Below are 72,089 nucleotides of genomic sequence, written 5' to 3'. Positions count from 1 at the left end.
CTACATGGTGTAGATATTGAGTTGACACAACCATGGAGTCGATATGAGTAGTGAGTGGTGACTATTTCAGTTGATGTATAATCGAGCTCTGATACAATGAAAAACTTAAGATTGAGAACCGAGTATTAGACGAAGAGATGATCTGAGAATCCACTCAAAATCTTGAGTGTCCTTGTTCAATCTATTCTTATTTATATCTTAATTATTACATATAAGACAATGGATAAAGATGATAAAGATTACAATAGCAATTAGCCATATAGGATAAGAGATACATTGAGAAGCTTGTATCTATTATATGAGCGTTTGAGTCCTCGAACCACAAGATTATTAGAAACCGTATCCTTAAACTCTTGAAGATTATCAATAACATTAGCAAGATAATTGTGATTATCAAGAACAGACCTAGCCTTATACTTATCAACGAGAGCAATCTTAGCAGTATTGTGAAGCTCAAGTCTATCTTGAACCGTATCCATATTAGCAGCAAGAGTAAGAGTAGCCTAGATAGAATCGTCAAGGTCAAGTTTTCTTCCTTGAATCTGATTCTTATCAGCAGTAGAATCGTGAAGAACTTGTTGAATCTTATTCTTAACACTTTTTAAATAGTTCCTAACTTTTGGGTGGTAGTAAAATAATTTCTTTTATCATGGTCACTTAACCTCATCTCTGGTGATGATGTTTTTGTAAATATCCAACCTACCCTTTTTCTCATCTTCTTCACATACTTAGTTTTTCAACGATAATTTTTATCATGAATGACAAATGGAGAATGTTATATTCTTAATTTTGACATTTAGATGTATTTTTCGATTTATTTCAATGATCTATAACATTAAAAATGAAGAAAGAAGTAGAAATTCTAACATTTTGAAGATTTTGTTGTAATCTTTTTCGCAGTTATAATATATACATTTTGGATATTTTGAGAAAATTCATCTAGTATCAAAGTATAAAAATAAAAAATCTAGATGAAATATCCAATGTCATGTTCACCACTTTTTGTTGTCGAGTTCAACATTTTATGGGCAAGCTCAACATTTTTTATATTAGAGTGGATATATATCTGCCACAATAGCTTTTCAAAATTTATCGTGCACAATAAAAGCTATAGTAGCTGATATATCCGTCGTTATAGTGTTGAATTCGACAATTTTTAAAAACTTTCGAATGCCAATAAAAATGTTAAATTCGACAATAACCAGTGGTGAGTTTGACAGTAAAAAATTGGACTCAACAATAAAAAGTGGTGAGCTCGACACCGTACATGAATGCATGTGATTCAATTCTTTTCTTTGTTTTTTTACTTTTTCATTTTCCTTTTTTTACTTTGATATTGGATAGATCTTCTCAAAATATTTAAAATGCATATATCATGGAGGCAAAATGGACATTCAAATGAAAATTATAACAAAATCTTCTAAAAATTTAGAATCTCAATTCATTCTTCTTTTTATTATAAATCGTCAAATATATCGAAAAATATATCTAAAAGTTCAAAATTAAGAGTATATCATTCTCCATTCATCATTAAAGATAAAAAATCGTCAAAAATAATTGCAATCATCGTGATTGAAAAACCTAAATATGTGAAGAAGATGAGAAAGATGAGCGTTTGGGTATTTCAAAAATATTATAAAAAGAAATGATAACCTAAATGAAACATCAAGTTACCACCCAAAAGTTAAGGACTATTTAAAAAGAAAACCCTTCCACATCTTATATTGAGTAATTTTTTCTTAGATAAACAATTATATTACTTTGTAATCAAGTGTTTGAGAAGTCTTATATCATATTCTCTACAATTAGATCATGTATTTTTGTAATTTCTTGTATTTTTTTTTTATTTTTTATTTTTTATTTTTTATTTTTTTTAAACAAAACCTATTTTACCAGTAAGGCTGGCACTAGCAGTTATTATCTAAGTTTATTTTATTTAATAAAGGGAAAGGAATAAAAAAAAAATTACATATTTTAATTGGTTAATGCAGACAAGATAATTAATTAATGTTTTTTTTATGGAACTTTAGGTGCTATGATTAGTGGAAGAATATTCAATAGAATCAATACAACTCAGTCTTGCCAGATACACTCCCTTTGAGAGAAATAATGATAAATAGTGGGCCCTCCTTGCTTGCGGTGCCCTGTGATTAGGATCAGCAAGTGACACGTGACCCATAATAATGATCATATTATTAAGGAGGTGTGGGGAAGCCTTTCCCATCATCACACTCCCAAGCCAACACGAAACTTATTTTTAAATAAATTTCTTAATAATAATATTATTATTATTATTATTATTATTAAGAAAAAGAAGAAGAAGAAGAATACTTTTTTGAGTTATTTCAATTTTAAGTCTAATTATTATTGAAATCTTTCAAAATTCAATTAAAAAATAAATAAATATTGATAGTAACTTAAAGTTTAGATAATGGTGATGGGCCCTAGAGTCATCATAATCCATGATAGCAGTTAAGTGGGCCACAACTTTGGAGAGTCATACTCTATCATGCAGTCCATGTTCATTCTAATATTCTTTATTTAATTTTTTATGTTTTTTTTTAAATTTGGTGTTCCACTAACGGTGGAGATGAAAAGATATTCCATACAAGCTTCCACATGGAACTGATACCTAGGTCCCATTTCATAGTTCGTTGGACAGTGCCAATGACATTGGACCATAGAGAAAATCTGTTTTTTTATTATTATTTATAATAAATAAATAAATAATGGGGAATGCTATTTCCTCCTTTTGTTTTGGTAAGAGTCAACTAGCCTTACTAAGTTAGTAAAGATTTCACCCTTACTAAGTGTCCTTCAGACCAGTTTGTGGCATCTAAAAAACATGATCCCATGTTTCAGGGTTGTAGAGGATAAAATTCTATAAACTTTGAAAGAAAAAATTTTCAAAAAAAAGTTATTTTTCACGGTAGAATGTTAACTTTTACTTTGTAAGCTAGGTGGTATTTCGGTAGCAATATATTTTCAAAACCTTTGATCAAGTTCAAAAGAAATTATTTTTTGAAGTTTTTCTTTTTAAATCTGATTTTTTCGATGAAATTTAGTGTGTTAATTCATTTGAGCAAAACGACCCTTAATAAGATTTAAGATCTTACTATGTTAGTAAGGAAAGTGTTTCACTTTTGTTAATGCCACTTAGTCTGGATTCAGAATATATAAATCATGCAATAAGCAATAAAAAAGTATAGCCATGCGGTGTATTATACTTTTCCTCTTGAACAATGAAAGTACAGAGGGAGTCAATGCATGATTAGAACTTTGAGAGCTTCATACAAATAAAGCCAAAATAGAGTATTTAGAGTGCAAGTTTAGTAATGATGTTTGTAAGATGGACTTAATTAAAATTTGATAGGTAGAAAATGTTGTGTTCAAATCTCACCATTAGTTTTTTAATGCTTTGTTTAAACATGTCTGTCTCATGTGATCATTGAGACAATTGGACTCAAAGTCCCCAATACATTGTACCTATTTGATTCACCTTGCTTTTTTTTTTTTCTTGATTAAAATTAAACTCTCCCTCTCTCTTTAAATAAATATATATATATATATATATATATAAAAGAAGATACACAATAAAATTTGAGGGGTATCATTGGAGAAGGAAAGTCAATTAAGTTGGGAGTATTCTTCAAAGGAGAGAAGATTAAAGACAATAAAATTAAAAGTTGTCCTCAAAATACATTGTCATAGTAATAAAAATTGAAATAAGGGGGAGGGCAACCAATTTTGTGAGACCTTTAATTATTAATCTCTTCAAAAGTTTTTGTAATATGATATTAATGAAAAATCTTGTAATTATTTGGAAATTTTCCCTATATTTCATTTATTAAGTATTAGATATGTACAAGAATTTGTTGATTGAGATTATTAAATGGAAAGAGTAAGATATTTATGAGAATTCGTTGATTGAGCAATTCAATGAAGGAAACTTGGCAAGACGGTGACTTAAGAAAAGTTGGTATCATCATTAAGTCTTTGTAATTACGAGTGTATGACTGCAATGGGAAGATATTTCTAAAATTCCTTTGAAAAATGAATCCCTAAGATCAATACTAATCCTCATTAACTTTTGCTTTCCCTTCCATCTTTTAACTCATTCAAGGGTAGAAAAATCTTTATAATTATGTCAAGTTATTAAGTAAGAGACAAGTATTTATTATGTAAGTAAGTATTTATTATTAGAAAAAATTAATATACTCTTATCTTTTTTACTAAAAGACAAAATGAGTAGGGGTATTATTGAAAAAAAAAAAGTGTTTGAAAATACTAATATCCCCTTGAGATCTTGGACATTAACATTTCCCATATATATAGGCTTTTCTTTGTGCATCTACAAAAGTTCATGAATCTACAATATTGCAAGACAACTTCCAAATTTTCCCATGAATTTTGAGTGAAACAAAATTTTGTTGAATTTCTTAATAAAGGTATACATAATAATATACTACGATTTATGATCTACAGAAGACAATCAAGCCTTGATTAAATTTTTGGCAGTTTGCAAAAAGTCCACAAAAAATCAATCATCTGCAAAATTTTATTTTGCATTAGCTTATAGGGGTCGTTTTTGAAGAAGAGGGTATTTAGGTCATTTTAATTAGTTTTCAAGAAAATTCTTCGGTTAATGAGCATGCCTAAACTACCCAAAGAATCATGATAATTTTGAATTTTTTCCATCAAAACCTATTTTATTATTATTTTTACTATTAATACTAATATAATATGCACTTTTCATCACAAGTGGATTATGTGTCTAAGGATTGTTTTTATTATCAATATGTTTTTTTTTTTTTTAATTAAGAAAAAAATTAAAAATAAAATCAGGTGCATAATCCAAACCAAACGATGCATTGGAGCCAAGAATATTATTACATTTTTTTATCCCCAACCCCCTCATCTTCAATATCTAGGATAAATATTTTTACTTTCTTCTTCAACCTCAAGATGTGCATTGACGTAACACCTTTTTTTCCACAAAATTAGATTTTGGAAATAGAGTTAGCTAAATAAGATTTTGGATTATAGAAAATGATATTTCTATAATCTGATTAGAACAATCCATAATCAGAATCAAGACTTAGGTTTAAGGCAATATAAGTCAATAAGACTCAACTATTACTAATAGGGTAAAGCAAATACTTTTAGAGTGATTTAACTATCATATCCCCCATGCCCCTATGTTTCCAAACTGATGATGACGAGCCCCCCTTTACTTAATTTATTTGAGAGACTAATAAAAAATGGTCTAAATGCCCTTGTATGTCTTCAACCTCTAATAATAAAAAAACTTTGATTTTTCTCCTAGAAAAGTTGTCATTTTTAAGTTGTTAATTTAAAAAGTATTTTAACCTATCTCGTAATCTATCATATATTCAATGTCTTAAATAAATTCATTGATTTTCTACATAGAAGGCCATCTAAGGTAAACCATTTTGACCTATTTGATCTCGTCTTCAATATATCATATTAAATGTCTTGTATAAAACCATTAATATTTCTTTCCAAATATCCATCCTTCTCAAAAAAATCCTATCTTGTTATTGATATTTGAAGATTGAAGGAGAGAGCTTTAGAATTAAAATCTCGTTTACCTTAAAATCCATCATCTTTAAGATGTTAATTTTTTTTGAGTAATCCATCTTCAATGTCTCGTAGAAACCTTTGATTTTTCTCTACAAAGTTCCATCCTTCTAATTTTTCATAAATTATCTCCTGTCCTTGAGGTGTGAAGAAGAAAATCTAATTTTGAGATTGAAAATAAGAGTGAAAAACATATTGAAAATGACTGATTTAGGGAGGAAGTCGAAAGGGGTTTTTTGGTAGATGCTAAAGATGAGGATATTTATGTCATTTAAGTATGTCTCAAAGAAAAAGACTTTGTTTAAGGGAGTCATGTCATCAGTTTGAATTAAAAAGCGGTAGGCATCTCTAATATTAGGCAAAATGTGGAGGGATGTGTCTAAATCACCTAATTTTTTATATTGGGGTTTTGTAATTTAATATATATTCAAGAAAGTATTATTTTTAATCATTTTTGCTGCATGTTATCTTTGAGAATCACATTCAACTAGTAGTGTCCATGGGTACCTCATTTACTTTGGAATTTATGTAAAATCCAGATTTTGGACTTTTTTTCATCTAAATACCCAATTGAATCTAAAAGACATCGAATTAATAACTAGAACATATTTTATATCCTAAGGTCCCCAAATCTATTTAATCTATCCTTTTAAAACTTTCATACATTTTAAAATTAATAAAAAATATATTAAGTTTTGTAGTAAATATACGGGTTATTTTTTAAAAAATTAACTAGTATATTTTCTAAAAAAAAATTATAATTATTATTATTCATGCCATATATGTGTTATTTTCTTAAAAGAAAATTAGTTTTACAATGACTTATAAAAGGTAATTTTTTTTTTTTTCATATTTTAGGATGAAGACAGACTTGAGTAAAAAAATGAAACTCTATCATGAATGGAGATTTAAAAAAAAAAAAATTGGCCACAAATATGGAAGAAATAAAATGTTGGTTCCGGGTCAAGATACCTTACGAACCGAACCGGAACCTACCCAAATTTGACAACGCTTACGCTCACTCTAGTTTGGTCCTGTTGATATGTGAGGGCTGGGGACCACTTAAGAAATTATTCCCGTGATTCTTGTACACGTGTTCTTTAACCATTAGTTGATAATATACATATCATGTTGTGGGTCCTACGTGACAGCGTGGTGGTTGAATGATTATACGGTTTGCCCTACTCAATTTGATTATTTTAGAATCTAAAATGCGCCATCAAGCAGTGACACGTGGTTGAGATTGTTGTATTAACTTTGAAAGAAAAAATTTCAAAAAAAAATTATTTTTCACGATAGAATGTTAATTTTTAGTTTGTGAGCTAGGTGGTATTTCGGTAGTCGTATATTTTCAAAATCTTTGATCAAGTTCAAAAGAAATTATTTTTTAAAGTTTTTCTTTTTTAATATAATTTTTTCGATGAAATTTAATAGGTTATGGTGTTGAATTGCTGATGTATTAATTCATTTGAGCAAAACGATCCTTAATAAGATTTAAGATCTTACCATGTTAGTAAGAAAAGTGTGTCATTGGTCTATATAAATCGAGAATCATCCAACATTAAGCAATGAAAAAGTATAGCCATGTGGTGTATTATACTTTTCCTCTTGAACGATGAAAGTATAGAAGGAGTCAATGCATGATTAGAACTCTTTGAGACTCAAAATAGAGTTTTTAGAGTGCAAGCAAGTTTAGTAATGACGTGAGAAGATGGACTTAATTAAAATTTGATAGGTAGAAAATATTATGCTCAGTCTCACCTTTAGTTTTTTAATGCTTTGTTTAAACTTGTCTGTCTCATGTGATCACTGAGAAAATAGGACTCAAAGGGTCGGATACATTGTACTTATTTGATTCCTCTTCCTTTTTATCTTTTTTTAACTTTATTTATGCCTGATTAAAATTAAACACACACACACACACTCACTCACTCAGTCACTCTCTCTCTCTCTCTCTAATGTTCAACACCCTAAGCTTTACCCTACACTTTAACAAACGTGTTTTATCCTACATGGGTTAAAAGTTTTGGAATGGACTGATTTTTGATGAGGATGATCTTCTATGATTCCGAAATTTTTAGCCCCATGTTTACAAGTTGAAAAATCGTGAACCATCCATTTTTTGTAAATCATTTTTGATGGGGTTAAAAGTTTTGGAATGAGTTGATTTTTGGTGAGGATGATTTCCTCACCATAGTGATCATCTTCACCAAAAATCAGTCGATTCCAAAACTTCTAACCCATGTAGGACAAATCACGTTTGTTAAGTATAGGTAAAGCTTAGGATGGGGAACGGGACCCATATATATATATATATATGGGAAATGTTCAACACCCTACCATTTACCCAACATGTTTTTTCATACATGGGTTAGAAATTTTGAAATGGGCTGATTTTTGGTGAGGATGATCTCTATGGTTAGAAGATCTTTCTCACCAAAAATTAGCTCCCTCCGAAATTTCTAGCCCTATGTTTACAAGTTGAAAAATCGTGGATCTTCCATTTTTTGTAAACCATTTTTTATGGGGTTAGAAGTTTTCAAATGGGCTGATTTTTGGTGAGGATGATCTCCTCACCATTGAGATCGTCCTCACCAAAAATTAGCCTATTCCAAAACTTCTAACCCATGTAGGACAAAACACGTAGGGTAAAGTGTAGGGTAAAGCGTAGGGTGTTGAACGGGACCCTATATATATATATATATAGGGTCCCGTTCAGCACCCTACGCATTCCAAAACTTCTAATCCCATCAAAGATGATTTACAAAAAATGGACGGTCCATGATTTTTCAACTTGTAAACATGGGGCTAAAAATTTCGGAATGGGTTGGTTTTTGGTGAGGAGGATCTTCTAGCCGTAGAGATCATCCTCACCAAAAATCAGCCCATTCCAAAACTTCTAACCCATGCAGAACAAAACACGTAGGGCAAAGCATTAGGGTGTCGAACATTTCCATATATATATATATATATATATGAAAAAGGGGGAGAAGAAGATAGACAATAAAATTTGAGGGGTATCATTGGAGAATGAAAGTCAAATAAGTTGGGAGTATTCTTCAAAGGGGAGAAGATTAATGACAATAAAATTAAAAGTTATCCTCAAGATACATTTTTATAGTAATAAAAATTGAAATAAGGGGGAGGGCAACCGATTTTGTGAGACCTTTAACTATTGATCTCTTCAAAAGTTTTTGTAGTATGATATTAACGAAAGATCTTGTAATTATTTGGAAAATTTCCCTATATTTCAATTATTAAGTATTAGATATGTACAAGAATTCGTTGATTGAGCAATTCAATGAAAGAAACTTGGCAAGACGGTGACTTAAGAAAAGTTGGTACCATCATTAAGTCTTTGTAATTAGGGGTGTATGACTGCAATGGGAAGATATTTCTAAGATTCCTTTGAAAAATGAATCTTGAGATCAATACTAATCCTCATTAACCTTTGCTTTTCCTTCCATCTTTAACTCGTTCAAGGGTAGAAAAATCTTTATAATTATGTTAAGTTATTAAGTGAGAGACAAGTATTTATTATAAAAAAAGACTAGTATACTCTTATCTTTTTCACTAAAAGACAAAATGAGTAGAGGTATTATTGAAAAAAAAGTGTTGGAGAATATTAATGTCCCCATGAGATCTTGAACGTTAGCATTTCCCATATATATATAGGCTCTTCTTGGTGTATTTACAAAACTTTTATGAATCTGCAATGCTACACGACAAAACATCCAAATTTTCACATGAATTTTGAGTGAAACAAAATTTTGATGAATTTCTTAATAAATGTGCACATAATAATATATTATGATTTACGATCGACAGAGGACAATCAAGCATTGATTAAATTTTTGGCAGTTTGCAAAAAGTCTACAAAAAATCAATCATCTGCAAAATTTTGTTTTGCGTTAGCTTAAAGGGGTCATTTGGTTCGGATTGTAAAATCTAGCAGTTGAAGAAGAGGTCATTTTTATTAGTTTTCAAGAAAATTCTTCAGTTAATGGGCATGTCTAAACTACCCAAAGAATCATGATGATTTTGAATTTTTTCCATCAAAATCTATTTTATTATTATTCTTACTATTAATACTAATATAATATGCATTTTTCATCAAAAGTGGATTATGTGTAAGAATCAAGAAAACTCCCTGAGGACTGTTTTTTATTCACAATGTGTTTCTTTTTTCTTGCTTTTAATTACGAAAAAATAAAAAATAAAATCAAGTGCATAATCCAAACCGAACGATGCATTGGAGTCAAAAATCCTATTACATTTTTTATCCCCACCCCCCTCATCTGCAATATCTTGGATTTGTATTTTTACTCTCATCTTGAACCTCAAGATGTGCACTAACATAACTTTTTTTTTTTTACTGAAGATTAGATTTTGAAAATAGAGTTAGCTAAATACGATTTTGGATAAAAGAAAATAATATTTCTATACTCTAATTCAGACAATCCATAATCAGAATCAAGACTCGGGTTTAAGGTAGTATAAGTCAATAAGATTCAGCTATTATTAAAGATGAATCAATTCCAATCTCTTTGTGAGAGCTTAAAAAGTATTTATATTAAAAGACAAAAACACCCTTACCGATAAGAAATCTACTAAATTATAACTAAAATATTAACTAGATTATTTCCAATACTCCCCCTCAAGTTGGAGTGAATATATCAACTAAACATAGCTTGACAAGATGAGAATTAGTGATAAACGGAAGAAAAGACTTCGTAAGCATATCGGCAAGCTGATCAAAAAAAGGAGCAGTGATTGTCTGAAAATAACCAGATTAAACTTTCTCCTTGAGAAAGTGAATATCAACCTCAATATGCTTAATTCTTTCATTAAGAATTAAACTAGAAGCAAGCATAATAGCAAACTTGTTATCACAAAACATAGTAAAAGAACCAGAAACAGGAAAACTCAACTCTATCAGCAAATATTGAAATCAAATTAGTTTACATGTGTAGGTACCAAAATTTTGAAGAGGCCTTTACAAATTTTATGAATAAAAATCCCTAATTTTATAATGGGCCTCAAATCCAAATTGAGTCCATTAAATGGGAACGTGCCTCTTACAAGCCTGGGTTTTGGGCTTTCGCAGATAAAGTCCGTGACCTAAGCAAATTCAAGTGATCCACACATTAAGCATTGGGCCTTACACCCAAACAAATGAGTTCGGCCCAATAATAATCCATAAAATCCATAAAATTGGATTTGGACAAATGTAGCCTTTTAAATAAATCAGTTAAACCTTCTTAAGTTGAGAGTATAATTGGAAAGCTAAATTACCTTTAAGTCTATAAATACAAGAGTCTCTCTCATTGAGAGGGGATGGGGATCACTTTCTCTCAGAAGACAGAAGCTCTCCCTCTAAAGAAGAAGAAGCTCTCAAGCCCTCCTCCAGAGACAAAGCAAGGTTCTTCAGAGATCCGGACTCCGACTAAAGAGAAGATCAAGCATAAAGCCCTTCTCCGGAAGCCAAGAAAACCTTCTCAGCCGATAAAGCGCGAAGCCCGGAGAGAAGAAAAGCTACAGAAGCCTCTACAGAAGATCAAGCACAAAGAAAAAGCCAACGTCAAAGCAACCTTCTCAGCCGATAAAGCGCGAAGCACGGAGAGAAGAAAAGCTACATACATAGTCATTATTTTTGTACTTGACTGTTAATCAGAGGAAACACTGAGATCTGTATCCACATTTCATCAAAAATCAATAAAATCATTTGCGATCTTGATTTCACGAATCTCGAGGTAGATCCGTAGAAATTTATTGTCGACAACATGTACTAAGGGTCATAGCACGTTACTCAGCTGCAGCAAAGGAATGAGATACTACATTCTGTTTCTAACTTTTCCACGAGATAAAAGTATTACCATAAAAAGTGTAAAAACTAGAGGTAGATCTTCTATCCATGAGAGAACTAACATAATCAACATCTATAAAATAAGACAAATGAGGCTAAGCAGTGGAAGAGTACAAAAGTCCAAGACCAGAACGTGATTTCAAGTATCAAAGAATGCGATAAACTGCATCAAGATGAGAAGTACTTGGAGTATGTATGAACTGACTAACTACATTGACCGCAAAGGATAAGTCCAGCCTAGTGTTAGTCAGATAAATTAGACAACTTACAAGTCTCTAATAAAAAAAATGATTCAATAAAAGATCGTTAGAATCAGCTTGAAGATAATGATTATGATCTATAGGAAAAGAAACAGAACAACAACTAAGCATCATAGTGTCCTAAAGAAGATCCAATGTGTATTTACATTAAAATAGTGATATACCACGACAAAAGCGGGCCACTTTATCTCCAAGAAGTACTTGAGTAGACCCAAATCCTTAACCTCAAAAATACAACCTAATAACATATTTACCTTATCAATCCACTATGCATCATCCCCAATTACAATGATGTCATCCACATAAACCAAAACAATGGTGCAACAATCATTCACTCCTCGACGAACAAAGTAAATATGATCTGAGGGACATCTAGAAAATTTTATAGAAAGAATAACCTCATTAAACCATTGAAACTAGGCTCATGGGGACTACTTCAACCCATATAAAGATTTAAGAAAGCAGTATATCTTCCTAGAATACTCTTCCTGAAGATGAAACTCTATAGGAGGGGTCTATATAAATAACTTCAGTCAAATCACCATTTAGAAATGCGTTCTTCACATCAAGTGGGTGAAGTGGCCAAAAGTTACATGCAGCTAAAAAGTTAAGAAGTTGAATAGTGAAAAGTTTAACGACAAAGAGCAAACGTGGTACCAAAATCTTTTTGTAGGATTTGTGTAAACTCCTTAGCAACTAGGCATACCTTATGTCGATCAACAGTACCATCTGCGAGATATTTCATAGTGAAGAGTCATTTACAACCAATGGTTCACTCCCTAAATGGAAGGGTAACAAGTTCCCAGGTATTATTGCTTTACAAAGCATCCATTTCAACAGTCATAGCTTTAGTCCATTGAAGGTCTCTCAAAGCCTCTGATACAGATCGAGGAACTCGAATAAAATTAGTGGCTGCAAGGTTGGCCTGATAAGAGGACGAAAGACCTTGATAAGAAATAAACTGGGTAATAGGATGATCGTAACACACCCTCACTTACCTTTAAGAAAGGCAATAGTTAAGTGAAAGTCAGAAATAGAAAGGATAAGAACATTTATATGTGTAGAGATAAAAGATGGTATACCTAAATCTAAGGAGGGTGGCAAGGGTATTGAGGGGTGAAGGCGACGAGTGTAGACCTGAAGTGACGACAAAGATAGAGGAAAAATTGGAGAAGACAATACCATAGGAGACTGGTCTTACAAAGTAGATGTAACATGAAAATATGAAATATTTTCAAAGAAAGTAACATCAAGAAAATGGATAACATGGTGAGAAATAGGATCATAACATCGATATCCCTTGGACATAGAGAAGTAACCCAAGAAAATGCAGCGAATGACTTTATTATCTAATTTTGTACAATTGGATTTTATGTCCTGACCAAAGCATGTGCACCCAAAGAATTGAGGTGTGACAAAGAAAAGAATGCTATCGAGTTGAAAGACTTGAAGAGGCACATGTCCCTCTAAAGTGCGACTCAGAACACGATTAAAAAACAAAGTCGCAGTGAGGACTGTCATATTCCAATATGCCTTTGGAACATACATTATGCGAAGAAGAAAACAGACAATGTTCATAAGGTGGTGATTCTTACGTTCTGCCACCCTGTTTTACTCAGGAGTACAATGACAAGTCAACTGGTAAAGCATGCCATACTCATGAAGATGGAAGTGAATCATATTAAATATATATTCCCCCTCCCCCCCTTATCAGACCTAAGGGATTTAACAGTTATATTATACTTTATCTGAATCATTTTAAGAAAGTTAATAAAAATTAAAAGCACCTTAGAACGAGTACATATCAAATAAATTCAAGTGCAACAAGAATAGTCATCTATAAATGTAACATAAATCAATGACCATTAAATGCAATAATGGGAGAAGGCCCCTACATATCAAAATGAACTAAATCAAATATTACATTAAATCGATGTCTACGATGAATATAAGAAGTACGTGTGTGTTTAGAAAATTCACATACATAGTACTGGAATTTATGTTAATTACAAACAGTTTTTAAAGTATGAAATAAAGAACATAAGTATTGAAAAATTACATGTCCCAAGTGAATATGCCATAAATCTAGAGTCTGTGATGAAAATGTGTGGCTACCAGATGATAGAAGCACAAAAATCGGAGCAGTAGTAGGCTAAGATCCAAACACATACAACCCATCCCTCTTTGTAGACACCCCATTTTTGCACTCGCCTGATTAATCAACTCGTCAACCCAATCACAACAGTTCCCAATGATGGATGTTTATTCAAATGCTTTATTTTGTTACCAGATATGTTTCAGAAATCCGGATGAGGTATCTCGAACTTAAAAAATCTTAGAAACCACGCCACGCTAGGAAAATATGACCCCAGAAATATAGAAATCCTCATCTTGCAGGCAAAAAGAAGTTTCACGATAAAAATCACTAAAAATTGATCAAATTATCAAAATACCCCTAACATCAAAATAACCATAGAGCCAACGTTACGCTTAGGAAAATCCATTCAAACACGTAAAATAACAAATCGAAATCAAATAAATTATTTCGTCAATTTTCATAGAATTTGACAAAATTACAAAAATGCCCCTCATAAAGTTCACAACCATTTCACACAAAAAACTTCATAAATGACACAAACCAATATTTCCATTGAATTTCTTATGAAAAATCGATTCTAAAACATCTTAGAACATTAAAAACCAACTTAAAACGTGAAAAGTCCTCTTATGGGGCAAAACGGTAATTTCACAATTTTCATAATTAAAAATTTCAAAATTAATAAATAAAATATTAAATAATTAAAGTGAAACATTAATGAAATTAATTTTAAATTTTAAATTAAAAAAATCGATCAATCAGGTTCTCAGGCAAAATTGTTGAGGGTTCGCAAGATATTTCTTTAAAGACCCCTCCATTTGGGGGTCCAAAGAATTAAAGATATAATAGAGGGGGGTTCTCCAAAAAATCAAATTCAACCAAGCAAGACTAAAGTCAAGGTATTAAAGTCAATAAAGTAAGACTAAAGTCAAAATTAAAGTCAATTAATTAAAGACTAAAGTCAAAATCTTAAAGTCAATCAATTAAGACTAAAGTCAATCAAATAAAACCAAAAGTCAAAATCCTAATAGAGCTCTAATTAAATAATAACTCTATTTAATAGAGTTCTAACTAAAATATAACTCTACCTAAAACAATTCTAATTAAAATACAACTCTACCTAAAATAGTTCTAACTAAAATACAACTCTAACTAAAAGAATTACAATCAAACATTAATTCTATCTAAATCAACCCTTAAAAAAATCTATAAATAGAGGTCCTCACACCCTATTTTCGTATCAAATCATAAATCCTAGGAAAAGTAGGTCAAGAAGCCTCCCCAACATTCCCAAAACCCTAATTTTGAAGTCCTAACTCCTTACCTAACATCCATACCTCAACTTTAACTCAAAAAACACCCAAAAACCCTTCCAAAACACCTTCAAATCCATAAGAAAAATCAGAAAACTCACAGATCTAAGAAGAAGATACCTCAACTTGGAGATCAGAAATCAAATCCAGTAACGGGCGAATAGTAAGAAAATACGTACGCAGATATTCTTCGCCGGTGCTGAGGGAATCGTTGTAATCAGTAATGTAACTTTCTTTTATATTTTTTTTATCATAATTATTTATTATTTTCGGTCTATTTTGTAATGTAACCGATTTTTGGGAAGAAGCAGAAACCGGCACTTGCCGGGTGGGGTTGGTGCCTAACACCTTCCAACCCCATAACGTGATTCCCGGACCCGTATTTTCTTTCGTAGATTAGTTGTCTTTATTTTTAGAGTCAATGATCGGTTCCTAGACCGTAATAACTAGGTGGGGACTCCTAAACCTCAAGGGTCAAAAGCGGATCCGCGCACCCCGCGGATCGAGGGCGCTTTCACTTTTATATCCCTAACTAAAAATCCTCTTCGAAGTCAAATCTTGAAAAATACAGTGAGTAAAAAAAAGGTAACTGAGCAATTATGAGATTTAGTAATCCTATCTACAAACAAAAGATTAAGAGATAGGTGAAGGACATAAAGCACAAGATCTTGAAAAATCATAGAGGATAAAGGAATGATACCCTTCCTATGGATAGGTATAATATATCTGTCAGCAAGGCAAACCTCCCTATAATTGGTGAAAAAATTAAATGAGGTAAAGGTAAAATGGCTATACTCACCAGTTATGTGATCAGGTGCATCAAAATCAATAACCCATGTCAAAGGAGTAAAGTCAGATTGAGTGACGTTGAATACAGATGATATACTTGGAGGCGTAGTAACAAAGACCACAGTAAAAAAGGAGTGAGTGTGAGCATGAATCTAATATTTGAAAATAGTAGTAATATGAGTCTGTAGTTGTTGCAAATCAATCGTGCCAAGTGAAGGAGGGTCAGTGAGAGGAATAATGATGACTTCATTGTAACGGCACGAAGGGTAGTCTATCACAAAGACGAAGTAGAAGAAGATCGTAGTATCAGATGAGGATAGAACTGAAAGCAGTGGGCCTTCCCATGACCAGTCTTCCTACAATGACTGCAAGTAAAGTTGCTCCCTTTACCACAACCACAACTACCATAGCCACTATTCTCGAATCTAGGGGTACGAGAATCAAAGAAACTAGAGTTGGCAGCTAAGGCCATCAGATATGTAATTGGAACAGAAAAAATGTCAGGGACTTGAGTCTGAGTAGGAACAATACGGCAACGATGCTCATCACTATCAATGATCGAAAATATCTCAAATAAAGAAGGTAAGGGAGTAGTGTTGACGATCTATGTCTGAAGTGCCTCAAACTCTAGATGGAGTCCCATAAAAAACTAGTAAGTCTCATGTCAAACAGCTCTCTTAACCACATAACCAGCTACCTCGGAAGATAAATCGACTATAAACTCATAATGAAAAAGTTTCTCCCAACGTGACTGAAGGAATCTAAAGTAATCGGCTACACTCTGTATCCCTTGGGTAGCCTGGGCAATGTCTCGATAAAGCTCATAAATCCTCAAGTCATTCTTATCATGTGTGTAAATCTGAGTAAATGTTGATAGTAAATATGGAACTATCTCATGATATATGAATATGGTATAGATGCTCCATGGAGTTGAATAACCACCTAAGGATAGTACAATTATCGATCTCCCATGATTCAAATTTAGGATAAATAAGTAGTGATTTAGTAACAGTCCTAGAGAGCCATCCAGAGTTTCCTCTACTACCTAGATAGAGTCACACAGATCGGGACCATGACTGAAAGTTTCGGCCATAAAGAAGAGCAGTGGTGATATGTTAGGTTGAAAAATTTATTCCAAGAGTCGAATTAAAATCTTTAGACTCTAGATTAGATTTGTCATCATTACTTGTAAGGAAAGAAGTAACTTTGGTTTGAAGGGAGATCTCCCGTAGTATTGGCCCAAGGTGGAATAAACCACAGGTAGAAAGGGCAGCAACTCTATCATAGGACTTTACTCAATCCACACAACAATCTAGTTGTTTGTTGTAAGTCTCCACAGAACCCACACAACAGTTCTACAGTTGTCACAGGTCCCAAACAACAATCATGTTGTCATCGCAGGTCTCCACAGTAACCCAAACAATCGTCCCAATGTTGTCGTAGGTCTTCACAACAGCCTAAACAACAGAAACAGCAGTTCCAATGTCTTTGTTCCAATAGTGTTGCAAGTCTTCACAACAACCCAAACAATAGTTATGTTATTGTCGCAGGTCCACAGAGAATCCAACAACTCTGCTACAACACATAGACAGCAGTAATAATCAATTCAAACAGCAAATCAGTAGTTATACTGATGTTGCACCTCTTTAAAGAGTCATGTTGCTATCGCAGGTCTCTATAGGGAGTCTAGAACTGTCGCATGTCCTCAAAGAGTCCAACAACTTTGTTGCAACACACAAACAATAGTGAAAAGCAGTCCAAGTTGTTATGATGGAGTGTTAATTTTTATATTATAGATAGGTTTGGAATGTTAATTTTTAGTATTTTAGTAGGATTACAAGTTGTTATGATGGAGTTATCTATATAAGGAGTTCTAAATCAAAAAATCAATAATCAATTTAATTATATTTTCTCTTTTAATTACTTTTTTAGCTTTATGCTATATTTTCGTTGAAGTTATTGCTTGTTTATCAATTGAATTTATTGATTTAAATTGATTTAAAGTGTTCCATTAAACACAACCTATCAAATCTATTGATTCACACGCTTCCGCTACGTCAGTTTTAGTTTACAAAATGTGTTGGTGACACAGAATAATCATCACATGTTTGTTGAATGTTTATAATTCTTATAAAATTGCTTATTATAATTTTTAAATTTTGGGATTTGTTGGTTAGCTTGAATGTTTTTTTTTTAGAATTATAATAAGCAATCTGTTCCGGATTTTCTAATATGAGTATCATGGTCTCCTTAATGTGTTCAAAAAGTATTTTTTGTTTTCTAACACTTGATATATTCATTATTTTCTCTATATTTTTGTCATTCTTTTAGCAATAGATCTTGTTTAGCTTTTTTTGTATGTTTGTAGCCATTGGTGGTTAAAGGACTTTAACAAACTAGAATGGCTATTTCTTAGTTGTTTTAGGGAGGTGTAGTTGTCTCCTGCCTACGAGAAGCAGCTATTGGTTACAGGGTAGTGTGGAAAGCCAGTCCCTGGTGGACCTCCTTTGTTTAGTCATGTTTACCGTGCAAAGAATATTGTGGAGTTATCCTTAGATGGATTTCCTAGCAATCTTGTATGATTGTAGACCTAAGAGTGTAGGAGAAAGTGAGAGCTGCAAAATTAACGAAGTTCTTAACTATTTTTTTATACATCAAGTAAACTAGGTGTCCATGCTCAATACTTTGGATGGAAAATTTGGACACACGAGTCTTGTATAAAGTAAATAACATAATTTACATTAAAGGGGTTTTCTATGTGGTGAAAGGGTGCTTTGGAGTATCGTTTATTTCGCAATTTGTTGGGGACTAAAAGGAGTGTAATGGTAGGATTTTTTAAGAGAAGACTTTGCACTCACCTGACCCTATTCTCCAAATTATAGGTCTCTTGTTTTCGTGGTCCAAATTTTGTAAAGAACTTAAAGGGGTTTTCTTTGAGGATTTTGTAGGGAGATGGGAGTGGGTTTGTAGTATTACAGGAGAGTAGTTCTATATGTATTGTTTTTCGCTTGACTGGCCACCTTTTTTGGGAGATTTATGCTTTTCTTTTGATTCTGCTCTTTTCCCCTTACTTCACATTGGATTCATCTCTCTATGAATGTTCAGGGGGTGTTGGTTATCTGGGCTTTACTTGAACTGGTATCTTTTGCAGTGTTAGGTGGTTTATATTTAAATCCTACCTTCCCAACTGTGGATCTTTTCCTTGTGCTTTTCTTTTTTTGTTTCGTCCGTTGCCTTAAATAAAATTTTGACTGTGAATTACCTAGTCTCTTGGGGTTTCCCCATTGTGAATTTCTGTTACCTTTCTGAATCCAATGGTATTCATATTCTTTAATGCATCGTGACTTCACAAGAGCAATTTGGTTTTATTTCATTTTCCTTATGTGAATTGAATGGATTTTTCCTAAATTAGTTTTCCTTCTATTCCGAAGTTGGTGTCTGCATCCCTTCCGATCGGACAAAAGAATCTTGTGGAACCTTCTGTTTGCAAGAAACGAGAATGAGGTTGTTGAAGTTATTATCAACATTTCGAGGTTGGTTTTTTGTTGGTGCAAATTGTACAACGATTTTAGGAGGTTTCTTTTTTTGATCAGTGAGCCTATTTTTAAAGTTATCAGTGACTCAGTGATCACATGTTGGTGTTTGCATATGCGTGTTGTTGCATTTGATGATGGTTCACTCCCTCACATGTATATTTCTTTATCTTCATTGAAATCTCTTTACCTATCAAAATATATAAATGGCTTGTCCGCAGCTCCATTATTTTTCTTGATAATTGAAGTTTAAATGTTTTCTAGCCTTGGTCACTTCAGAGTGGACAGACACTATGCAACTGTTGTGTTGTCCAGGCCTACGAGGACATCCATAATCATCAACTTCATTTCTTAATTCAAATAAGCTCCATTTGTATTATTTTTCGCTTGGCTGACTAGTTAAGAGTGCCACTACAAGAGTAGAGTTGTCGATCTCACAGCTCAACTTGAGTCACCAAGCCACAAAGACCTAGAGACTCTGAGCCAAAATCGCAATGTAAAAATCCAAAAAAATACAAGCATAATCTGAAAGGGCACTATGAGTAAAAAAATCAAACTATGGTAAGATTAAAACTACTGGCATGATGAAAATTTAAAAGGGCATCGATGCGCAAAAATGTGAAAACTGGGTCTGGTGAAAATCGTAACTGGCGCCAATAAGGGCAAATAGAAAAAAAAGAACTCCTGGCCCGCAAGAGTATAAACTGTGAACGGCGAAATCTTTCCAAAAATCCTGAGGTCTGAGCAGATAACAGTCTTCCAGTACCAAGGAATTGGGGATGACTCTAAAGGAGCCAAAAGAGTGATTGACGCTAGTATCCCTGTGGTTGGCAAAAACACCAAGATTGTCTCAACCAAAGATTTTACAAACTCTGAATTTATCATACTCATTTGATAAAGACATTTCATAAAATTTCAAAAGAAAAACTACTATTTTGGCTAATGACGACAAATCTAGGACTTATTCAAATAAAACTTTGTTGTTTTTAGGAACAATAGATATACCTGAGGTAAAGTAAGTACAAAACCTATTTTCTTTGCATTAAGTCTTTCAACATTTTGCATACATTCAAATAATGTCAAGAAAACACAAAAAACAGGAATACAACAAGCAACCCGTCAAATATCGTGGTAAGAAATACTCCGTTTAGTATAATTTTAGGATTTAAATATAGCTCTACTGAATAGAATCATCACGAGACCTCTCACAACATTTTTTTTTCCGGTCACAGAATGATACATTGAAAATGTCTTAAAAGCTGAAATACTGCCATTGCAGTTTTTTTTTTTCTTCCCTGATCTTTTAAGTATTTTATATAATGGATATGCACACATTCATTGGTTCATAACTTGACAGGATCATAGAGGTGTTGTCAGTAATAAAGCTGAAGAATATATTAAGATTTTCTAGATCAAATTTACTTGGTCTTGTTTTATTTTAGATAGAGAGGATTCTTAAATTTATACATTTATAATTGTTGATTGTACAGTTGAGAAGTGTTATTGATCCAAAGAGGCACTACAAGAAGGGTGAGCTGAAGTCGACGGCACTCCCCAAGTATTTCCAGGCATGTCTATGATATCATAATCTATGGTGTTTGCTTACTTTCTGTGACAGACACGTGAGCTGCTATTTCCACAATTTTCTTAATTCTTGAGTGATTCTATCAAACAATCAGGTGGGCACGGTAGTTGAATCTGCATCAGATTTCTTCTCAGGCAGGCTGACTAAGAAGGAAAGGAAAGCAACCCTTGCAGATGAATTGCTTTCTGATCGATCTCTTGGGAATTACAGGTGAGGTAGCAAGTATTGCAACCACTAGTGTCGTGGTTCACCATATTGTCCGTCTTCATTTTGTCATTTGATCATAATGGCCAAACAACAACTTTAGCTGTCCAATTTTGCTATCTGGTTTCATTATGATTTTTTTTTGTTGGCGAGTTTCAGGAAGCGTAAGGTTCGAGAGATCGAGGGGCAGAGTAATTCTGTTGGGGTTGCAAAATGGAAAATCAAGGGTGGCCAGTCGTGGAAGCGCTCAAAGCACAGAAGGCAGGGATAAGTGCACACATGTAACCAAACCTACTCGGCCCATTCGATCTCTCTCTTCTATTGGTAGGCAGGTGCTGTCGTTCACAAATGTCCGTGTTTCTTTGCCTCATCCTGCCTTCCTATTAAATCGTATACTAACAAAAGTGGTTGCTTCTTCCTTGTGAGAAGAAGGGCGGAAAATTTTCTTAATGTACTCTTTTTATATATGTGTTTTGTTTTTGTTTCTTAATGACATACATTAGGTATAGTTTCTTTACTCCAAGGTAAATTAATCCTTTTTTACTATAGATACCACTGCTTATATTCTCTCTTATTTTTAAAAATGAGAAAGTTTTAAATAGTCTCACTTGTATTTTTCAAAACTTCATCAAGTTGTAATATAAAGGATCAATATGTATTTGTTGAAGCACAATTGTGCCTTTGTCCTATATGAGTTCGAAGTTTTGGAATGGGCTGATTTTTTTTTTTTTTCATTTCAGCGAGGTTAAGTTAAACCTGGCCTAGCCGCAACCTGCCCTGTTCATATGTCCTTGGGTTGACCTGGGCCTACCAATAGATTACATATCTACCCAACATAAAATACATCTAAATTGAGTATCTTAAGAAATTGGGATTGTCTTAATACATTTCCACTTTATATTCTATTTAAAGTGACGACGTTTAATAAATCAAGTGTGTACATCTAAATTTACTTTCTTTTTTTTATTGTTTTAATTGTTTTTAAGAATCTTCAACTTGCACTTAATTTTTAATTAACAAGGATGTTATCTGCCCTTCTTAAACGTAAAAGTCATACCTGTTTATTTTTATGCATCTCAGCATTGTCCATAATTTGCTAATGAGTTATATTTTTACCATCCAACATTCATTTTTATAAGTTTTAAAAAAAAAAAAAAAAAGAAAGAAAAGAAAGGGAAGTTATAGTACGCAAACTTCTAATTATTATACACCAATAATTTGTGAGACGATGTATTTTTTTCTTATGTAACCCACTTCTTTCTTAGAAAATGATGAGACCCATTTTTTCTCTTCCAAATATTTTCTACGGAGAAGAATCAGACCCATTTCTTCTCGTCCAAGTGTTAGAGAAATCAACAATCCTTTCTTTCTTTTTTTGAGTTTCAATCTTGGAGGTGTATGTGCTTTATTTTAGTTTAGAGCCTTTTTATAGGATCCTATTTAAAAAATAATAATTTGTTGAAATCTTGGAAGTTTAAAATCTAAGGTTCCTTATAGAATTTTTAAAATCATATTGCTAAACCGGTTTCCCTCTCTTTTTCTCCCTCCTTATACCTATCCTCTCTGAATGTTCTTATCAGAGAGCAAAATCAATGATTATCTTTTTTTTTTACTCAAAAAAAGTAATCTTCTGAAATATTGTATTTTGAAATCAAATTGATTGAGCCCCTTTCCCTGGAGCTCTCCTCTCCAAATTAATACTCTCTTAAAAGATAGAGCTCAAAACAATTTTTTATTTCTAAGAGTTTCTTCTTTTCTTTTTTCCGTTCTTTTGTGTGGGCCTTTTAGAGCACTTGACTAATTCTTAATATACATGTACTCTCTACGTGTAAACTTAATATAATTAAGGTTATTTTGGATAAAAACCAATAAAATTTCAATTTTACAATTTTAAAATCATTTTGATTAATTTTCAAAATTTCAGAAATCATCATTTTTTTAATATTATAAATCTTTAAAATCATTTATTTAATTAATATTTTAATCTATAAATAAATCTTTTATAGTCGTGTGCAACTTGTGGTGTTTGTTTGTGCTATTTTTTAACGCTTATTACTGAAAAAAATTAAATTCAGCACTTTTGTCAAAATAGCGCGTTTGTTTACTCTATATTTCAACGCTTACTGTTGAAAATAAGTGAAAAAAAATCAGCACTATTTTGATGCTGAAAAAAAGTGTTGAAGCGGTAAACACTTCGCTTTTTTCAACACGGACAAGTGTACCCTTTATTTTTTGAGCATGGACAAGTATGCCCTTATTCTTAAAAGGATATTACCTCTTATATCCCATGGATAAGTATATAAACACCCCACAAATTAATAAACCCACACCATGGCTAAATTATTTTGTCTTATATGGGTTAAAAGTTTTGGAATGAGTTGATTTTTGGTGAGGATGATCTACAATGAGGAGATCATCCTCACCAAAAATTAACACATCTCGTCATTTAAAAAAAAAAAAAAACTATTTTTGACGAGTTAGAAGTTTCAAAATGGACTGATTTTTTGTGAGAATGATCTCTAGACCATATAGACCATTCTCACTAAAAATTTGCTCATTCCAAAAACTTTAACCATATAAAAAAAAAATGGCTATAGTGTGGGTTGCCTTTATTAATGCATAGGGTGCTTTTATAATTACACATCATTCATTTCCATCGAAAATTATTCATCCAAAATTAAGTTCTTTTAAAATTGATTTCAAATTTTGATGACTTGAATAGCATTATTATTTTTAATTTGAAATTTATGGGCTTTTATAAATAGAAATTATTATTTATAAATTGAAGATTTGAGTATTATTTATTATTTAAAAATAAATTATATTTTAATTTTATAAAAAATAATATATTTTATTGTATTTGATAATAAATAAACATTTGAAACATGCCAACAATATATAATATGATTGTAAGAGTAACAAAGACAATTTACCAATTTCAGCAATGTGGAACAAACATGATTCAGCATCTAAACAAACAACTTTTTCAGCACTTAAATTCAGTGCTTATAAGTTTCAACGCTTAATGCTATTCAACACTTATTTGTTTCAGTTTAACAAACAGCACCTAATTGTTTAAAAGTGAAAGTGAGAGGGATGGCATACGAAAACATTTCAAGAGGTAATCCAGACTCATACAACTCTTGCTCAAATATTCTTTCTTTGCTGTAGAGATTTAGTGGGATACATAGCATTATTGCAGGTTGGATCGAATCTCAAGCAAAGTCATTTTCAAAAGTCTTAAAAATAACTTTTGTATGGAATGCAAGATTTCCTCAATTTTTGACTTATAAGTGGAAGTTTGTCTGCTAATAAGTTTTTTTTTTTCTTAAAAAACAAGACAATTGTCAGCCAAAATGAATTATTTCACATATCGTTGTTAGGCCTCGAGTGTTACAGTTCGGTGGAGAGGTTAAGCTGTCAATATTCCATGAATCTTGAACGATGACTTTGTGGGCCTCGAATTTTATTGAAATATGACGGTGAATCAATCACGATCTCTGTCCATAGCTGCACTATATTATCAGAGGAACGATGCACCGAATCAAAACGAAAATACGCAAACGTTTAAGCACGTGGTCAAACATGTTTGACGGGTCAAAATTCTTAGTGAAGACTTACGTCATCTTCGTAATTAATACTTTTGACTGGGGGTTTTCATGTAATTTTCTATTCAATCCACATATCTATGTTTTTAAAAATCGGATCATAATCAAACCAAAAAATTTGTTCAAATGCTCTCAATCAATTTAATAGACCGATTTGTATTTAATTACTAAGTTTTAATAGTGAACATTAAAATAAAGAATAATGATAAATAAACTAATAAAAACACTCAAAATTCACTCATCTAGATAGAAGCCTAGATATTTTATGCGCATCCCAAGAAAATTTTATGATAATTCCATGCACATACCATGTTAGTTGAGTGAATTTTAAACATTGTTTTTAGAGTCAATTTGTAATGATTCTAAAATAAAGTAGAATAATGATAATTTGACTCCATCTCTGACATACTCTGCCTATCCTCCTAATTTATGTTACCCAATTTGTTTTTAACTTGTTGGAATCACAAATTGATACGAAACGATCTAATTGTCGACACGGTTCGTACTAGGTTTGTAAAGTCAAGTGCACCATAAGCCAATCGAATTTTGATTAGATTCGACGAATCAAAACATGAAATTCAACGATCCAAATATTTTTTTAATTGAATTTTTTTTTCTTTCTTTGTTCATACCTAAAATTTAGATATTTAACAAAAAATAGTATTTAGATTATTTTATTGATTTATTTATTTTTAACTAAAAATATTTTAATGTTATAATTTTTACTATAACTTGTATATTTGAATTATATACATGCACAAGTGAATTGAACTAGAAAATCAAAGTGAATCCCAAAACAAATTTTATTTACCTATTCCTACAAATCAGATTCATTTTAGATTAATAGTCTGAATTTGAACCAATTGAAAGACAAACCAGATTAGGGGTGCAATTTGGTTCGGTTTAGAGCAAAATCAGAATCGAACCGATCAAGATCGGTTCTATTATATGAGAATCAAAACTGAACCGAATTGGTCTAGAACCGAACCAACCCAAACCGACCTTAATTTTGTTTGGTTCGGTTCGGTTCGATGAATTGTCAAAAAGAGAAGAACATTCGAATTCTACACAAAATTGATTCCTAGTTCTTCGATTTAAAGTTTGAATTTCAAACCCTATAATTACTAAAGATCAGCACAATATAAAGAAGGAATTAAAAATAAATAAAAATAAAAAAAATAAAAATAAAAAAAATAAAAATAAAAAAATAAAAAAATCCAATCTCAAACCTGTCGCAGATCGTATATCACCGGGCGCAGCCGCAGCGCAAGAGAGAGAGAGAGAGAGAGAGGGGGAGGGAGATGTGCTGATGGCAGCCGCAAGTTGCAGGTCCCACCGTCGTAGCCACAGAGACAACGATGGAGAGAGAGAGAGAGAAAGAGAGAGACGGTTGTAGCTGGTGGCAATCGGTGGCAGCGCAGGTTGTAGTCGCAGTCGCAGCCGCAGAGACGAGAGACGAGAGACAAAGAGGGAGACGAGAGAGACGAAGAGGGTTTTTATTTTAAAAAAAAATTTATATTTTTATTTTTATATATAGGATCGGTTTTCGGGTTGGTTCGGTTATTTATCAATCTTGAACCGAAAATCAAATCGAATTCATCAGTTCTTGTTTTTTTTAATCCGAAACCGAACCGCATTTAACTAAAATCGAACCAATCCAATCCAAAATTCACGAATTGATTCGGTTCTCGGTTTGAACCGAATTAAGTTGCACCCCTAAACCAGATAACATAGCTCCTAACCTGGCATGTGCATTGAACCATAAATTATTTTCCTTGGGATACAACATTGTACATGTCTATAAATATGTGCAGTTGCGTATCCCTAGAAAAATAATTTATGATTCTGCGTACATGGCACGCCCGGAGAGTAGAGGGGGAGAGAAAATCACAGCTCAATAAAATATGGAGAGAGAGGGAGAGAGCGTGGACTTGTGGTTGATGTTGGGTGTCTCTTAAGAGAGAGAGAATGAACTTATGGTTTATATCGGATGTCCCGTACGAGAGTGGAGGGAGAGACAGCAGGCATGGACTTGAAGAGAGAGAGAGAGAGAGCATGGACTTGTGGTTGATGTTGGGTGTCTCTTACGAGAGAGAAGGGGTACCATGAGTGAGATCGCATGTGAGACTTGATCCCATAAAAACGGGACTTCAACAACCTTACAATTGCTCGGAAAAAAAGTTGTTTTTTTTTTTTTCACTAATACTGGGGTGACATTATATTTACGGCCATCTTTTACATTTCTAACTTGAAGGTGCACACTGAATCATGGATGTGTTTATTTGTATCTCGAGAAAATAATATTTATGATTATGTGCATACTACCCTGTCAGAAATGTAAAAATCATAATAAATCAGTGTCACCTTAGAATCACTTTTTTTTTTCTTTTCTTTTTCTTTTCCATCAACATTTGATAAGAATGGTACTTAAATGACACAAAGGGAGACAAAGGGTGAAAAAAAACTCGTGATGTCGTGTACATTATCGTAGATATTTTTTTGTAAGATACGAGTAAAAAGCATTTACGGTTATGTACGTGCCACCACATCATTTTTGTCACCCTTTTGTCTCTGTTTGTGTCATGCCAGTATTTTTCGTCTAATAAACACGTCATTCACATATAAATAGCCAATCATAAATCCAAGTAAAAAAATAAAAATATGTAGTATAAATAAATCGTCGAAGGATGAAAGCCTTTACACACGCATGCATTGAAAAGGATGTTTCTAATTATTTGTGGTGGCTCTCAATTTTTTTTACTTTTTTATTTTTTCTGAATGGACCATATACAATATATAAGTCCTACATGATCTCTCTTTTATTGAACATATAGTTAAATATAGAAAATATCTATTAGTAATAAAAATATTATTTACATGATTAATAAACTTTGTCTATCTTTCTCATTCATGTATATGACATATTTGAAATGCCTCCCTAGGTAAAGAAGTAAAGCTCCTCTGATAAATTCCTAGGATAAGGAAGGAATTTGCTCCAATAAATAAATAGGGGTGGGTTTGTAGTGGCGGCAATGTTGTTGGGGTACTTTTCCTCACAAGAAATCTTAAACATGATAAGAATTTATATGTTATTGCGGCTGATAACAACGGTGAAAAAAAAAAAAATCCATCAATATTACTCTCAAAAGAAATTTTAAATTTCATTTAATTACGTAGACAAAATCTTAACTCCTCAGTGTGTGTACTAGTTTCTTGTATTTTGAAAATTTTAATCTATGTAATTTAGGACACCTAAATATTTTTTTGGAAACTAAAGTGTACCCTATTTTGAAGCTGTTAATTTTCTTTTAGGGGGGGGGGGGGGGGGTGGCTGCTTACGCTCGGCCATGGATTTAGGAGATCTTATCTCTGTTTTTTTTTTTGTGTTATTTTTAAATTGGAAACATCTATTTCCAATGTGTAAGATTTATTTAATTTAAGATTTTTTTTTTGGAAAATCTATTCCAAATTTTCTAATGTATACAAAATAACTAGGTTCAATTTTTTCCCTGTTATTAAAAATAAAACAAACTTGGGGGGCCTTAGGCGGCAGCCTAAATGGCCTACTGCTTGAGCTGGCCCTATCTATAAATATAGTCCTTGAGACTAACGAGTAACAACTTTGGGTAGAATTATTTGGTAATTATTTGCTAGAGTTATCTTATTCTTCCATGGTAGAATCTATCACTTTATCATCTTTATTGTTCATGTAATTCTATCTTGATGTCAAAACCATCATATTATTACGATCATCGTCATTGATAATGATAAGGGGATATTAAGAGATACCACCCAAAAGTTAGAGGTATTTAAAAAGAAGTCCTTCCTATAGGGTGCATTAAGTAATTTTTTTACTTTTTCTAATTGAAAATATAATTTTGGTATACATGGAATCATCTTTAGAAATGCTCTCAAGGTTTTTTTTTTTTTTTTTAATAAAAAAAAAACACATTTCTCATTAGTGAAAATGTTTCATTGCCTAGAGAGGATAAGTCGACAGGTCAGACAGGTAAAAAATGGGGTACCAATAGAAATCTCTCTTTAACAGAGGATTCGACCATCCAAATCAATGTTTTCTTTAAGGCTGTGTTTCGATTGAGAGAAATTGAGAGAAGAGAAAAGAAAATAAATGAGTTTCTATCAATTTCTCTTGTTTGGATTTTTAAGTGGGAAGAGAAGAGGAGAGAAAGAAAGGTGAGTTTTCTTTATCTCCAAAAATGGAGAGAAGAGAAGAGAAATACTTTTAAAATATTTTATAATTTCAACTCTGCCCCTAGATCTCTTTTTAAGATATTTTAAAATTTCAAAGTGATCCAAAATTCTCTCTTGTCAATCCAAATGAAATTGAGTTTGAGTTTATCTTCTCTTTTCTTATAAGTTTCTCTTCTCTCCACTTCTCTCAATCCAAACACAGCCTTAAAAAAAAACAGTTTTGTTGAATTTGATTTGGTACTTTTCAAAGAACCATTGGTTTTTAAAAAAATCAATGGTTCAACTATACAAACTATTGGTTCTCATGAGCAGATTGTTGAAATGGAGAAAAAATATATATATAATTATTGAAATTCATTTTTATTAGGTTTTTCAAAGAAAGGGAGTTGAAAATCTTCAAAGATTTGAAGAAAATAGAAAGATTTCAAGCAAAAAATAATTTTTTAATCATTTTACATTGTTCATGAAGTAGTCCATAAATTCTCTCTCTAAGTTGATTTTTGGTTTTTATATATTTAAAAATTATTTAATAAATACAAATTGATCGGACAGAATTGAACTATGGTCGAATCCGATCGAACATTTGAGTAAAGTTTCGATTTGATTATCTTTTCTACTTTTCAAACATGTGAGGGTGTTCCGAACTTTAGTTTATAAGTCTCTCATGTACATGTAGGAGGACAAAAGAAAAGTACTTGGATTGGCAAAAAGGGTCAAGGCCAAGCCCAGTCCGAAAGTGGGCCGAGCCCGTCCAACTAGGGACAGAGATCATCTTCAAATCTTCGATTGTTGCGTAGCGTTACATTTCTCACTCTCCACACTCCAGATAGAGAGAGAGAGAGAGGTTTCTCAAACCCTAGAAAGAGAAGAGAAGAGACGCACTGAACAGAGGTATTATTCTTCCTTATTATGGAAACGAAGGTCTCAATCCTCTTATTTCAAATTTCAATCTACTTTTGATGTATGTTATTGGCTTTAATTTTCTCTTATTGTTTGATTTCTTCCCTCAATGCTCGTTTTTTATCTCGTACTAGGTTTTTTTTTTTTTCTAATGTTTTTGAAGGTTTCAAGAGCTTCAGTTATTATTTATTTATTTTTAATATCTCATGTTTGGTTGCTGATGTTGTGGCGATTCATGATTTTGGAGACTCGAGTCAGATTCTTATCATTGTAGCCTTTCCAATTGATTTGGAACTTTATATGAGAAAAATTATCTTGAAATGACATGCTTCCAATAGAAAATGATACATTTAGGGCTACAAAGATTCTTGATTAGCTAAACAACGGTTTCTAATTGTTCTTAAGTGCCGGTTTGTGGTTTCTAATTGTTTGATATTTAGTTGATGCAAATCTCATTGGTTCTGCTCTGTCAGAGAGATCCAAATGGGGAGCTTCCTTTGAAATTTCAGACCAGATATTAGACTTGAGTAGCGAGAATGTTGTGACATAATTAAGCTAGAGAATGAAAAAAGAAAGGTTCATATGGTGAAGTGGAGCCAAATTTAGAGCCCAACGAGGATGGAGGTTTGGGAATTAGAAAAGTGAGATCAATGAACTTAGATCTTCTATGGAAATGGTTGTGGAGGTTTGAGGAGGAAGGTGAAGATTTGTGGAAAGAGGTCATTAAGGTAAAATAATGTGTGAATAGGTCTGGGTCAAAGAGTTTGCGAGTGAAATCCTCTCATGGATGTTGGTGTTGTAAGGAATTTATAGAAACTTGGTTGATTTTTTTTTTGATAAGTAAAAATTTATTGATTAGAGGACGAGGCGTGGTTGAATTTAGAAAGAGATTATATTTAGAGTGGGGAAGGATATGAGAATAAGGTTTCGGAAACACCATTGGATTGGGGCTTCATCTCTTATATCTTGCTTTCCAAATTTATATGCTTGGTCAAATAATCAAGAGAGGACTAGGATGTTGAGATTGGATAGATTTTTAGTCTCGGGAGACTAGGGTAGAGCATTTCAGCGGGCTATCTCAATACTCGGTGGCTAACCCGATTTCAGATCATTCCCCTATCATCCTTCAAGCGAGTTACACCCCCACTAGATCTTGTTCATTCCGTTTTGAAAATATGTGGTTTTTAAATGAAGGTTTTTGTGAGAACGTGGACGGATGGTGGAAGGAGTTTCACTTCAGTGGCAGCCCCGAGTTTATCTTCAAGAGCAAGTTAAAGGTGTTGAAAGAAAAAATAAAAGTGTGGAATGTTGAAGTTTTTTGGAGGGAGATTGGATTGTTGGATTAAAAAGAAGAAAGTGCGGGACTTTTTGGAGAAGAAATCTTGACATGCAATAACTTGAGGGTGGAATTCCAAAAGGTGGCTTTGATGGAAGCGGTGTCCTGGAAACAAAAATCACGGGTGAAGTGGTTGCAGGACGAGGATAACAATACAAATTTTTTCACAGGATAGCGAATTCCAGGAGGAGTTTCAATCATATCAGGAAGGTTACAATTAATGGGTAGAGCATAGAGGAATAAGAAAGGATTAGAAAAGGGATAGTGGAGTATTATAGGGTGTTTTTCGAGGAAGATAAAATCTTTAGACCTACTCCGAATCTTCTGGAGATGAGGTCCATTTCGCAGAGAGAAAGATTAGTGAGGAGGACAGTTGAGGGGGAGGTGTTGGCGGCTCTAGGGTGCGATGAGTGGAGATAAGGCTCCAGGTCCAGATAGTTTTGCCGTGGCGTTTTACAAAAAATATTGGGCAACAGTCAAAGATGATGTGATGAGGGTGATATGGGAACTCCAAAGAGAAAGTAATTGGATTATGGTTTGAATAGTTTGTTCATTGCTTTGATTTCTAAGAAGTCAAGCGCAGAGGACATTGTTGATTTTAGACCAATTAACCTTGCGGGGTTAGTCTACAAGCTTATTTCATAGGTGTTGGCTAATAGACTAAAATTGTGATTGATGGTTTAATTGGAGTGGAACAAGAGGTTTTTGTTTAAGGGAGACAAATCCTAAATGGAGTTCTTATAGCTAATGAATGCATAGATTCTAGGAGGCACTCAAGCAAATCGGGTTTAGTCTCTAAGATTGATATGCACAAGACCTATGACCACGTGAATTGAGAATTGTAAGATACTTGTTGATTCATATGGGGAGAATTGGATTGAGTGGGTGATGAAATGGGTGACTTCAACATCGTTCTCAATATTGATTAATGGAAGTCCGGCTGGGTTTTTTAGGAACTTAGGGGGTTTGAGGCAAGGGGATCCATTATCGCCTTTGTTGTTTTTCTTGGTGGTTGATGTGTTAGGTCATTTTATTAAAAGGGCGGCAAGTATAGGAAAAATAACGGGGTTTGCAATGGGGGGGGGGAAGGAGGCGAAGGTTTCTTCACTTCACTTTGCAGATGATACGATTGTGTTCTTGGATGCTTCAGAGGACCAAGTATGGTATTTGAGGGGAGTGTTGTGCCATTTAGAGGCGTTGTCGGGGTTAGGGATTAATTTCAGGAAAAGTAAATTGTTTGGAATTGGAGGTGAGGTGGGAATAGATAGATGGGCTGCTTCCACGAGAAGGCTCTACTGACTTCGTACTCGGGTTTGCCCCTAGGAGTTGATTATAGGAACAAGGCGATTTGGGATCTAGTCATCGAGCACATAGAAAGGAGATTGAGCTCATGGAAAGGCAGATACTTATCAAAGGGGGGCAAGCTCACTTTTATCAAAAGCACTTTGACTAGTATTCCCATTTATCACCTATCTTTGTTCACTATCCCTAGAAGTGTAGAGGAGACATTAGAAAAGATAATGAGGGATTTTCTTTAGAACAATACGAATGGGGAGAAAAATATTCACTTAGTTAATTGGAAGATGATTTGCAAGTCAAAGAAGAATAAGGGCTTGGGGATTAGGGGTTTTAGAGTCGCCAATAGGGCATTGTTAGGGAAGTGGTTGTGGTGGTTTGGGAGTGAAAATTCCAATTGTGGAGAAGGGTCATTAGGGCGAAGTATGGTGAGAAGGGAAATGGTTTGGAGAGAGGATTTCAATTCTTATGGTTGTAGTGTTTGGAGAGATATTATGAAAGTGGGGCAAGAATTCAGGAAATGGGTGAAGTTTAAGGTGGGCAAGGGGGCTAGGGTCAAATTCTTGGAGGATTGGTGGTGTGGTGATTCAACTCTGTGCCATAAATTCCCTCACATAAATAATCTTTTCTTAAAGAAAGGATTAGTGTGTGTTACTTTTTTGAACATCATAAGAAATGAGCTTGTCTGGGACTTGGGCTTTAGGAGGGACTTTAATGATTGGGAATTTTAAGACTTGTTAGGTCTAACAATTCTCCCTTGAGCATGCATGATGGGATAACACAGAAGATGATAGCAGAAAATGGACTCACACTAAAGGAAATGACTTCACCATTCGATCCTTTGCATCGGGACTAATGCACACCTCGAATTCGATTGATATTTTTCTTCTACATTCATTTGGGGTTCGAAGGCTCCCTTTAAGGGACGTTTCTTCTCTTGGCTAGCTGTTTTAGGCAAACTACCCACCCGCTCTTGACCTCCTCATTAGTAGGGGTTTTGTTTCCTGTCCAACTTGGGCTATGAGTCGGTCAATCACATTCTTATGCATTGTAAATTCTCTATGTTAGCTTGACAACACTTCAGTAATCTTTTTAGGATCAATTAGGTGATGCCGAGTTCCTTGTCTCTTTTTCAAAGTTGGGACCTAACCATATTCTTAGGGCCTAAGAAAACCTTTTGGAGACTCCTTCCCTTTGCCAGTACTTGGGGGCTTTGGTTGGAGAGAAATGGTAGAATTTTCAAAGAAGTGACCTCTACTTATCAAGATGTGGTGCTAAAGATCCTTGGATTGTTTTTGTGTGTGTAAATTATGCCCCAAATTCAAGGGTGCTTTTTTTAGGAGTTTATAATGCGGAATGCAACCGATGATAGGAAATACTACAATTTTATTTCGCTAGTGACGAAATCTTCCCAGTTAAGGAGAATTGATTGGACATCAAATCTTAAAGAGTAGTTTTAGTTTTTATTTAGATTTCTATTTTAGAACTTTATTTTCATGTTTTTGGGGCTTATTTTGATGTTTTATTGGCCCATGGTCTTGGTATAATATTTAGGGGCAATTTAATAATTTTAATTTGTCTTATATTTAAGTTTATTAGGGTTAAAAAATTAGGAGAGAGAGACAATGACGAAAATTAGGTTTATTTATTTGGTATTTTAGTTTGACTAGGATTCTTGATTTATTTTCTTTATATAGATTGTATTAGGATTTTTTATATTAACGAATGAACAATGAGATTCTGATGAATAAATAATGGGTTTCTTTGATGGAGTGAAGTGAGTTCTCCACCATTCTTGGTGTGATTCCAAGAAGTCCTTGGTGTGATTCCAAAGTTTTATCTTTATATCCCTTTCTTTCTTTTTCTATTTTTTTTTTTTTAATTTTATTCTTTTTTATTTTTCTTGATTCTTGATTCTTGAAATCCCTTTGCTTGATTCTTGAATTCCCTTTCTTGATTCTTGAAACCTACAAACCTCAACCCTTAATCATTACCAATAAAGCTTAACCTTTAATCCCTTCCTTACCCTATAAACCTTAACCTTTAACCATTTTCATTGAGATTGTGATCATACTTGCCCAAAATCCAAAATTAAATTATCCTATTCTACTCAAATCCTTATCCAATCCGCAACCAAATTTCCCTAAGTCCCATATTTTGCCTAAATCAAATTTCATTTTCTTATCTCCCCTCATCGTCCTGCACCAGTTTGCCTTTAGATAGGATTTTTTATGTAATAAGTTATAATGCCCTTTGGTGAGTCATCTTGATCACTTTTTGTATTGCCTCTCTCTTTTAATAAAAATTTTATACTTATTAAAAAAAAAAATCCTACGAATGAAGTTCTTTCCCCTCAAAAGTTTTCTCGTTCCTTTCTCTCCAAAGTCTCTAGCAAACTACAAAAGGAAGGATGCACCACAAAATGCATTTTGAGGCTCTAAAGTAAGCTCCCCACTCAAGCTAGTTTTGAACAACTTTGTGGTAGATCTCGACAAGCAACTAGCTAGACTAAAGAGTCAAAAGAAATGAGGTCAAAAGAAATGCGATGCAAAAGAAGATGATCCATCGTTTACCCTTTCCTCATGCACGTCAGGCAACAATTAGGGGTTTGGATTCCCTTCTTTATTAACTGATCAAGTGTAGTTTATCTTCCCAAAATTGTTTGCCACGCAAATACCAAAATTTTTGAAGGCACCTTAGTTCCCCAGACAAAAGAAGCACGAAAAGTATGAGTTGTTCTAGGAAAGGTAGACCATATCTATGGTCCTTGGTGTAGAGATCAAAAGAAATAGCCTCAACTAGCTTTAGAAGTCTCCTTATACTAGTTACCTCCTAATCATTAAAGTTACATCTAAAACCAAAGTCCCATGATCTAACATTACTGACATCTACTAAAAAGTCTTCAATAGGCTTCCCTTTCTTAATAGAGATTGCAAAGAGCTCACAGAAAAACTCATTCAATGAAGCTTCCCCGTGCCATCTATCCTCCCAAAACCGAATCTTGTTTCCCCCACCCAACTTGAATTTCACCTTCTTGCCAAGTTCGTTAAAAGTGCTAAGCGGGCCTAGGTGATAGACCCCCTTGGGGCCTAGGCGACAAAAACAAAGTTTTTTATTTTTATTTTTTAGATTTATTAAAAATAATGCAAAAAATAAGAAATGACAAATATGCAATTGCTAAGGTAACATCAACTAATTAGCAAACTTGCAAGTCAATAGTCAATTAAAACCCATAACCCAACAAGTCAATCTAACATTTGCAATTTAAAATCCATAAAGGAAAAATTAAGAAAAATATTTAAATAGAGTATCTTCAACTTGAAAGTGAGCCCTAGCTTTCAACTTTGAGAAGTCTTAAAATATAATACTAAAAAGATTTTTTTTGAAGCCCTCAAATTTTTGGTGAATATTTTAGACATCCCTATGTTTTAAAAAAATCTGATAAAACATGCTAAACCATGGTCTTTCTGAAAAGACTAAAGAAAAATCCCGCCTTAAGCATTGGGCGCCTGAGTAGGGTAGGCGGTTACTTAGGCGCCTAGGCCTTGCTTTTGACAACTATGCTTCTTGTGAAAAGGAGTTTGATGGGGACATAAAATCTTGAAGAGTAGATTTTAGTTTTTATTTAGATTTTTATTTTAGGACTTTAATTTTAGGTTTTTTGGGCTTATTTTGATGTTTTATTGGCCCATGGTCTTAGTATAATATTTAGGAGGTAGTTTAGTAATTTTAATTTATTTTTTTATTTAAGTTTATTAGGATTTGAAAATCATGAGAGAAAGTTACGAAAATTAGGTTTATTTATTTGCTATTTTAGTTTGATTAGGATTTTTGGATTTATCTTCTTTATATAGATTGTATTAGGGTTTTTTTTTATTAATGAACAATATATGAATATGATGAATGAAAAGAAAGTTTGAGCTTGATCTTCCCAACAACGGGTGTGGTGTGAGGCCATTTTGAAGTGAGTCCAATATAACATTCTTTTCTTCTAATCTTTATTTTTCTTCTTTTATTCTTTTATTTTTCTTGATTTTCTTGAAATCTTAAATTCTTGATTCCATCAAGAATCATCTTTTCTTGATTTTCTTTTAATTCTTTGTTCTTGATTCTTAAAACCTACAAATCTCTACCCTTAATTCTTTTCCTATTTTCTTTAACCCTTTTCATCTATCCTACTGAAAATGTCGTAAATGCAAGAACAAAAAATTTTACTTTTGGATTTACCCTATCCTAGCCTAAATTTTTTAACTCAACCATTAAATCAAATTTTCCTAAACCCCCATATTTTCTGTTCTCCTCTCACCGTCGTGCATCAGATTTGGTATCATAACTAAACTTGAAATAGATAGAGATGGTATTGGAAGTTAAAATCAAATTTATTTTTCACCTTTTGGGAAGTCATTCAGGGTATTGTGCAATGATAAATATGTGAAAAACTTGATTTCCACAAGTTTTTCTAAGAAGATTTTGCAAAATATTGAAAATAAGACTTATTGTGGTTATCATGATTACTATTATGTTGTTCAATTCCGTCAGATAAATTTTATCCATGACGTTGAGTGCAAGGTGGTTCCTCTAAAAGATTGTCATATTATGTTGGGTCGAGGTTGGATCTCACATGTACAAGTTACGTTTGATGCGTAGCGAAATATTTTACGTGTTGCTTCAGGCAAACAATATTTACTCAAGACATGTCCATGGAAATCAACTCTTGTGTTACCATCAGTCCAAGAACGGATTGAAGAAGAAATAGATCAAACATCATTGCAGAAGATGGTGTGCACAACTCTAGAATTAACGCAAGAACAAGATCATGAAGTGGAAAATACATCAAAAGAGCCTAAGTTCAAGCAAAAAACAACTAATAGATTGCGTTGATGAGAGATGAACTCAACAAAGATGTTCTCAGAGGAGTTGAAAAATATGTTATTAGAACTAAGTCGAACACGCCACTCTTAAGCATATTTTTGCATTATTCTTGATCATATTATAAAGGAAGGCGAAGAGCACATGCAATCAAATGATCCTTGGTATGAGTTCAGACAACAAAACTTGAGCTCCAAGTGCAATCATTTTGGATATTTTAAATCGCAGTGCTCGAACAGGGATAATGAAACAAATGTGATGAAAATCCATGCGTCTAAACTCAAGACGAGTAATGAAATCTATCAGCCCGATCTAAGCGATGGTGAGATTGACGAATGTGAGGCATCATTATTGGATCTTGAAAAAGAATCAATGTCTGGAAAATTTGAACAATTGGGAAAAAAATTATTGAGTCGTTACTTTTTTTACCGCTTACATAGATTTTATCCCATAGAAAAGAAAAGTCAAATGATATTTGGGATAAACCAATGAGTTATGTTATACATGGAGCATTTAAGAGTACCAACTTTAGTTTTTGCCAGAAATAAGAGCTCAACGAATTTTTACTTGGTTTGATGATATATATTGGAGTGTGGATGGTGCATTGATTGAGAAGCAAGCCAAGATCATATTGCATATGAATTACAAAGACTTCATTTGTTGAGCAATTACCATAATTTTATTTCGCTAGTGACGAAATCTTCCCAGTCGAGGAGAATGATGGGGACAAAATCTTGAAGAGTAGATTTTAATTTTTATTTAGATTTCTGTTTTAGGATTTTAATTTTATGTTTTTTGGGCTTATTTTGATATTTTATTGACCTGTAGTCTTAGTATAATATTTAGGGGCAGTTTAGTAATTTTAGTTTGTTTTTTATTTAAGTTTATTAGGATTTGAAAATTAGGAGAGAGAAAGTTACGAAAATTAAGTTTATTTATTTAGTATTTTAGTTTGATTAGGATTCTTGGATTTATTTTCTTTATATAGATTGTATTAGAGTTTTTTTTATTAATGAACAATGAATAAATATGATGAATGAAAAGAAAACTTGAGCTTGATTTTCCCAACAATGGGTGTGATTTGAGGTCATTTTAGAATGAGTTCAATATAACATTCTTTTCATCTAATCTTTATTGTCCTGTTTTTATTCTTTTATTTTTTTTTTTCTTGAAATCTTGAATTCTTAAATCCATCAAAAATCATATTTTCTTGATTTTCTTTTAATCATTTGTTTTTTATTCTTGATTCTTGAAACCTACAAACCTCTACCCTTAATCATTTTTTCCATTTTCTTTAACCCTTTTCATCTATCCTACTGAAAATGTCGTCATTACGGGAAAAAAATATATTTTACTTTTGGCTTTACCCTATCCTAGCTCAAATCCTTAACCCAATTATTAAACCAAAATTTCCTGAACTCTCATATTTTTTGTTTTGCATCAGAGTTATTCTCAAGATGCGTTTCTACTCACTACGACCAAAAGGTTCTCTAGCATCACTAATTTCCCAGCTAAGCTCTTGGACCCCGTACTTCTGAACCTCCACATTCTTCCAAAGACGATCTCCCTATTCTCCGAAGCTCCAAATTCACCTGGACAACAAAGTTGAATTCATAATCGCAAAACTTCTTATGCCCAAACCACCATATCTCTTTAACTAACAACTTTTCTTCCAACTTAACATGTGATATTTTCTCTTCTCTTGTTTTTCATTCCAGAAAAAATCTCTGCAAATTTTATCCATCTTCAATTCCATGCTTCGCAGCAAAGAGAAAAAGAAAGAAAATGGTTGGGGATGCTAGTCAACATACTCTTAATTAGAGTTACCAAAACTTTTGCCTTCCAAGGGCTTAATCTTCTACCCATTCTTTTAAGAATTGGATCCAAGATTTTCTTGTTCTTGAATGTCGCACCCAAAGGGAGACCCAAATAGGAAATGGGTAAAACTCTTACCCTAAAATCTATAGAAGCCGCAAGAATATCCACTCCTTGAACTATGTTTACCCCATAGATCTTACTCTTGTTTATATTAACTGGGATACCTCAAACAACCTCAAAGCACCCAAGAATACCATTGAGGAAACGCGACTGAGAAGCGGAGTCATTTTTAAGACACCACTCCATGGTATTGTTTTGAATTAACTACACCATTTGCCAATCACATACACCAAGATAGCTCTCCTTGAATAAGAGCAGTTAATCCTTACACAACAAGTGTCAAAAGATAGGGAATTAGGGTTGATCCATGATGTAAATAGCATGTCATTAATAACATCATATTCATTTGAGACTCCTCTTTTCCTAATATCCACCAAATTAACTTTCTAGGATTTTTCATGTTTTTCATAAGTATAAATATTTTATTAGAAAAATGAAAGGGAGATACAAAACAAGGAGGTGAAATATGGCATCCCACTGAAAAAAGAGGAACAACACTAAAGTTAAAAAATAATCACCAATTATTTTTCCCAAACATTACACATTCACATCCAATTTTGGCCTCTAAACTCTTTGTGAAGCTTGGACAACTAGAAAAATATAAGCTTTTACTTTGAGATCTATGCAATGTGCCGCACATGGCGACTAATATAAGTGAGGTCTCTTAGCCATTAATAAGCAGTTGATGGGCCACATAGGCGGAGACTTTGTCCGTTACAACTTGAAGAACATGTTCTTCACAAATTTCATCACTTGTTTTATCTAACAATTGAAATAAATACTCAACCGTATGAGAATGGGTCGGAGCATCTACAGATTTAAGGAAGATTGTTCTTGTAGGACAATTAACTAAAAAGTTCATTATTGTTCGGCTGGTTCTATTTGTCCATCCGTCGGCAATTAGAGTACATCCATTCGTTTTTCAAGATTCTTGATATTCAGTAATTAAATCTTGAGTAAACTCTACCTCCTTTTTTAGATATGGCTCTCGTATTTCATAGTATGAAGGTAGTTGGAGACCAGGTCCAAATTGACCAATCGTTTCCACCATTACTTAGAAACTTTTTTAGTTTAACAGTATTGAAAGCAACACCGGCTTGGTATAACCATTTAGTTATGTACCGAATGGTAGTTTTCCTATCTTTAGTACTATGTGCTATGGTTGTTTGAATTGTACCTTTACCCTTCACTCTTTGATCGACCACATCCTCTGGATGTGGTCTACACCACTTATCAAGCGAGCCACGTGCTCGATCTCTTTAAGTAGCTCTTCGTGCAGGAGGAACCAGTGGTTGACTACGTCCCGTCGACGTAAAAGGAGTATCATATGGGACAATGTAATCGTCATCCTCATCAATTCCACCAACTTCCATGTAACTTTCTTAGTTAATTGCATTATCTTGTTTTTTTCTTGACATCTTATCCATATATTCCATGATCTACCTTTAGATATCGGGTGTAACCTTGTCACATGCCCTTGCATTTGATCCCGACATATGCATTAGATGTTGTTTGTGGCGTGCAATGCCACCTTGGCTTATATAGTCGCATAACTTACACACAACTTTATTTTTTTCGGTTGCACTACGATAATGCCCGTATTTCCAATTGGGATCATTAGACTTTGGTCTTAGAAGGAAGAGTTGGCCGACAAGGAAGACATGATAGTAGTAGTGATAGTGAATGTGTGATGTTCTTCTAAATTCTAATTTGTAGTGATTAGTGAAGTTTTCTAACTTCTAACTTCTAATTAAGTGTAAGTAACAATGTGAGTACGTGACTTTGTTCTAACTTAGGTAATCCCAATGTTAGTATGACACGTGTCTATATTTGTGTATTCAATCAAATTCAAAGCATGTTCTAAGTTTCTAAGTTCTAAGTTCTAACTTACAACAAGTTAACTAACTAACAATAACAAATTAACAAATAACAAATACCTCAAGAGTTTGAGAGTTGATATTTGATTTTGGAATGAAAAATATAGACGATGGTGAGTTGACTTGAGAATTAAGACTTGAGAGTAACTTGAATTTGATTGAGTGTAGTGTAGGGAGACTTGGATTCATGGAGATGAAGATTTAGAATCTTGATGAATGATGAGTTGATTCTTGATCTTGAATATCAAAAGCTTAAATGCTTGATGAATGATGGTGATGTATGAATCTTGATTCTTGACTTCTTGTATTGTTGCATTCTTGATCTTGAATGGTTGAAGCTTGATGATGAATGATGATGCTTGCATAAATCTTGATCTTGGCCTTGGGAGTTGAGAGTCTTGATCTTGATTCCCAACCACTTGAGTTGAGATCTTGACTCTCAGTCACTTGAGTTGAGACTTGAGAGTCTTGAACTCTTGATCTTGACTCAAGAGTAGACCAAGAAGTAAAATAAAATGAAAGATAGAAGAATAGAAGAGGAATTGAGTGAAATTAAATAAAAGAAGTGTTTGAATGCTAGAAAGTAGAGATCACAATGTGTTTGTGTTGTAAGGGAGGGTAGAAGGTTAGAGTAACTTTTGGTGTTTTTTTAAAAAAAAATAGGGTCCACGGTCAGATTTCTGACTGTTGGGAGCATATTCCATCGCATACTTCAATATGAGATCACATATTGGACCAACAGCTAGATTTTCGCATATGCTGTGGTAGCATGTGTGAAATTGATTTTTTTGGGAACTCGCATATGGGGTTGTATTTAACAACACTGGCCACCTTTGTTCTACATGGGTTTAGAAGTTTCGGAATGGACTGATTGTTTGTGAGCATGATCTCTATGGTGAGGACGTCCTCCTCACAAAAAATCAGTCCAATCTGAAACTTCTAACCCCATCAAAAGTGGTTTAGAATTATGGACCGTCTATTTTTTACCATTAATTTGTAAACCACTTTTGATGGGGTTAGAAGTTTCAGATTGAGCTGATTTTTTGTGAGGATGATCTCCTCACCAACTTTTAAGCCATATTAGGACAAATTTTGACGCCCAATGTCTGCTACCTAATGTTGGCTGCCGAATGCTATATATATATATATATATATGGGTCCCTTTCAGCAACAAACATTTTGGCAAAACATTTTTCAAAACATGGGTTAGAGGTTTTGGAATGGGCTGATTTTTGGTGAGGATGATCTCTACGGTGAGGAGATCATCCTCACAAAAAATCAGCCCATTCCAAAACTTCTAGCCCCATGTTTACAGGTTGAAAAATTGTGGACCGTCCATTTTTTGTAAACCATTTTTGATGGGTTAGAAGTTTTGGAATGGGCTGATTTTTGGTGATGATGATCTCCTCACCGTAGAGATCATCCTCACCAAAAATCAGCTCATTCCAGAACCTCTAACCCATATTTTGAAAAATGTTTTGCCAAAATGTTTGTCAAAATGTTTGTTGCTGAACATTTCCCTATATATATATATGTATGTGTGTGTGTGTGTGTGTGTGTGTGTGTGTTTGTGTTTGTGTGTTATGTCAATATATATACATATATTAAGTTTTTGTACAATATCTGATTTTGATGTCCTTGTCACTTGTATTAAAGTCTCATTTTGAAACTATGCATACTAATTATGGTGATGTTGATGTTTCTAGGTTCATGGATTCGAATTTGAAATCTCAGTCACCAGATAGTGCTGATGGAAAGCCATCATTTCGTAAGCCCTTAAATGATGCAGCTAATAGAAAGTATCGGCGCCGTTCTCCTGTTAGCAGATCAGCTTCATCTTCATCAGGTGGTTTGTTGTTCAATGTGGTTTTATTATTTTTGTTTTATTATTCTGTGAATGATTGACAGTTATTTATTTTTTATGTTTTTTTTTTCTCTGACATTTTAGTGTCTTTATAATGCCTATATGGAGATTATACTTTTTGCCATCTCACATTTCTTTTAAATTAAGTTACATCTTCTATATTGAAGAAAAGGCCTTCGATGTATTGAACTAAGACGTGTGTGACATATACCATTAGTAGAAAACTAGGTCAGTTCATGAAGAGTTGCTCAAACTGGCGTCTGTGGTGTTTATTTTAGACAAGCAGATACACCCATAGTGCTTTTTTCCTTTGTTGCAAAGTGGGAGAGTTAATATATACACACAGGAGTTTGCCCGTGCCTATCGACACGAGCATCCTCTTTGGTGTTAAAGGAGGTAGAAGAGGAAAGGCAATAAAGTTGAAGGTATTATTGGAAAAGGGGTAGAAGAGAAAAGACAATAAAGTTGGAGGGCTATTATTGGTTTGGAGGAGAAGTGGAAAGGTAATTTATAAAGTTGAAGGGGTATTATTGGAAATGTGGCAAAAGAAGAAAGGAGATAAGGCAATAAATTGAATGTTTTCCTCAGGATAACTGCGAGACTGAATCTGAACCCTCATTTATGGGGCGTAACCATTGGGAAGTCAACCGGTATGTTTTATTTTATATATATAAGAAAAGATTACATGGATCGAAAGACTAAGTAGAGCCCAGATTGAGGTCCTCATTTTGTCCATGTGACCTGCCACATTGGTTCCAATGACACTTCTGCCATCCATGCGGTGTCAGATTATGCACACATGCGTGCACACACACACACACACACATATAGAGTCAGGTTCAATAGCCAACGGTGGTAACCAATGTTTTGTCCTATATGGGTTAGAAGTTTTGGAATGGGCTGATTTTTTGTGAGAATGATCTCGATGGTGAGGAGATCATCTTTACAAAAACTCAGCCCATTCTGAAACCTCTAACCCCATCAAAAGTGGTTTACAAATTAATGGTCCACGATTCTTCAACTTGTAAACCACTTTTGATGGGGTTAAAAGTTTCAAAATGGGCTGATTTTTTGTGAGGATAATCTCTATGGTGAGGAAATCATCCTTAGAAAAAATCAGCCCATTCCAAAACTTCTAACCCGTATAGGACAAAACGTTGGCTACCAACGTTGGTTTTTTTCGATGGCTGTTGAACCTGACCCATATATCTATATATAAAAGGAGAATTATTTTAATGGATTCACATATGCACATATTAAATTGTAACATTACTAGCTTCTTCTAATTAGTAAACTTTTGGTTAACGTAAATATGTAGATGTCCTAGTTCAAATAGTGAACACGTGCATGGCTCTATTATATATAATAATAATAATAATAAACCATAACGATTGTCTTCCCCCAATGTTTATCCCCCATAAAGAGCGGTTTGAAATAGTGCTTCTTCCCTTACACCACGCCTATTGGTTCTAGTGGAGTAGGATTGACCTGTAACATAGAAATTATCGGGGTAACCTTTCGCTCAATACTAATCGACGATTGAAGCATTTGAGGCCACATCAATTGAGGATACATGACAAAAGGAATTGCTCTTTTTCCAAACTTCACCTTCAACAAGCATTGGTTCATTTCATTGATCTTTTTTTCTTTCTACCCCGAATCATATTCCGTTGTCCCCCTTTTTGTTTGTGATAATTATGGAATCTTTAGGGAGGATGTTATCCGAGGTGGTGGTCGAAGGGAGCTCTCCGGTTTCTCCACCAAGGTGGGAGGGCATGTGATCTCTCATATCCAGTTTGCAGACGATACTTTCATTTTCTTGGAGTATTCGCCGAAACAATTGAGTTTTTTGAGTGGTTTGTTTGGGTGCTTCGAGGCAATTTTGGGATTTCGGTCAATCTTTGAAAGAGTAAGTTGTATGGAGTAGGAGTTGAGTAAGGGGTAGAAGCGGTGGCAGCCTTGCTAGGTTTTCAGATTGGAGTTTTGCCATCCACGCTGGGGCTTCCTTTGGGTATGGGTACACTAGCAAGGAAATTTGGGAGCCGGTGCTCGAAAAGGTGAGAAAAAAACTTAGCTCATGGAAAGCAAAGCTTTTATCCAAAGGGGGAAAGATTACTCTCATTAAAAGTGTCTTGACAAGTATTCCAATTTATACACTATCTCTGTTCTCTTTGCCTAGAAATGTGAAAGTGCAATTAGATAGAATCTGTCGGGATTTCTTGTGGCACGGTAAAGAGGGGATAAGAAAACACCATTGGGTGAGTTGGAAGAAGTTATGCTTGCATAAAAAGAATGGGGCCTGGGCTTTCAAAACTTTGGTCACATGAATTCGGCTTTATTGGGAAAGTGGCTTTGGAGATTTGGGGAGGAGGAAGAGAGTCTTTGGCGGAAAGTAATTGTGGATAAATATGGGGTGAATGATAATGGATGGGAGAATGGTCCGGCTAAAAGGGCGTCGGGGGGTGGAGTGTGGCAATGAATCCTTAGACAAAGCCCATATCTTAAGAAGAAAGTGAAATGCAAGGTGGGGAGGGGGAGTAAAGTGAGATTTTGGGAGGCTTGGTGGTGTGGGAACGGTCCCCTTAAGGACCTTTACTCGGATCTTTTTGCACTGTCTTTGAAAAAGAATCAAGTGATCTCATGTTTCAGAAGTTTTGATAATGGGGTAGCTAATTGGGATATATGGTTCAGAAGATTTTTTAATGATTGGGAGGTTAATTTCTTTGTTGGAGAACAGTAATAGGGAGAGTTTTTCGGAGGATCAGAGAGTGGGGTGGTTCGAGGGACGGGAAATTTACGGTGAAGTCTTTGTATGATTGTATTGCTTCGAGTACAGTAACGTCTTTTCCTTTCTCATTTGTTTGGGGTGGTAAGATTCCTCCGAAGATTTCAAATTTTATTTGGATGGCGGCATTAGGGAGAATTGCTACTATAGATCAACTGATCAGAAGAGGCTTTACTTCGCCAAATCAGTGTTGTATGTGTAGATCTTAAGTGGAAACAGTGGACCACTTACTCATTCATTGGCGGGTGGCTCATCACATCTGGTCGCATTTTTTATCTTTGTTTGGCATCGTAGGGTTGCTTTCAGAGCTGAATCAAGTCGGCTTTGGAGTCTTGGCTGTCGTGGGGGGGATATTTCTCGTCTTCTAAACGGATTCTTTGGTTCCTGGTTCCTTTCGCAATCTGTTGGAAAATTTGGAAACATCGCAATCAACGCATTTTTGAAGGGAAAAAGGCTACGAGGGAAGGATTAGTTCTTGCTGTTTTGGAACTTTTGTTTTTTTTTAGCAAACTTTATAAGGAGTTTAGGGGGATTTTCTTTGAAGATTTTGTTGTGAGATAGGACAGGGTCTGTTCGTTGTTGTGAGATTTTTATGTTTATTTTTGTTGTTTGCTTGTTCTTTTCTTGTTTTTTGTCTTTGTTTTGGGTTGGTCTACTCAACCCCCCTCGTTTCCCCTCTTAAAATAAAATTATCTTTACTGATAAAAAAAATAAGAGGTCTAATATATATATATATATATATATATATATAGGGACGCGGTCAAAGGCCAACAATATAGCCAACAAGAATGTCAACAATATACTACTGTTAGATCTACAAGATCTAACGGTTGAAAAGCCTAAATTTAAGTCTCATCAAATTACATCGAAATTACAAAGTACCCCCTTCTTTGTCTTCCCTCTCTCTATATCTCTCTGGAAGTCCTCTTCCATTGTCCAGAGATTAACTTTAAAGAAATTGAAAATTATTAACAAAGAAGATTGAAGTAGAAATATAACGAAAATAGGGATTTTTGGAGATCGAAAAATTGATGAAACACAGAGGAAATTGAAACAGAAATCAGATTTAGAGAGACAAAATTGGTGAATTGGCATCAATGACGGCCTCTCAACGCCTTCAAGACCTGCAATCTATATATATGTAGAGAGAGAGAGAGAGAGAGAGAGAGAGAGACTAGTTTGGGGTTGAAGGTTTCAGCATTGATGGTTACAAAAAACATTAACCCTAATGTGATGAACCCTTGAAAGCAACTCAATTTGTTCTCTTCAAGTCTCAAACAAGTGTGGCGAAAGCCCTCCATCACGATCGTAACCAACATGCCAGCTGTAGAGAAAATCACAGACGGTTTCTTTCATACTCAGAATTTTGAACAACAATCCAGAAGAAATCGAACTACAAAGAGATGGAGTAATTGAGAAGTCAATTGAGTCTCTAAGGAAGACTGTTCATCTAGCAAGGATGAAGGTCATCCTCTCTAAGCGCATGAGATCCATTTTCCAAGAACTAGAGAAGGTTGTCTCTGCAAATGAAATGAATGTTCAGATCTGAAACTCTCCCCATGAGAAAAAGAGATCAAACAGAACCGTGTTTCTGAGAAGAGCACTTCACTCTTGAAAGAACTGAGAAATTGCAGAGAAAGTCATCTCAGCCATTTCGATCGTGATTAGGGGTGCTGTGTCAATTTTAATTTAGGGGAAGGGAGGAGGCTGTAATTTTATAAATTATTAATCCTAAATCCTAAACCATTGTCCACCGTTAGATCTTGTTGATCTAATAGTGGTAGACTGTTGGCATTTTTGTTGGGTATATCATTGGCCTCTAATCCCTTCCTATATATATATATATGGACTAGCCAAAGTTTTGTCCTATACGGCTAAAAGTTTCAGAATGGGCTGATTTTTTGTGAGGATGATCTCTATGGTGAGGAGATCATCCTCATAAAAGTAAGCCCATTCCGAAATTTCTAACCCCATCAAAAGTGGTTTACAAATAAACGGTAAAAAATGATGGTCCATGATTCTTCAACTTGTAAACTAGGGTTAGAAGTTTTAAAATGGGCTGATTTTTTGTGAGGATGATCTCTTCACCATAGAGATCACCCTCACAAAAAATCAGCTCATTCTGAAAACTCTTAGCCCATATAGGACAAAACACTTTGGCTACGTTTTTGGTTCTTGAACCCGACCCTATATATAAATATATATTGGTAGATAGATTGATTTGTATAATTAATCACTAAGGTGAATCTAGTATTAAAAAACCTCATATCTGTCTTATGTCAAATATTCAATTACATCATTTCTGCGTACATACATTCAAACCTGACAAAATGAATTGCAAAACTTATATAATTTCTTATTGATTTACTGACTCCCCCACGTGGGATACTCAAAATACTCTCCTGATGTGGCATGTGCTAGAACCATAGATCTTTTTTTTCCTTGATATACACAACTGCACATATTTATGGGCATGTGCAGATGTATATCCCAAAGGCATAAAATCTATGGTTCTAGCACATACCACGTCAGGAGAGTATTTTGAGTATGCCACATGGGGGAGTCCGATTATCAGGACTATTAAATATTCAATTTCTGTACTAAGGTATTTTTAACTTTGTATCTTTGACAGGAAGTCCTAATCATAGTCGGAGCCCTAGTCCATCTTTTTCCAGGGAAGATCCAATAAAAATTTCTGATGATCCTCGGAGACGTGAAACTGGTGGTAGGGATTTAGAGATGGAGTCTGGTCGTAGTAAATCTGACAAAGGTGGTGATTCATACAGACATTCTTACAAGACTTCGCGCGATTATCGTAGGCACGATGATTACGGAAGATATTCCAGGCATTCTGATGGAGGCGAAAGAAATTATCAGAGAGGTTCTGGTCGAGATTCTAGGACTGGAACTCGTTCTGATCGTACGAGACAAGAAAGTGAGTATGATAGGTCAAGAGAATATTGGCAAAATGCGGATAGATACACCCGGGATAAACCTGACGATGAAGGGCATAGACATAGAGATAAGGAGAGAGAAACAATGATTCTAGAACGAAAGAAAGACAAGGAGAAGGTTTTCTCTTCTGATAGGCATAACAGGGATAGAGGAGCTCGAGATGACACAAGGAATTACCGTAAGAGTTCAGGAGACTACAAGAATGATCATTCAACCTCCTTTGAAGAATCTAGAGGGCATGGAAAATATTCAACCACAGGTAGGGATAGTAGTGCAAATCGCTTGAAAGATACTCACAAGAGCAGACATGATGACAGGGAATCTGACAAGCATAAGGAGAGGTATAATAGAGTTTCTGACGGGAAAGACTATAGTACTTCTAGTCACAAAGCTAGTCATGTAAATGGGGATAATGAATCTTCAGCAAAAAAACCGAAAGTGTTCAATGCAAATGAGGGCATTGGTAATGTGAAAAATGGTGAGTATTTCAATTTCTCAATTAGAGTTGGATTCCAAATGCCCTAGCATAAAGCAATCGGGGGAATCCTCGACAAGATTTCAGCTTCAAACTCCATGGATCATGAAGCTTAGGCACTCACTATATCCTTTGAAAAACCCCACTATTACACCATGGAGTTCCTTCATAAATTATACATTTGTAGATTTTGAGAGCTCCTATTGCCACATCAACTTTTGCTAACGCCACCCCAAGATGTGTGTTAATTCTTTGGTGATTTACATATGAATTGGGGTGGCATTAACAAAAGTTGGTGTGGCAATAGAAGCCATCTAGATTTTAAATAAGTTATTTTTTCGTTAGCGATAATCATCATTTTCTTGCCCATTTCATTTCCTCAGGACAATTCATTTCAAAGTTCACTAGTGCTGCTGATGAAGGGCCTCATTCAAGTTCTATGCAAAGTCAGGAGATTGCTGATAAAGTGATTCCAGAGCCTGCTCAGTCTTCTACCAGTCAAGCAGAGGCTGCTCATGATCTAGATGCTGCCAAAATTGCTGCAATGAAAGCTGCGGAATTAGGTATTCTTGCAACCATTTCTATTATAAATTTCGGTATGATTATAATTCTTACTTCTATGTAGTTTTGCTAGTTAGTTTTTATTCTTAGTTTCTTGTGATTCATATTACATTTTTTTTTCCTTGGTACCTTTTTATTTTGTACTTTTATCGATTAACACTCAATTTATTAAAGGATCAAACTGGCAGCCAAGATGACCACCAAACCGGGAGCAGAACACTAAAAAGAAGTTTAGACTCACACCTTTACAAACTAAGTCCCACCTGAATAAAAGGTCCTCAAAAGGACCCCTCTAAATTATCTAAGCAATTCACACCAAAAGAACACAAAACCCAAAATACAAATAAAGACTTCATGCTAGGATCACTCCTTTCCTTCAAAAATGTTTTCGTTCCTCTCTTTCCATAAGCCCCAATATATCACAAAGTGCATGAGCCTCCACAAAATCCTCTCCCTAACCACCTCAGGCATGAACCTTCAACATAATCTCAATGGATCAAAAGATGATCCACTGATTTCCCATTGGCTTTGCACATAGACAATAATCAACTGAAATAACCCTCCCAAATCTGAGATTATCTAATGCTAATAGATTGCCCAAGGATGCAGTCCAAATGAAAGAAAAAAAAGATGGTTTTGAAGGGATTTTAGATAGTCAAGTACTGCATACGAAGGAAAGTTGATGTTACCACACCTTTCAAGAGCCAAGTAAAAAGATTTGACAGAAAACATGCCATCTCAACTGCATGGTTCTATTGTTGGTTCATCATTGGAGCATTAAGCTTGATTTCAATGGAAGATCAAGAGAGAGAGAGAAGAAAAAAAAAATGAAAAGAGGAACGAAAGATCCAACTTCTCCTCTGCTCTCCAAGACCCATCAATATTTTTATTATTTTTATTGATAATGGAAATACTACAACAGTGGGGTAGGTTGAGGAGACCCACCCAAGAACAAAGAAAAAAGAGAAATAACAAACTAGAGAATTGTAATGTTACAAGTACTATCCCACTGGACTAAAAAGTCCTAAAAAACTTCATTTTGAACAATTTGAAAATCTTGCACTAGAAAAATAAGAGCCCAAGAATCGTAATGATCAGCTCTTGAGTTGATTGTGCCTTTCCTTAAAAATTTCTAGCATTTCTTTCTTTCCAAATGCCCCAAGTAATCGCCGCCAGAGTTATGCTCCAAATCAACCTCTTAGAGTGTCGAAAGCTCATCCCCTATTGAATTCATTCCCTTAGAACTTCTCTAAATGAGCCCAGTAGTAAACACTAATTGGTTTTATTTATTTATGCCTTCTAAAATTCTAAAATCTGCAATGTTGACCTGGTCCATACCTCCTCATTCCCAGTCCAAACAATTGTCAACCAGAACTTCATCAAAGAGATGGTGCACCCTAATAACTTGTTTCATGAACCTTAGACTTCACAATTGGTTTTTACATCACGTTTCATAGGGTTTGTTGATCATAATTGTTTTCTCCTTTAGTCTGTCTTGGTGGTGGCAGATGAATGCAGTGAGTGCACCTTGTTAAACTACTCCAGGTCCGCCGCAAGGAACAATTCTATAATATCCTTCATTTTTTCAGATATGCTCCATTACGTTAAACTCATTATACATGTTCTTTGTAAAATGCTACATTAGGATGTTTATATCCTCCATGCACATATCATAGAACCTCATGCCTATTAGAGTTTCTATCCAACCACCTGAAGGAACACGGAGGAATCCTTTCAAAATGAGCTTATTCAAGCTGGGTATGTAAAATGTTTGGCATAAAGTAAACTTTCTTGCCCTTAAGATTCTTGCCAACTTCCCAGATACCTTAGTTTTGGAAGGAGACCTCCAATACAGATTGGGTATCTAGTTGATACGTGTGATTGGGTTTTGATTTGGTATCAAAGCCTAGGTTTAGCTTTGGTTTTTTTTATTGTCATGCATGTTGAATAGGATTCATATTAGATTATCTTGTGGATTGCATTAATTTTTAGGATACCATTGCACATGTTCGGTCATAGCATTAAGAGTGATCACCCTGAGATGGATCTCACCGAGGTTACCTGAGCAGTAATGGTCCTTTCTAACTCCATGTATCAAAATACCGCTGAGGTCAATGCTTGCTTGACTGCTTTGGAGTTTGACTTACTGAACGACCATGATGCCATTGATGACTCTGAGTTCCATATTAGAGGTCCAGATAGAGATCCAGGTTTAGGTAGAGGTAGACTACCTCTATTGTGGCGTGGTGAGTTTTAGGATTCTTATGACCCTGATGAAAAATTCATGTGCACTATTAACATTGAGGCCCGGAGCTTTGGTGGTCAATTGGACCCAAGGGACTTTTTTGACTGATTATCAAACATGGACCACTATTTCAAGTGGTATGAGATGTCTGAAGGTTGTAGAGTATGGTTTTCCAAGATGAAATTGGTAGGCCAGGCCAAACTCTATCGGACCATGTTAATCGTAGGATTGAGAAAATAAATGGATATCCCATCACCCAATGGACTGAGATGAAAGAGAAATACCTTCCTCTATCTCACAAATAACGTTTAATGAACCAGTGGCAAACTCTTCGACAGGGGGTCAATGTCTATCATTGATTAAATCATTATGTTGATGAGATGCAATGTAAGGTTAGGGAGGAGCCCCGCCTGACCCTTTCTAGGTTTAGAATGGGCCTCCATCTTGAGCTCCAAAAGAGTTCATCCCCCACGATGTTAGCACCTTAGATCATGCCCATCAGATGGTTCATGAGTTACTGAAATTGCAATTGTCCAGTTGTTTTGACTTGTGGTCGGGATTCACGACCCATTGCTTCCGGAACATCTAATTTTGAGAGTCAACAATCAAGGGATGAAACCAATGCTACTTCCAATGTCAGAAATGATAAAGGAAACATAATATTTGTTCAGTTTCCACGAGAGAATGACAAGGACGAATGCCATAATTGTAAAGGATTTGGATACCATGGCTACCAGCGCCCCACAAAAGGGTCCACAAAAAACTTATTGATTGAGGGTACTAAGGAAACAATCAGGAAGAACTTAGGGGAGAGGTTCATGAACCTGAGATCGAAGTGAGTGATGAAGAGTGTAAAGGTCAGGGGAATACTCTAGGTCACATTAGGATAGCATCATATGCCATCTTGAGGGTGGTGAAATACCCCAATTGCAGTCTCTTCACACCACCACTGAGAAAGAACTTGAGAAAGAGACTGATGAAGAAATCAATAATGAAGTGTTGAACCTAAAAGCCTGTAAGTCTCATCCCCATATCAGTTAAAAACAAGCAGTCTGAGTCTATAGACCCACTTGCACTCCAGTTGCAAGACTTGCATTTTGAGATTAAGAATGGAATCAAAATAAGCCATGAAAATTATAAATTATTAGCTAATTCATTCCATAAACTTAAAGATTATTTAGTGGTTAATCATATGATGATTCACATTAGATCTGAATGATTCCCACAAGGAATTGTGAAAAAGTTATAGGCCCGCAATGTTGGATCTTTCAAAACATTGAAGATAGTGGATTCTAATGTTTTTGTCTTTGAATTTCCACCTGACATGGGAATTAATCTAATACTTGATGAGGAAGATCTTGTTCCTTTTCAATGTGTTACAGCTTCACACCTCATGCTTTCATTTTCACCCATTAGCTTCTCAGTCGCACCCCATGGCCTATATCCTGGTCATCACTCTCACCACTTCCTTGATTATACCATATTTACTTCAGATTAGAGAGGAGGTTGAAGATTGAAGATGTCTAGGATGATCGCATGGTTCCCACCAAACATGGACGATTTCAGAGATGATTTTCATAATTCGAAGATGCATGTTTGAACTTGGCTTGTGTGGAAGACCCCACCTTGGGATGACTCAGAATTAGAATACCCCATGTGTATGACGCTAGGAAGATCCCACATCGGAAAGATACATATGGGTTGCGATTGGAGCATTAAAGACCCCATGGGCATAACATCATGAAGACTCCACATTGTAAAGATGCCTATAGGTTGCGTGTGTTCACCAGAGGCTGACTTTCTCAGTTGGAGAAAGTTGAGGACATCAGAGATCATGGGCCTTTTCCAATGAGCCACTGGTTCAATTTATGTTTTATTTAGTTTATGATTTGGAGAGTCTATTTTAGTGATTAGGATTAGTATTTGGACCTAATTTTATGTTATATTAGTCGATGATCACAATATAGATGTTTGGGGACAATTTGGTAACTTTATCGTATCTTTCTAGTGAGTTTTCATAGGCTGAAAATCCAGGGGAGATAAAGTTACAGGATATAGAGAATTCATCTTGACCATTAGATTGAGATCCTAAGTTTGGAAGCTCTATCTTCCTTAAGATCTCTCACTTTAATATGTGGGAGTAGGTCCTGTAGGCTTGTAACTTAGCCTAGGAACCATTTTTAATTATTCAATGAATTTTCTTCAATGATCTCCTGGTAGAATTAGTTTTTATTTTTGTTTTTTATGAATTTATTGTACTTGCTAATTCTTCTTGATCCCAAAATCATCATCTTACATTAAGTTTACATCATTCTTTATCATGTTGCATGTTGGTTAGCATGCAATTTTCTATTTGGAGTTTTAAAATAATTTTTGTTCACACATTGTAAGTTACTTGAGCTTGCCGACTTGGCAAAATCTGGTGTTCGATATTTATACATTTGCATGGGGGCATTCCATTCCCTAGCATCCTTCTTCCTCCTTTTATCTTTCCTAGTCATGAAATAACTACCAATCAGACACAATAAGGAGGATTGAGGGCTCTATTGATATACTTGCTAACTTGGAGCAATCTTAAATACTGCAGTGAATAGGAACCTTATAGGTGGTGGATACATGTCTACTGACCAAAAGAAGAAACTACTTTGGGGAAATAAAAAGAACACTGCTGTAGAAGAGGTATATGTCAGATGGTACACTTCCATCGTAGAATTTTGTTTTCTTTATGTATTTATTTTGAATTTGCATCTGTTTTGATCATTAAAAAATATTCTTCAACTGTCTTTACATGTTTCCTTGGCATATTTTTCCAATTTTACAGTCAGGTCACCATTGGGAAATGCCACTGTTTTCAGACCGAGAACGACAGGAGAAATTCAACAAACTCATGGTAAATTAATGTCTCCATTTTTCTTTCTTCCTTTTTATGTTACTATCTCTCGAGGTATGTTTTAAAATTGTCAAGTCAACTAGAAACTCATCCAAGTTAACTCGGTTGAACCAACTTGCTGGATCAATTGGGAAACTTGATCAACTTAACTCAGTAACGCACCAAGTCGATTTAGAAACTTGACCAATGTGGTTATATTCAATGTTTTTTTTTTTTTTCTGGAAAATAAAATTCTTAATTTTAAAAGTCTAAACTTTTATTAAAAATTTATATATATATATATATATATATATATATAGGGAAATGTTCAGCACCCTAAGTTTTACCACACACTTTAACAAACGTTTTTTGTCCTACATGGGTTAGAAGTTTTGGAATGGGCTGATTTTTGGTGAGGATGATCTCTATGATTAGAAGATCATCCTCCCCAAAAATCAGCCCCATTCCGAAATGTTTAGCCCCATGTTTACACGTTGAAAAATCGTGGATCGTCCATTTTTTGTAAACCATTTTTGATGGGGTTAGAAGTTTTGGAATGAGCTGATTTTTGGTGAGGATGATCTCCTCACCATAGAGATCATCCTCACCAAAAATCAGCCCATTCCGAAACTTCTAACCCATGTAAGACAAAACACGTTTGTTAAAGTGTGTGGTAAAACTTAGGGTGCTGAACGGGACCCATATATATATATATATATTTATGTGGCACCTCTAATTGTACTCATGGGTCTTTGAATTGAATCTAGTCCATACCATGAGCTGAAGTACGATTACAAAAGATTGCAAATATCTGAATTCTTTAAGTTCTTGAATGACATCTTCTCTTGTTAGGATATCTCAACCCTTACTAACACAGTTTTAGAAACTGAGATTGCCTTGGTACCTATGGCCAAATGTAGGGTGTCAAAGGAGATTTGAAACCAGAGCACAAACCCGACGACAAAGATGGCAGTGGCCGCCTACAGGCAGAGAAGCAGCAGGAGCTTCAGCTGGATTTAGAGAAGCAATATACTGCCGGGCTCCGGAGAAGAGATGGCCGCACTGTCGGACTTGGTCTGTGAAAATCATCCATGTTTCTCATCCTGTGCTGACAAGAATGTCTGATAATAGTTTCTTTCACCCTCTATGTAAGATTCTTGATTGTGTGATACTCCTTTTTCGATCTAATCTTTTAGAAAAAGACTTGTCATTGGCAAGAACTTTTGTAAAAGAAAATCATCAGGTTCAAGGCCCTTGTCACTTTTTCCGGATTCATCATGTAGAAAGTATTGAATTCCTTGGACCTGATGACAACACTAATTAGGTTCACGGTCAGCTTCACATTGCATGTAGTGCTGTCAATGGATAGGTATCCGATCGGATAGTTTTATATCCGAATGCAAATCCGAGAAAAAATATTGATATTCAAATTCGAATCCGATCGGATATCATTAACCAAGATTCGAATTCGAAAAATATATCGAATATCCGATAATAGTCAATTCGATAAAAACCTTAACAAAATTAGATTTGATCCATACTATCAACTTTAATTTGTAAATCAAATCAATTTTCCTTTTCTTTTTTACTTCAAAAGTTATAATCTTCAACATATTTTAATCTTAAAATCAAATAAGTTTTGATTTTTGAAAAAAAAAATGGTCTTAAAATCAAATAAACTTAGATTTTTGAAAAAAAAAAATTATGAAAATTTCGAATAAAACATAGGGTTTTATTGAGAGAGAGAGAGAGAGAGAGAGAGGAAGTATCTACTTGATGCTCGTCGATCAGAAAATATGGTTATGGAGTTCACACAATCGAAAAAAATAAGGTTTTAGTTTTACTTTAAGAGAGAAAGTACCTATCTTGATGCTCGTTAGTCAGAGAAGAGGGTGGTTATGGAGCTCACACAATCAAAACTCATCATTACGGTTGGTTCTACGTTTGGTTGAGAGAAGATAAACATTTCAAAGTTAAATTTAGTTGTGAAACATGAATACACACACACATGAACATTTCCCATATATATATATATATATATATATATATGGGTCCCGTTCAGCAACAAACATTTTGACAAACATTTTGGCAAAACATTTTTCAAAACATGGGTTAGAGGTTTTGGAATGGGCTGATTTTTGGTGAGGATGATCTCTACGGTGAGGAGATCATCCTCACCAAAAATCAGCCCATTCCAAAACCTCTAGCCCCAGTTTACAAGTTGAAAAATCGTGGACCGTTCATTTTTTGTAAATCATTTTTGATGGGGTTAGAAGTTTTGGAATGGGCTGATTTTTGGTGATGATGATCTCCTCACCGTAGAGATCATCCTCACAAAAAATCAGCCCATTTCAAAACCTCTAACCCATGTTTTGAAAAATGTTTGTCAAAATGTTTGTTGCTGAACATTTCCCTATATATATATATATATATATATATGGGAAATGTTCAGCACCCTAAGTTTTACCACACACTTTAACAAACGTTTTTTGTCCTACATGGGTTAGAAGTTTTGGAATGGACTGATTTTTGGTGAGGATGATCTCTATGATTAGAAGATCATCCTCCCCAAAAATCAGCCCATTCCGAAATGTTTAGCCCCATGTTTACAAGTTGAAAAATCGTTGACCGTCCATTTTTTGTAAATCATTTTTGATGGGGTTAGAAGTTTTGGAATGAGCTGATTTTTGGTGAGGATGATCTCCTCACCATAGAGATCATCTTCACCAAAAATCAGCCCATTCCGAAACTTCTAACCCATGTAGGACAAAACGCATTTGTTAAAGTGTGTGGTAAAACTTAGGGTGCCGAACGGAACCCTATATATATATATATATGGTATTGTTTAGCACCCAACAATTTGCTCAACATGTTTTGTGCTACATGGGTTAGAAGTTTTGGAATGGGCTGATATTTGGTGAGGAGATCATCCTCACCAAAAATCAGCCCATTTCAAAACTTCTATGTTTACAAGTTGAAAAATCGTGAACCGTCCATTTTTTGTAAATCATTTGTGATGGGGTTAGAAGTTTTCGAATGGGCTGATTTTTGATGAGGATGATCTCCTCACTATAGAGATCATCTTCACCAAAAATCAGCCTATTCCAAAACTTCTAACCCATGTAGGACAAAACATGTTGGGCAAATTGTTGGGTGCCGAACGGGACCCATATATATATATATAAACAAGTTTTGTTGTGTAACATGAATATGTAATACATATATTTAAATCGGAGCGGATATTATCAAATCGGATTTCGTAACATCCGAATTTGTATCTAAAACTCATTTGAATTTTAAAATAACATCCGAATCCGATATCCAAAAAATTTGTATAATATCCAATTTTTTGAATTTGAATTTGAATTTCAGCTATCCATTGACACTCCTAATTGCATGTTTGTTGTATCGTTAGTATCCACTCCTACACTTAATCAACACAGCATCAACTCCTACACAATCAACACAACATGGAGTTAGAAGTTTCAAGTTGGGCTAATGTTTTGTGAGAATGATCTCCTCACCATAGAGATCATCTTCACAAAATATCAGCCCAATCTGAAACTTGTAACCTTTTTAAGACAAAATTTGGCTCCCAACATGATCACCCTTATGTGGGCTGCCGAACATGACCCTATATATATGGGTCATGTTTGGAGGACATATATAAGTGATAACTATTTCTACATTTCTTGGATGCCATCCATTTTACCAGATCCAACATCTGGTGGTATTGTAGAAAACATTGGAAAAATGGACTTCATCCAAGTGGTTGTGTGAAAATAAGTCAGTTCCAGTTAGGTTTCTTAAGGCACTTAGGAGCCTTCCATTATATTTTTTTGGTTTCTATTCTTGTCGATTACGATTCCAATTTTTAAATAAATGGAATTGGAGCCACGAAACAACATGGGTACTCATTGATTCTTGTTCTCAAGAATCAAATGAGAAAAAAGTATTTAAAATCATTATAATTTGTTTTTCCTTTAAAAAAAAAATAATATATTATGTACAAATTTATTAACTTAGTTATAATTTATTACATTAAAGATATAAAATGATTTTTTTTCAAATAAAAATGTATCTTCTAGGAAGGTAATAAAATTTTAGAAGAGAACTCAATATAAGAAAAATTGAGGAACTTTACCTAACATGTATTAATTTTGAAATAAAAAATATCCTAAATCATTTATAATACAAAAAGAAATGATAAAATAAATCAGTTATGGGTAACTACGGGTGCTCGTCAGATGGAGCTTAATGGTTTCGATTTTTATCTCAATTCCAATAAAAGAGGAATTAAAATTGGGGTTTTCGATTTCAGTGAAATGGGTATCCATTGACACCTCTATACATATATATTAGGACTAGTGTTGATAATGATTTGAACTTTATCCGAAATTTGATCTGTTATAATCTTAAAAATAGGATTTGGATTGGAAAGTTGGGGTTTGGATCTGATTCGGATAGAGTTTACAGATCTGAACACATATTTTGATCGGTGTCGGATCAACCTCACTCTGATTCGATAAATTTTAATAGATTTTTATTATTTATTTTTTATATGATAGAACTCCTCTCGTTAGCCACGTTCCTCTTAACCGAGCGGGCTTAACGAAATTGTTGATCAATGCGAGATCATTGAATACAGTCTTCCTACTATTATATTTTAATTATATTAGTAAAGACTCTCAATCTGCCTTTTCCGCTTGGGATCATGATTTTTAAACTCGTTTGAGACCGAGACGTATAGTCCAAGTTAACTCGATATCAGAGCTGAATGAGACCAAATCACAAAATCATTTTTTAACCTGAAAGTTACGAGTCACTGTTTAATTTATTGATTTATCTCACGAGACGTCTCAAACGTATCGAAAAACTCGTGCAAGATGACTCGGTATCAAAGCTGAACGAGACGAGACGAAATACCAAGTTTAGAAATCATGGTTGGGATGGTGGGTTAGGAATGATGATCATACATTAGATGAAAGCTAATCGATTCATTCTGATTTCTAGGTTAAACCCATCATATCCAGCTTCTTTCAGATCCCAATCAGAACCCTAGAATCTTCCCCTAACGACAAAGCAAAATCCATGGCCGGCGACTTACCTGTTCCATCCATCTTCTATCAATGACGGATTTAGCTCCACCTCTCTCTCTCTCTCTCTCTCTCTCTCTCTCTCTCTCTTTGTGGAGCAAGAGATGGTGATGACGATGTTCTACTAATATTCCTTCTCTTCCTTTGGGTCTGTAAGCCAGCGTCAATTCTTCAAATCTCATCCTTGAATGATCAAGGTATCTATACCCCCCATTTCAATTCTTGCTCGATTATTCCATGTTTTATCGTCTCAATCTTGTAAATCTTATTAGGGTTTATGTTAGCTTATTTTTATAAAATGCATATCAAACTCCAAACAATTTTGAAATATGAGTACGTTTGGGCTTTGGGATTTAAATCGTCTTGTGATTTAAATCAACTATACATTGAATCTCTAAACCTTAAAATTTGATTTTGAAGATTAGAAACTCAAGATTCTTCGATCAAAACTGAAATTTCCAAACCCTCATATTCTTCAATAAATCAAGATTTTCAAATCCTAATTTGTCAATTGATTTCCTATTATATCGTATCGAATTGGATTGTTTTTTGTCAAACAAAATCTTAATCAGTTCGGATTTGGTTCAGAATCTACTAATCCAATCAGATCTTTTGGGTAAAATTGTAGGATCGGCAACAGTTGGATACTGATCCGGTACCGAACCGATCCATTGCCAACCCTAATTAAGACTTTCAATGTATTGGGTCGGGTCTCACAATCATATCCCGCCTTAACCCAACTCATTTAATTTAAAGGCTAAAAAAGGACTTGGACGTATTAGGGCATATTTACAGACCTTACCAGACTAGGCCACATTGTCTAGTCTGGTTGGACACCCAACTAGCGTAACTACCAATCTCAAACTTGGTCCCAAACATAACTAGGTTTTAATCGACCCTGCCATGCAACTAAACTAGCTTATTTACGCTATCAAACCCAATCAATGCTTGGGTATGATTGTGTATCCCTCATGTTGCTTGTTACCATTGAACCTACACACGACCAAGGCTAGCAATGGGTTAAGTTTTCTAGGTATCTGTTCCAAGCTAATTCGAAAATAGATTATTTAGATGTGAAGTTTGATTTTTTGGATTAGATTTGGATCATAAATTGTTAATCCTTTGCTTAATTTTTTTGATTAACCCCAATTCAATTCGATAAAAATCTCAACTGAATTCAATTATACATTTTGTAGAGGGTAAAGGTTGTAACGGATATGAGTCGAACAAATGTCCAGACCCTTACTAGAGAGAAGAGGTTAGGCAGGACTACAAAAAAGTGGTACCCAGATCAACCATACAACCCAATCTTGCTAAGTTGCAAGATAGGGTTGGATTAGGTTTCTACTCTGACGACATAGCAAGGTAAACGAGATAGGTTTAGTGGATCTGATCTCCAAAGATCAAGGAGAAATCCCAAGAAACAAGGAACCATGAAAGGAATAGTTCTATTTTGGTTACAATCCCACAGATCATGGGATCTTCCATGATCTGACTCTGAATTTAGAGGAGTGAGATTAGGAACCTATATTTGAGACAAATGCCTATAAATAGAATCAAGATCGAGAGGTAATACGTTCTTCTCTTTTCGATCAAGAGTGAGCACAATAGAAAACACTAAATCTTCTTTTTCTGTAAAATCTAATTTGATCGTCAAAGGAGTTTTGGCAAGTACCACAACGATACTTACAGGTGATGAGCAAGGAGCATTCCATCAAGGCTACAAGGCAAAGCTGATAAAGGTAACTTGAAATCACTTTTACATATTTGGTATCGTCCATGGGAAATCTTCGCCATGAGATAGATTTCTAAAAGAAAATAATGGTGAGACTCACATGTTCTATAAAAGCTAGTCCACCTTTACCTCCTGTTGCTTCCTCAACTAAGTCTCTGTCACTGAATCAAATCAATGAGATGAAGAAGTGACATAAGAAGATGTAGCAAAAGATGGACACTTTGGCTAAGGAGAATAAAATTATTAACCAATGTTTGGAAGTTCAACAGAAAGAGAGACAAGATCAGCTTAGGCGTTAGGTTGAAAACGAGGAAGATTGAGTTTCAAAAAGTATATTTGGGTCCAAAACTTCTGGTGGAAAAGGAGATACTGAAGTTTTCACTACCACAACAACTCAGATCGAAGCGCCAATAGGTCTAACTAGAGAAAAAATCAAAGACATGATTCAGAAGGAGAATAAAGTAATAAAGAGCGCGAAAGTTGTATTGGAAATTTCACAAGCTCTCAGGGGAATCCAAAAGTCTCCTTTTGTAGTTGAGATTCTAGTGGTAAAGGTGTTAAAAATGTTTGTTGCACCACATTTTATCCGTACACCGGTTTGAAGGATCCAGTGCATCATTTATATCATTTTCGATAGATGTTAACATTGTGAGAAGGAAACAAAGCTCTAATTTGCATGTTCTTTCCTTTTAGCCTACAAGGAAATGGCTGACCTGATTTCATAGGCTGCCGAGTGAAAGGATTACTTCCATTGAGTAATTATGCATAATTACTCAACATGATAATGAATCAGAGAGAGAGCCTTAGAGATTTTACGAGAAGATTTGGAGAGTGGGCAATGGCTATGGAGAGCTGTAATGAGAAAATTATTGTCGTGGCATTAGGCTATACAAATCGATGGTGAAGAGGACAATAGAGACTCTGGTCGAGCTGGCTTAAAGAGTAGATAATTACATTAGATTAGAAAATGGCCCACATAACTCGATGCACAAAAACAAGAGCATCCATGCTAGTATATAGAGAAAGAAAACAACAATAGTAGCAGTCATAGAAAGAGAAGGAAGATGTAGGGTCTACAAGGTCAGCAAAGGCAACAAAAAAGAAGGAAGAAAATGGATGGCATGTACTTCTCCATACTCCCAATTGAGATTCTTCCATTATCATAAATGAGCCATACTTCAAGTGGCCCAAACCATTTCCCCAAACACAAATAAAGGTTGATGAAGACTACTGCTCTAGCCACAAGGTCCGAGCATACAAGACTAATATATGTCAAGCTCTAAGGATTTTTTTTGTAACGAGTAACTAAGCAAGGTTTGCTAAAAAAATTTGTTGGGAAGGGAAAGCAAGAAGAAGGAGACCAGAAGGTTAGCATCTAGATGAGCCAAAGGAAGAGCAAGAACCTACAGCAAACCAAGAAAGAAGAGCAGCGGTGTTTCATGTTGTGTTGAGGATGGATAAAAAGATGATTGGACAGACTAGGGTAGATAAAAGAGTAAAAATGTGACGGACTGAGCATATGACACATGTTTACACTTTTTGGAATGGGTCGACAAATTAGAATTCATTGGAGGAATGGTAGATGGTGGCATTCTCGAAAAAAGACTTAGAAGGGGTGCTATACCCTCATTATGATGCCTTGATAGTGATGTTATAGGTTGAAACGTTCACCTTGAAGAGAATTATGATCGACAATGGAAGTTCAATAGATATCCTGTATGCTTCAACATTTGAAAGGATGGGATTGGGCAAAAACATGTAGGTACTAGCAAAGGCACCTCTGGTAGGATTTGATGGAACCTCAAATCAACCTTGGAGGGAAATCATCTTATCAATCCAAGCAAGACTAGTGACATTGATGACAAAATTGATAGTGGTGGTGACAACATCACCACAAAATGTTATCTTGGGTAAATGGTGGACAAATGAGATAAAGGGTGTCCTTTCTACTTATTACTAGGTGATGAGATTCCCAACCCAGCAAGGGGTGTGGGACATCTTGAGAGACCAGGTGGTAGTGCAAGTGTGCATTTTGGAACAGGAAAAGCTTTCCTATATAAAACTTACCCAATAACAACTATAGTAGGGGTTGGCTGAGGAGTGTAGCCCCTTTTTTTGTATGATATCCATATGGTAGACATTAGAGATGGAAGGATGATTGGAGTCGTGTCAGAATTGGATGTTGAAAAGATAAAAAACCTAGTGAACTACCTGAAGAGGAATATGGGTATTTTCACATGGTTGCTCCAAGATATGCTAAGGATTAGTCCTTAGTGATCTACCACCACCTTAGTGCCTCCTCAAATATGAAGCCAGTAAAGTAGAAACCTAAGCGGTTAGCATCACATTATAAGGAAACCTTAAACGAGAATTTTAATAAGGTGATTAGAGCAGAATTTATCAGGGAAGTGCGATTCCCAAAATGGTTAGCAAACATTGTTATAGTTCTAAATAAGAATGGGAAGGTTAGGGTCTGCATCGACTTCACAAATTTGAATAAAGCCTGCCCTAAAGATAATTTCCCAATGCCACAATTGACCTGTTGGTGGATGCAACATCATGACATGAGAGGCTGTCATTTATGGGTCGCTACTCAGGCTATAATCAAATCCAACTCAGTCTAAAAGATTGAGAAAAAATGGTGTTCATCATAAAAGAGGGCTTTTATTGTCATAAGGTTATGCCATTGAAGAATGCAGAAGCCACCTATCAGAGGTTAGTAATTGACCTATTCAAGGACCTACTCGAAAAATACCATAAGTGTATATTGATGATCTATGGGTGTAGAGTAAAAAAGGAAACAAGATCACTTGGTAGATCTAGAGGACATGTTAGCCCGGATGAGGAGAATCAGGTTGCGTCTCAACCCTGAGAAATATACCTTTGTGGTCAAATCAGGGAAGTTTTTGGGGTACTTGGTTATCAAGAGAAGAATTGAAGCAAATCTAGATCAAATTAGAGTTTTGATGGAGATTTTTCCCCAAAAATGAAGAAGCAGGTACAAAAGTTGGTAAAGAGGATAACGACACTAAACATGTTCATTTCCTGGTCATCTAACAAGTGTAGACCTATTTACCTGTTATTAAGGAAGACTACAAAGTTTGACTGGTCAAAAGAGTTTGAACGCGCATTCTCGGAATTGAAATGGTATTTGGGGCACCCTCTTATCTTGTCAATACCAGAGGAAAGGGAGGAGCTCAGATTGTACTTAGTGGCATTAGAATATGTAATCAATTTGGTACTAGTCATGATAGGGGAAGCTAGGGAGCAACCAGTTTACTTTTCAAGTAAAACCTTAACTGATGCAAAGACTGGATACACTAAGTTCGAGAAACTCAGCCTGGTTTTGGTTTACTCTACTTTGAGACCGAGGCCATACTTCTAGGCACATAAAGTACCGGTCATCATGGAATATCCACTAAAGTCCAAACTCAAAATAACAGAAAAATTTGAAAGAATGGCGAAATGGCCAGTTTAACTAGCTGAGTTTGGAATAGAGTACCAACCAATAGTTTCAATGAAAAGGTAAGCCATAACAGATTTCTCAATAAAAGAGAATGTAAAGTTGACAATGGGGATATTACAAATTAGTGGGAAATTGAGCATGGGTAGAAAGTTTTCGTTGATGGGCCCTCAGATTCAGAAGGTTCAAGCATTGGTGTAATGGTGGTCATGCTAGAAAACACAAAGATCGAGAAAACAAATAGATTAAAATTTAGAGCATCAAACAAAGAAGCAGAATACAAAGTCGTGTTGCTCGAAATGAGAACCTAGTTGGAACTCGAACTGGAGAATGCCATAGTTTATAGTGACTCACAGTTGGTCGTCAATCATGTCAACGGAAAGTTTAAAGCAAGAGATGGCCAAATGCAGGTCTACCTGGAGAAGATCAGAACAATTGTATTTTCGTTCGGGGAAGTCAGAGTAATTCACATCCCCTGAGCAAATAACCTGCATGTTGACGCCCTAGCTTACGTGGCATTAATGCTGACAGGAAATGATAAGAGGGAATTCCAACTCGGGTTCCAAGAGAGAGACCATCCATAGAGGAAAACGATTAGTAGGCTTGTTTAGCAATGGTTAGAAATTTGAGTTGGATGGACCATATCAAGTTATTTATTCAAACATGGCACCTACCAAGTGATCTGCGAAAGTTCAAGTAAGTTAAAACAAGAGCAGAGCATTATACTTTAATCGCTAAGTAGCTTTACAAAAATTCATTTGGGAGACTACATCTTAGATGCCTAGTTCTGGATGAGGCAGAATAAGTTCTAAGGGAGATACATGAGGGGAAATGTGAAAACTATTTAACAACTAGAATGCTTGTACATAAAGTCATATCGCAAGGGTATTATTGGCCATATATTCAAAAGGATGTAGATATACATGTCAGACATTGTGATAATTGTAAGAGGCATACTAGGTTGATTCATCAACCTGCTACTTAGTTGTAGTCTTTGATCAACCCTGGCCTTTTGAACAATAGTGGATGGATCTGGTCGGGTCCCTACCCAGAGTTCCAAGTAATCTGATATTTCTTTTAGTTGTGGTTGACTATTTTACAAAGTAGTCAGAAGTGTTGCTTTTAGCTAGAATTCATCAATAAGAGGTTTAGAAGTTTATTTGGGATCATATTATCTGTCGATTCGGACTACCACACACCATTGTCCCAAATAATGAGAGACAGTTCTCGAGAGAGCAAACTAAGGTTTTTTGTAGAAAGCATGAAATAAGGGAGTAATTCTTTACTATGAAATATCTACAAGGGAATGGGCAGGTTGAGGCAACTAATAAAGTCTTAGTGGATATTATGAAGAAAAGGCTTACAGAAGCATATAGACTTTTGTCCTACACGGGATACTCTGGACATACCGAACAACAGTTATAACCTCAACCCATGTATCCCCTTTTGCGATGGTTTAAGGTGTAGATGTTGTGATCCCCATCAAGAATAGCTTCTCAACAAGGACAAAAGTCATCAGTCAGGTCAAAATAATGTACAATTCATCGCGTAATTGGAATTACTAGAGAAAAAGAGATATCTGATCCAAGTGAACCTGAAAAGATATCACAAAAGATTTTAAAAATACTATAAAGGTGGGGTAAAGGAACGACACTTCCAAGTAAGAGATTTGGTGTTAAGGAGAGTTTATCAGAACACCGAAAAGTTGAACAGGGGAAAGTTGGGGATCAAATTAGGAAGGACCATACTTAGTGAACAAGGTGGAAACAAAGGGAACGCACCTCCTTTCAACCATATCACACTAGAATTTTCCTTGGCCATGGAATAGATGTAATCTCAAAAACTATTATCAATGAAAAAAATCTTTTGTTCAGTTATTCCTATTATGTAGCTTTGTGCGACTTAAGGTCCTAAGTGACCTTCATTGTCCTAAGTGATAGCACAACCTTTGTGGTGATTATGTAGTTTAGTTCTATGTGGCTCAAGGTCGTGGGTAACCTTTGATGTCCTAAGTAGTAGCACAACCCTTGTGGTAATGGTGTAGTTCAACCTTGTGTGGCTCAGGCTCCTTAGAAACCTTTGATGTCTTGAGTAGCAGTGCAACCCCTATGGTGACTGTGTAGTCCAGCCTTGTGTGACTTAGGGTCCTAAGTGATCTTTGCTATTCTGAGTGACAACATAGACATTATGGCAATTGTGTAGTTCAGTCCTATATGGAGTGACCTTTGCTATCTTGAGTGGTAGCACACCCTTGTGACGATTGCGTAGTTCAGCCCTATATGACATAGGGTACTGAGTGACATTTATTGTCTTTGAGTAACAACACAACCCTAATAGTTATTGTGTAGTTCAGCCCTGTGTGGCTCAGGGGTCTAGGGTGACCTTTAATATCTTGAGTGGAAGCATAACCTTAATAGCTATTGTGTAGTTCAGACCAATGAGGACCATGAACTAGGTAATCTTAAGAGGAAATGAGACCAAAGGAAAAAAAAATTAAGTCAACCAAAATCCCAAACCATCAAATAATTAAAAGTGTTGCCTTTGCAAGAGTGACAAAGAAAACATTTGGGATGATTGATAGGTTGAATGGTGATTTTTATGCTTACATATGGTCAAATTTGCTTTAGTTCAGTTTTGTGATGGTGATGCTCACCTTACTTAAGATCATATTTTGAAAAAATAAAGTTAAATAAGATTAAGCAATTCAAAAGTAGTTAAATCAAGCTAAAATTGAAATAGACAAGAATTGAGGAAATTTTTGTTTTCATTAAGTAAAAGAATCAATTACAAAAGAACCTCCGACTAAGGGTTAAAATAAAATGCATACGTCAAGGAGAATGGTTGTCTTGTTCTATAGAAGGTTTGTTAGCTAAGTAAGATCAACCTATTGCTTGAGATTGACTGGCTGAGTGAGATCGACGGACTGTGAAATATCAGTTGGTAGAACATGATTGGAATGCAAAATAGGCTTAACAGACGAAGTGGGGTCTACCGCTTGATGGGTAGAACAATGGAAAAAATTACCCCATCTACTTTAGCAACCATTTGAACAGATCATCATCGAAGAGGACGACGATCGGCTCATGAGGGGCTGGTCATCCTCCTTAATAAGAGGTTGAGGAGCAGTCCTACCAAGGACCACAAATTTACTCATTCCTAGCCTTCTGCAGTAGCTTCCCCAACCTTCCCTATCACAACAGAGTGAACTCTCTCCTTCATCTTAACCTAAAGGGTGGCTAATGTAGTTTCTTTCTCCCTAAAAGAACCCTTCAGGTCCTCGATCTCAACATTCTTCCTTTGGATACACTCTTTGGAGTTCTCCAACTCTAGGAATAGCTCATTGTGACTACCCTCCAATGATTGATGCTTGACCTCAAACTCTCAAACTTCTTCTTGAAATGCGTTAAAGCACCCTAAAGAGCTTCAACCCTTTCTTCAACAACTCAAACAAAGGAAAGGAGGGTGTCCAACTTAAGGATAGTTTCCATTCATTTTATTTGGGCCTACCAAGTAAGAAAATCCAAGGTCTTAAATGAAGAAGATTAGGTATAACCAAAAGAAGGGTAAAAAAAACTTAAAATTACCTAGTAGAGACCCTAGCAGAACTACCCCAAGAATCGCTCAACTTTGCCCCAACCTCCACAAGTATCAACTTCATCCATGTCCCTGGGGAGCAAGACATGAGAGATCAGAGAGCAATGATCTGAGCAGTCCTTGATAAAGTTATGGTCGTTTAGGACTAGACCCCTTTAGGTCAAAAGTTAGAGAGAAAGCTCCCCTCTCGACTTAATCTTTCAACAGGTCTTCTTGACCAAGCTAGCGAAAAGTCAGACCTTTCAAATGAGTGTTATAATCAGTCAACTCTGTAGGCTACTTGGGAAAATGAGCAGTTTTGTCTTTTAGCTTGAGTCGTCTTTGTTGTTGATGAGGATCAGTAGCAACCCCAGCCACACTAGTTGCCCTTTTGTTAGCATGTTCATATTGGGGGACTTGGGTCTGGTCTCCCCTAGGCTCTTCCTTAGGGGCCAAGTCTTCATCAAAGTGAATGCACTTCTTCATCTTCAGCTCAAGAACCTTGAAATTTTAGGAATGAGGAAATAATGTAAAGGTTCGAAGATCGAAAGGAAGGGAAAATTGGGTAACGTCAATGTTTAGGGCATTGGAGTTGGCCAAAATCAAAAGTAGAAAAGGATAGGGAGATGAAATGAGAAAAGGCAGCAAAGTAACCTTAGAGTTTGTTTTGTAGGTAAGTTAGAAGCCTTAACATCCTACCTAGTTGGGTAGAAAATATGAGGTATCCTACCCAGTTGGGTGGGAAAGATGGACTAAGGTGAAGTTTTTTGCAACTTGCTCATACGAATGAGTATATTGGGATTGGTCGGAGTTCTCTCAAAGTTGTTGATGGGAAGAACATGTTCGGGTATTTCCATTGTAGTGAGAGCAGAGGGTTGAGCCAAGGCAGGATGCATTGCCTTAATTGTTGAGGATATTTTTGTGGTTTTCTTCTTTTTCTTTTTCTCCTTATGTCGATACCCATTTCGTTGCTCTTTTCGGGCTTCAGTAGCAGAGAGGATAGTGAAGTCTTGTAACACCCTGAGTTTTTAATTTGTATCTCGAGGAAATCTAATTGTAAATTTCGATAAAATTCTAAAAGAAAGACTTATGGTAGAGTACTCGAATTTTAGTCCGTTCATTTTTAACGAATTTTGACTTCACCATTAGGTTCAAAATGATTAAAATATATACTTTAGCCTGTAAACACGTTCAAATTCGAGTTCGAATGAGAAAATTATAAAATCCTCGAATTTCATGTTAAGTGGGACAAAAAATAGTGAATTTTTGATAGAAGTAGAATCAAAAAAATTCGACTACACCATGAAGTCCGCAACGAAAAATTATTCCAAATGGAATACTCAAGTGTCATTTTTCGAGTTCAAATGATCAGGATTTCGTCGAAAATATAAATGAAGGAAAATACTAAAATGCCCTTCAGTTTTTATTATAAAAGGAATCAACTCATTCTTTTATTCATTTTCTCCTTTACAACTCACAAAGAATCAGTCCATTCTCTATTCCAAGGTTTCCTCCCATTCTCACCAACCTCCATTGCGATCAAGCCCGTATTGATCGTCAACGAAGAAGGAAAAATTGTCGACATCGATGAACTCCACGTTCCTACCCCATTAAACCATTTTTTTCATTTCTTTCTCTTGATCTCTAATCAAAAACAGCATGAGGGTTTGAGTCTACCCACTTGGAGTCTCATTCTACGTCGAAGAAGAGTCGTCCACCTTCGTCAAAAGAGGAAGGACTCCTTCAATAAGGGTTTCATGACCAACTCGTTCATTTTGCACCCAAGTCAATACAAACTTGTCGCTTATGCCGCCGAACTTAATTCTTGTGCTAGCTCATCACATCTTGCGTCCACAAACCAAGTAGGGGACTTTCGATTCTTAATGGTAACCTTTAGATTTCAAAGTATGCATCTATGTTTTTAACGAAACTTATTGTTTGTTCTTAAATCGTAGAAATCTTGTGTGTACTTTTAAATTCATGTTAGAATTAGAGATTGGATGTGCTTTTATCAAGTTTTAACAATAAATTCGTGGGTGGGTCGAAGGGTTCAAAGAATGGAAGAAAAATCCAAAAAATGATTGAATAACCCAAATTTTGCGAGGTTGCTCAGTGCTGTCAGTAGGAGCTGTCAGTCCCACCGACACCTGTTGAAGGCAATTCTGTTGGTCCCACCGATAGAAACATGATTCTGCCACCGACAGCCAACGACAGAACTGTCTTCAAAACAACTTCTGGCTCTTGGGTTATTGTCCTCATGTCTTATACCTCTTTAATTTTTACTTTTCATTTACTTTAAGTTCTTTAATGAAATTAAGGTTTTACCCCCTATTTCAGAACAATAAGAATGGTTTCAAAATCCAAATCTCAAATGATCGAAATCCAAATTTTGATTTTAAGAACAAAACATAAATTTTGACGTTTTCGGCAAAACTTCAAAAGTTGATATCTTTCGCGTTACTTTGAATTAGACTATAAAAATTACATGGTGTTGAATCTCATGCTTAAGGCTTTTATTTTTAAAAATCCGTTTTCAATTTCGAGAACTTTTAAAAATTGAATTTTCAACACTTAACCAAATTTTCACCAGCTTTCCAATTTTGGCAACCTACCTTCGTGTATCCATTGAGACCTCGTTTTAACAAAAATTTAATGGTTTTTTCGGTTGAATGATCAAAGTGATTTTGGGAAATTACAAAAGAAAGGTTTGGTTTGAAAAAGTCAAGAAATGAAAACATCGAAAGAATGGGAAAGGGGATGATCAGTAAAATGTCAGAATCACACCCGAGGGGTGATGTATGCATTTTACATTGTATGTTGTGTGTAGGTTGATGAAGGGATATCCAGGAGTAATGAATGGTTGCATGTTTATTTAAATTTTATTAACGCAGAGACACTGAGTACTGTTATTTATTTTAGGCCGGGGGGCTACTGTTGCGTGGTAGGAACTAGATATCCACTCTCAACCTTGTTCTGTTAATTTCTCTTTTATTTTTAAAAGAAAAGTAATATACGTAAGTAGTTATTTTGTGAGTTGTTAAAGAGCCTATGAATGCCTAAAGGGATAATACGTTTTATCATCCAAAGTGATGTACTATCCTGAGATGTACGGTAGGGACTATCAAGCTCATACGCGGTATAGGACGCATATGAAAATGACGTCACAACTGGAATTCGGGTCCA

General features: G+C 34.9%; 1 protein-coding gene and 1 long non-coding RNA gene across 4 annotated transcripts; both read left to right on the top strand.

Annotated features, from left to right (window-relative positions):
* The first annotated feature begins 19,042 nt into the window (after positions 1-19,042).
* Positions 19,043-21,764, top strand: LOC147400459 (uncharacterized). 3 transcript variants are annotated; one of them, XR_015179346.1, is made up of 4 exons: positions 19,043-19,460; positions 20,951-21,028; positions 21,140-21,255; positions 21,409-21,764. It is a non-coding gene; the product is annotated as an uncharacterized LOC147400459 (long non-coding RNA). The 3 variants fall into 3 exon arrangements; XR_015179347.1 differs by lacking the exon at positions 19,043-19,460 and adding an exon at positions 19,599-19,616; XR_015179345.1 differs by lacking the exon at positions 19,043-19,460 and having other exon boundaries at positions 20,774-21,028; positions 21,409-21,756.
* An 8,040-nt stretch (positions 21,765-29,804) lies between these two features.
* LOC147400458 (uncharacterized) lies at positions 29,805-56,317 on the top strand. The gene is made up of 7 exons (XM_086446151.1): positions 29,805-29,960; positions 42,992-43,131; positions 48,567-49,367; positions 49,748-49,927; positions 54,758-54,849; positions 54,992-55,060; positions 55,960-56,317. The coding sequence occupies exons 2-7, from the start codon at positions 42,996-42,998 to the stop codon at positions 56,119-56,121; spliced, it is 1,440 nt and encodes a 479-aa protein (XP_086302277.1). The 5' UTR covers positions 29,805-29,960; positions 42,992-42,995; the 3' UTR covers positions 56,122-56,317.
* The last annotated feature ends 15,772 nt before the right edge of the window (positions 56,318-72,089 follow it).

This window comes from Akebia trifoliata, chromosome 6 (genome assembly GCF_017979445.1).
Source record: "Akebia trifoliata isolate Shusen 1 chromosome 6, ASM1797944v1, whole genome shotgun sequence".
NCBI classification, from domain to species: Eukaryota; Viridiplantae; Streptophyta; class Magnoliopsida; order Ranunculales; family Lardizabalaceae; genus Akebia; species Akebia trifoliata.
The sequence above is the reverse complement of the archived record's forward strand: the minus strand, read 5'-3'. Positions and strand labels throughout refer to the sequence as shown.

Excerpts from the sequence above, each read along its gene's own strand:
- LOC147400458 (XM_086446151.1), top strand. The coding sequence starts at position 42,996 with ATGGATTCGAATTTGAAATCTCAGTCACCAGATAGTGCTGATGGAAAG. Across the intron at positions 43,132-48,566 it reads ATCAGCTTCATCTTCATCAG|GAAGTCCTAATCATAGTCGG; the intron begins GTGGTTTGTTGT and ends TATCTTTGACAG. Across the intron at positions 54,850-54,991 it reads AGAACACTGCTGTAGAAGAG|TCAGGTCACCATTGGGAAAT; the intron begins GTATATGTCAGA and ends CCAATTTTACAG.